Here is a 72,089-nt window from a genome sequence, read left to right as displayed (position 1 = left end):
GGTGTGGATAAAAGACAAAACAAAGGAGTATTGGGTTTTGGCAATAGCTTTTTCTCCAGAATGACTATTAAAAGCCATGTTACTGATAAGGAAAGAAAAGGATCATTCCTGACTTTCCCTCATTACCTCAGGTCAGTTTATTAGCCTTGCCATTGTCACCGGAGGCTCAAGCAGTGTAGGAGATGAGATGTGATTTCCACAGTTGAGGGATGGGGACCATGGCCACGTTCAGTCCTGGGCTGGTTGGACAGGGTCTCTCTCCTTCTCTGGCATCTGGATTTGCTTTCTTAAGGAAAAGAGAAAGAGTGTTATTTTAGCTAGTGGATGAGCAACTTTTGAGGACTTAGGTATTCATTTAACTTTCATTTGACAGATATTTATTGGGCAAATGTATATTATTATGTAGTAGGTGCAGTTATTGAGGTTGGGGATGCTGTAGGGAAAAAAACACAGCCCCAGCTGTCCTGGGACTTACGTTATGGGAGCTGTGAGCTAGTAAGTAAATACAGAAAGGAGTACGCTATACAAATGCCTGGGAGAAGAGGATCCAGGAAGGTGGGACAGCAAGTGCAAAGGCCCTGTGGCAGGAGCAAATCCAGGTTAGCTGAGCGAGTGAGTAATAAATTGCTCTTCTGGACCATCACCTCTCCCCCCGTTGAATTTCAGGAACGGGCTCTGAATTTCTTAGTTACTGAGTGAAACAAATTCTCCTTGAGAGGATAGACACCCTGTTACTTGGTGTGGCTCTAGGCCTGATTTGTAACATGAATGAGAGCCTTGGATAAGCTTTGGAGATTTTACTTCTTTGGAGCTCAAATACTCTGGGAAGCAACTGCCATCTAGTGGCAAAATGAGGAAACATGCCTGGTAGATTGGGAAGAGAGGAAGCTCAATCTTGGATCCCTGGCTATGAAATTACTCTGAAAATCTGCATATTTTCCACTCTCACAAAATCCACGTAAGTTGAACAATAAGCCCCAAAGTAACCTCTGTCACAATTGTCTTCTGACAGAAGGAGTCATTTTCTTTGACATCTACTTGGCATTTTAACGTTTCCATATTTAATCTTCACAGCAACTCTGCAAATTGGCCATTTTTATTATCCTCATTTTTAATAGGAAGATAAGTAAAGATTGAATCACTTTTTCAATGTATTAGATGTGTTAAATGACAGAGTTTGCATTTACCCTGGTTTGTGTGAGGACAAACTTGAGTTACATTGCCTACCTGTAGGCAGCTCTGAGCACTTAGTAAAGGAACTAGTTCTTAATTGGATGCCAACAAGTCCAATTAACTTACTATGAAACCAGGTCCACAATTCTCATTATGAAGGAAATGCTCAGAACTAGGATTGATAGGGAGAAATCACCACAGGTAAATGTCACTTCAGCATAAAGAACTTTCTAGTAATTAGACTTGTCTGCAGTGGAACAGGATGCCTTAGCAAGCAGACATGGATGGGGTCACTACTGGGCACTGGCAGGACATTGCTGTGTTTTTTTGGCCCAGGTTGAGTCTTATAAACATTTGCATTTGAGTGCTTTGTCTTGGAGTTCTTTCCAGTTTGTCACAGTCTCAGCCATTTCCTAAATACTACACATGGCCCAATTCACACATCTACCTTACCTGACGGGCCCACTAGGCATTTGGATTGTTGACCACTGAGTAAATTAGAGGTGTTTTAAGTGATGTCCTATCATATATTTGATGGGCTAAACAACGTTTTAAAACTAACTTAATTTTTTTCAGTAGAAGGGTTAATACAAATAACTTAGTCCTCTGTTACCATAAATATTTTCTTGTACAAAATAGATAAAAATATATGGAAGAAAAAAGAAAATAACAACTATTGACATGTGTTGAGTGCATACTATCAGTGACCATAAACTCTGATTTTCCCACTTTTGTCCTGTCAGTGCCTCTTGTCACTGTACAATTATTAATACAGCCCCTTTTCACTCTTCAAAGTGTCTCTTACCCCAATCTCTTTCCTGCCCAGGGGCAGCCTCTGCTATTATTTTCTTGACTCTCACTTAGGAAATTTCTATGACTATATAAGCATATATACATGCATATATGGCCCTTCCAAAAGAAAAAATAAATAGGAGCACACCGTTTTTTTTTTTTTTTTTTTTTTGGCTGTGTTGGGTCTTCGTTTCTGTGCGAGGGCTTTCTCTAGTTGCGGCAAGCTGGGGCCACTCTTCATCGCGGTGCGCGGGCCTCTCACCATCGCGGCCTCTCTTGTTGCGGAGCACAGGCTCCAGACGCGCAAGCTCAGTAATTGTGCCTCACGGGCCTAGTTGCTCCGCGGCATGTGAGATCTTCCCAGATGAGGGCTCGAACCTGTGTCCCCTGCATTGGCAGATAGATTCTCAACCACTGCGCCACCAGGGAAGCCCGAGCACACCGTTTTAATACTTCATTCTTAGTCTTGCTTTTTTCTCAAAGAAGTCTTAAAGACTTTTTTTGCAATACATAAATAAAATGTTAAGTGTTAAATTTAACATGAATATGTGTTTTTTAAACCTTTTATTTAAAAATAATTATAGATTCATAAAATAAATATAGACTATAGATTCACTCTGTACTATAGAGAGAAAGAGGACCACGAACGTTTCCCCCAGTTTCCCCCAGTGGTTACATCTTACACAATTATAGTACAGTATCAAAGCCAGGAAATTGACATTGGTGCAATGTTTGTATACTGTCCTACGTCATTTTATCACATGTGGAGACTCATGTAGCAACCACTGCCGTCAAGAAAGGGAACTGGTCCATCATCGCGAAGATCTCCCTTGTGCTACTCTCTTATAGTTATAGCTGCCCCCTTTGCCCAACCTCCCACCATCCCATAACCCTGGCAACCACTAATATGTTTTCCATCTCTATAATTTTGTCATTTGGACAATATTATGTACATCAAGGGTCCCCAACCCCCAGGCCGTGGACTGATACTGGTCTGCAGCCTGTTAGGAACTGGGCCACACAGCTGGAGGTGAGCGGCGGGCGAGTGAAGCTTCATGTGCCGCTCCCCATCGCTTCCCATCGCTCTAAACCATCCCACCACCCTCTCAACCCCTGGCTGTGGAAAAAATGTCTTCCATGAAACCGGTCCCTGGTGCCAAAAATGTCGGGGACTGCATCTTATAGTGTGTGACATGGAGATTCGCTTTTGTTTAGTTAGCATAATGTATTTTTGAGATCTATCCAAATTGTTGTGTATTACTAGTTCATTCCTTTTAATTGCTGAGTTAATTAATTCCTTTTAATTTCATAGTATGGGTGTACTACAGTTTGTTTAGCCATTCACCTATTGAGGAACATTTTGTTTGTTTCAGTTTCTGGCTATTACAAATAAAGCTGCTGTAGCACTCATATGTAGAATCTAAAACAAAACAAAACAAAACAAAAAAACTGAGCTCATAGATACAGAGAACAGATGGGTTGTTGCCAGAGGCAAGGGAGTGGGGAGTGGATGAAATGAGTGAAGGGAGTCAAAAGGTACTTTCAGTTATAAAATAAATCCTAGGGATGTAACATATAGCATGGTAACTATAGTTAATAAAACTATATTGTATATTTGAAAGTTGATAAGAGAGTAGATAATAAAAGTTATCATCACAAGAAAAAAAATGTAGCCATGTATGGTGACAGATGTTAACTAGATGTATTGTGGAGATCATTTTGCAACATATGCAAATATCAAACAATTATGTTGTACGTCTGAAACTAATATGATGTTATACGTCAATTATACTTCAATTTAAATTTTTTAAAAGCTGCTATAACAATCATTTACTGGTTTTGTGTGAACATAGGTTTTTGTTTCTTTGGTATAAATACCAAGGAGTGAAATGGTTGGGTTGTATAAATGTATGTTTCATTATTTAAAAGAATTGCCAAACTGATTTCCCAAGTGTACCATTTTATATTCTCACGAGCAATATATGAGAGATCAGTTTCTCCATTATGCCAGCATTTGTTATTGTCACTATTTTTCATTTTAGCTGTCCTAATAGATGTAGTGATATCTCATTATGGTCTTTTTTTTTTTTTTTAAAACTCTTTGTTGGAGTATAATTTTTTACAATGTTGTGTTAGTTTCTGATGTATAACAAAGTGAATCAGCTATATGTATACATATATCCCCATATCCTGTCCCACTTGCGTCTCCCTCCATCCCTCCCTATCGCACCCCTCTAAGTGGTCACAAAGCACTGAGCTGATCTCCCTGTGCTATGTGGCTGCTTCCCACTAACTATTATACATTTGGTAGTGTATATATGTCCATCCCACTCTCTCACTTCATCCTAGCTTACCCTTCCCCCTCCCTGTGTCCTCAAGTCCATTCTCTACTTCTGCTTCTTTATTCCTGTCCTGAACCTATGTTCATCAGAACCGTTTTTTTTTCTTTCTTAGATGCCATATATATGTGTTAGCATACAGTATTTGTTTTTCTCTTTCTGACTTACTTCACTCTGTATGACAGACTATAGGTCCATTCACCTCACTACAAATAACTCAGTTTCGATTCTTTTTCTGGCTGAGTAATATTCCATTGTATATATGTGCCACATCTTCTTTATCCATTCATCTGTTGATGGACACTTAGATTGTTTCCATGTCCTGGCTATTGTAAATAGTGTTGCAATGAATATTGTGGTACATGACTCTTTTTGAATTATGGTTTTCTCAGGGTATATGTCCAGTAGTGGGATTGTTGGGTCATATCGTAGTTCTATTTTTAGTTTCTTAAGGAACCTCCATACTGTTCTCCATACTGGCTGTATCAATTTACATTCCCACCAACAGTGCACGAGGGTTCCCTTTTCTCCACACCCTCTCCAGCATTTATTGTTTGTAGATTTTTTGATGATGGCCATTCTGACTGGTGTGAGGTAATACCCCATTGTAGTTTTGATTTGCATTTCTCTAATGATTAGTGATGTTGAGCATTCTTTCATGTGTTTGTTGGCAATCTGTATATGTTCTTTGGAGAAATGTCTATCTACTTAGGCCTTCAGCCCATTTTTGCATTGGGTTGTTTGTTTTTCTGATTTTGATTTTGGAGATTAATCCTTTGTCAGTTGCTACATTGGCAAATATTTTCTCCCATTCTGAGAGTTTTTTCATCATGTTTATGGTTTCCTTTGCTATGCAAAAGCTTTTAAGTTTCATTAGGTCCCATTTGTTTAGTTTTGTTTTTATTTCCATGTCTCTAGGAGGTGGGTTAAAAAGGAACTTGCTGGATTTATGTCATAGAGTATTCTGCCTATGTTTTCCTCTAAGAGTTTGATAGTGTCTGGCCTTACATTTAGGTCTTTAATCCATTTTGAGTTTATTTTTGTGTATGGTGTTAGGGAGTGTTCTAATTTCATTCTTTACATGTACCTGTCCAGTTTTCCCAGCACCACTTATTGAAGAGGCTGTCTTTTCTCCACTGTATATTCTTGCCTCCTTTATCAAAGATAAGGTGACCATAGGTGCGTGGGTTTATCTCTGGGCCTTCTATCCTGTTCCATTGATCTAAATTTCTGTTTTTGTGCCAGTACCATATTTTCTTGATTACTGTAGCTTTGTAGTATAGTCTGAAGTCTAGGAGCCTGATTCCTCCAGCTCTGTTTTTCATTCTCAAGACTGCTTTGGCTATTCAGGGTCTTTTGTGTTTCCATACAAATTGTGAAATTTTTTGTTCTAGTTCTGTGAAAAATGCCATTGGTAGTATGGTAAGGATTACATTGAATCTGTAGATTGCTTTGGGTAGTATGGTCATTTTCACAATGTTGATTCTTCCAATTCACGAACATGGTTTATCTCTCCATCTGTTTGTATCATCTTTAATTTCTTTCATCAGTGTCTTATAGTTTTCTGCATACAGGTCTTTTGTCTCCTTAGGTAGGTTTATTCTTAGGTATTTTAGTGTTTTTGTTGCAATGGTAAATGGGATTGTTCCCCTAAATTCTCTTTCTGATCTTCTGTTGTTAGTGTATAGGAATACAAGAGATTTCTGTGCATTAATTTTGTATCCTGCTACTTTACCAGATTCATTGATTAGCTCTAGTAGTGTTCTGGTAGCATCTTTAGGATTCTCAATGTATAGTATCATGTCATTTGCAAACACTGACTGTTTTACTTCTTCTTTTCTGATTTGTATTCTTTTTATTTCTTTTTCATCTCTGATTGCTGTGGCTAAAACTTCTAAAACTATGTTGAATAATAGTAGTGAGAGTGGGCAACCTTGTCATGTTCCTGATCTTAGTGGAAATGGTTTCAGTTTTTCACCATTGAGAATGATGTTGGCTGTGGGTTTGTCATATATGGCCTCTGTTATGTTGAGTTCCTTCTATGCCTACTTTCTGGAGGGTTTTCTCATAAATGGGTGTTGAATTTTATCAAAAGCTTTTTCTGCATCTATTGAGATGATCATATGGTTTTTCTCCTTCAGTTTGTTAATATTGTGTATCACATTGATTAATTTGGGTATATTGAAGAATCCTTGCATTCCTGGGATAAACCCCACTTGATTATGGTGTATGCTCCTTTTAATGTGCTGTTGGATTCTGTTTGCTAGTATTTTGTTGAGGATTTCTGCATCTATGTTCATCAGTGATATTGGCCTGTAGTTTTCTTTTTTTATGGCATCTTTGTCTGGTTTTGGTATCAGGGTGATGGTGGCCTTGTAGAATGAGTTTGGGAGTGTTCTTCCCTCTGCTATATTTTGGAAGAGTTTGAGAAGGATAGGTGTTAGCTCTTTTCTAAATGTTTGGTAGAATTTGCCTGTGAAGCCATCTGGTCCTGGGCTTTTGTTTGTTGGAAGATTTTTAATCACAGTTTCAGTTTCAATGCTTGTGATTGGTCTGTTTATATTTTCTATTTCTTCCTAGTTCAGTCTCAGAAGGTTGTGCTTTTCTAAGAATTTGTACATTTCTTCCAGGTTGTCCATTTTATGGCATATAGTTGCTTGTAGTAATCTCTCATGATCCTTTGTATTTCTGCAGTGTCAGTTGTTACTTCTCCTTTTTCATTTCTAATTCTATTGATTTGAGTCTTCTCCCTTTTTTTTCTTGATGAGTCTGGCTAATGGTTTATCAATTTTTTTTATCTTCTAAAAGAACCAGCTTTTAATTTTGTTGATCTTTGCTATCGTTTCCTTCATTTCTTTCTCAATTATTCCTGGTCTGATCTTTATGATTTCTTCTGCTAACTTTGGGGTTTTTTTGTTCTAGTTTCTCTAATTGCTTTAAGTGTAAGGTTAGGTTGTTTATTTGAAATGTTTCTTGTTTCTTAAGGTAGGATTGTCTTGCTATAAACTTCCCTCTTAGAACTGCTTTTGCTGCATCCCATAGGTTTTGGGTCATCGTGTTTTCATTGTCATTTGGTTCTAGATGTTTTTTGATTTCCTCTTTGATTTCTTCAGTGATCACTTCGTTATTAAGTAGTGTATTGTGTAGCCTCCATGTGTTTGTATTTTTGACAGATTTTTTTCCTGTAATGGATATCTAGTTTCATAGTGTTGTCGTCGGAAAAGACACCTGATGCGATTTCAATTTTCTTAAATTTACCAAGGCTTGGTTTGTGACCCAAGATATGATCTATCCTGGAGAATGTTCCATGAGCACTTGAGAAGAAAGTGTATACTGCTGTTTTTGGATGGAATGTCCTATAAATATCAATTAAGTCCATCTTGTTTAATGTGTCATTTCTTTTTTCACACACACACGCTGTATTTTATTTTTTCAAGAGATAAATAAACTGACACCAAACATTGTAAATGGATGAACACAACAAAAGCAACAGTGATTGCAATTACCAAACACGAAACACACTCATACTATGTCATAATATTGACATTCAGTCCAGTAATCCTCCACTGTAACAGCTCCTTTACTTTGCAGTGAAAATTGATTTGTATATTTTTTTGCCTCAGAGTCCTTGTGGGATTTTTTTTTATATTCAAACAGAAAGTCACAAAAATTATAATCATTCTTATCAGTTCACTCAGTCCCATGTAATTAATTTGTATTTTCATCTTGATCTTTTGTTAGCACTTATATGAATTCATCAGTTTTCCATTAGAGTTCTGAAAATGCTTATTCATTCAGTTCGGAAGTATAGTCAGTTACCAGAAGCCTGTACTTGTCAGCCTTTTCCATGAATTCCTTGAAGAGGAATGTGTCATTTAAAGCTTGTGTTTCCTTATTTATTTTCATTTTGGATGATGTGTTCATTGGTGAAAATGAGGTGTTAAAGTCCCCTACTACGATTTTGTTACTGGTGATTTCCCCTTTTGTGGCTGTTAGCATTTGCCTTATGTATTGTGGTGTTTCTGTACTGGATGCATAAATATTTACAATTGTTATATCTTCTTCTTGGATTGATCCCTTGATCATTATGTAGTGTCCTTCTTTGTCTCCTGTAATAGTCTTTGTTTTAAAGTCTATTTTGTCTGATATGAGAATTGTTACTCCAGCTTTCTTTTGATTTCCATTTGCATGGAATATCTTTTTCCATCCCTTCACTTTCAGTCTGTATGTGTCCCTAGGTCTGAAGTGGGTCTCTTGTAGACAGTACATGTACAGGTCTTGTTTTTTTATCCTTTCAGCCAGTCTATGTCTTTTGGTTGGAGCATTTAATCCATTTACATTTAAGGTAATTATCAATATGTATGTTCCTATTATCATTTTCTTAATTGTTTTGGGACTGTTATTGTAGGTCTTTTCCTTCTCTTGTGTTTCCTGCCTAGAGAAGTTCTTTTAGCATTTGTTGTAATGCTGGTTTGGTGGTGCTGAATTCTCTTAGCCTTTGCTTGTCTCTAAAGGTTTTAATTTCTCTGTCGAACCTGAATGAGATCCTTGCTGGGTAGAGTAGTCTTGGTTGTAGGTTTTTCCCTTTCATCACTCTAAATATGTCCTGACACTCCCTTCTCACTTGCAGAACTTCTGCTGAAACATAAGCTGTTAAACTTATGGGGATTCCCTTGTATGTTATTTGTTGTTTTTCCCTTGCTGCTTTTAATATTTTTTCTTAGTATTTAATTTTTGATAGTTTGATTAATATGTGTCTTGCCATGTTTCTCCTTGGATTTATCCTGTATGGCACTCTCTGCCCTTCCTGGACTTGATTAATCATTTCCTTTGCATAGTAGGGAAGTTTTCCACTATAATCTCTTCAAATATTTTCTCAGTCCCTTTCTTTTTCTCTTCTTCTTCTGGGATTTCTATAATTCGAATTTGGTGTGTTTAATGTTGTTCCAGAGGTCTCTGAATCTGTCCTCAATTCTTTTCATTCTTTTTTCTGTATTCTGCTCTGCAGTAGTTATTTCCACTATTTAATCTTCCAGGTCACTTATCCGTTCTTCTGCCTCAGTTATTCCGCTATTGATTCCTTCCAGAGAATTTTTAATGTCATTTATTGTGTTGTTTATCATTGTTTGTTTGCTCTTTAGTTCCTCTATGTCCTTGTTAAACGTTTCTTGTATTTTCTCCATTCTATTTCCAAGATTTTGGATCATCTTTACTATCATTACTCTGAATTCTTCTTCAGGTAGACTGCCTATTTCCTCTTCATTTGTTTTGTCTGGTGGGTTTTTACCTTGCTCCTTCATCTGCTCTGTGTTTTTCTGTCTTCTCATCTTGCTTAACTTACTGTGTTTGGGGTCTCCTTTTTGCAGGCTGCAGGTTCGTAGTTCCCGTTGTTCTTGGTGTCTGTCCCCAGTGGCTAAGATTGATTCAGTGGGTTGTGTAGGCTTCCTGGTGGAGTGGACTAGTGCCTGTGTTCTGATGGATGAGGCTGGATCTTGTCTTTCTGGAGGACAGGTCCATGTCCAGTGGTGTGTTTTGGGCTGCCTCTGACTTTATTATGATTTTAGGCAACCTTTCTGCTCGTGGGTGTGGCTGTGTTCCTGTCTTGCTCATTGTTTGGCATAGAGTGACCAGCACTGTAGTTTGCTGGTTGTTGAGTGGAGCTGGGTCTTGGCGTTGAGATGGAGATCTCTGGGAGATTTTCATCATTTGACATTAAATGGAGCTGGGAGGTCTCTACTGGACCAATGTACTGAATCTGGCTCTCTCACCTCAGAGGCACCGGCCTGACACCCGGCCGGAGCACCAAGACCGTGTCATCAGACGGCACAGAATAAAAGGGAAAAAAAAAAGAAAGAAAGAAAGGAAAGAATAAATAAATAAAGTAAAATAAAGATTAAAATAAAAAATAATTATTAAAAATAAAAAAAACAAAAAAGCAATAAAAAAAGAAAGAAAGAAATGAAAAAGAGATCAACCAAATGAAAAAACAAATCCACCAATAATAATAAGTGCTCAAAACTATACTAAAAAAAAACCCAAAAAAACAGACAGGCAGAACCCTAGGACAAATTGTAAAAGCAAAACCGTACAGACAAAATCACACAGAGAAGCATACACATACACACTTACAAAAAGAGAAAAAGGAAAAAAATATATATAGTTGCGCCAATGTCCACTGCCTCAATTTGGGGATCATTCGTTGTCTATTCAGGTATTCCACAGATGCAGGGTACATCAGGTTGATTGTGGAGATTTCGTCCGCTGCTCCTGAGGCTGGTGGGGGAGATTTCCCTTTCTCTTCTTTGTTCGCACAGCTCCTGGGGTTCAGCTGTGATTTGGCCCTGCCTTTGCATGTAGGTTGCCGGAGGGCACCTGTTCTTCGCTCAGACATGATGGGGTTAAAGTAGCAGCTGATTAGGGGGCTCTGGCTCACTGAGGCCGGGGGGACGGAGGAGTACAGAATGTGGGGCGAGCCTGCATTGGCAGAGGACGGCCTGACATTGCAACAGCCTGAGGCATGCTGTGTGTTCTCCCGGGGAAGTTGTCCCTGGATCACAGGACCCTGGCAGTGGCAGGCTGCACAGGCTCCTGGCTGGGGAGGCATGGATAGTTACCTGTGCTTACACACAGGCTTCTTGGTGGCTGCAGCACCAGCTTTAGCATCTCATGCCCGTCTCTGTGGTCCACGCTGATAGCCGCGGTTCACACCCCTCTCTGGAACTCATTTAGGCTGTGCTCCTAATCCCCTCTCCTTGCACACTGTGAAACAAAAAGGCAGGAAAAAGTGTCTTGCCTCTTCTGCAGTTCCAGACTTTTTCCCGGACTCCCTCCTGGCTAGCTGTGGCACACTAGCCCCCTCAGGCTGTGTTCACTCAGCCAACCCCAGTCCTCTCCCTGGTATCTGACCTCGAAAGCCAGAGCCTCAGCTCCCAGCCCCCACCTGCACCAGCGGGTGAGCAGAAAAGTCTCTCGGGCTGGTGAATGCTGGCAGGTAGTGATCCTCTGTGTGGGAATCTCTCCACTTTACCCTCTGCACTCCTGTTGCTGCACTCTCCTCTGTGGCTCTGAAGCTTCCCCCCAGCCACCCGCTGTCTCTGCCAGTAACGGGGCTTCCAAGTGTGTGGAAACTTTTCTTCCTTCACAGCTCCCTCCCACTGGTGCAGGTCCCGTCCCTATTCTTCTGTCTCTGTTTTTTTCTTTATTCTTTTGCCCTACCCAGGTACGTGGGGAGTTTCTTGTCTTTTGGGAAGTCTGAGGTCTTCTGCCAGCATTCAGTAGGTGTTCTGTAGGAGTTGCTCCACATGTAGATGTATTTCTGATGTATTTGTGGGGATGAAGTTGATCTCCACCTCTTACTCTTCCACCATCTTGAAGGTCTACTACTGTTTGTAGTTTTTTTGATAATGGCCATTCTGACCTGTGTGAGGTGATACCTCATTGTAGTTTTGATTTGCATTTCTCTAATGATTAGTGATGTTGAGCATCCTTTCATGTATTTGTTGGCAACTGTATATCTTCTTTGGAGAAATGTCTATTTAGGTCTTCTGTCCATTTTTGGATTGGGTTGTTTGGTTTTTTGATATTGATCGGCATGAAATTCTTGTATATTTTGGAGATTAATCCATTGTCAGTTGCTTCATTTGCAAATATTTTCTCCCATTCTGAGGGTTGTCTTTTTGTCTTGTTTATGGTTTCCTTTGCTGTGCAAAAGCTTTTAAGTTTCACTAGGTCACATTTGTTTAATTTTGATTTTATTTCCATTTCTCTAGGAGGTGGGTCAAACAGGATCTTGCTGTGATTTATGTGATAGAGTGTTCAGTCTATGTTTACCTCTAAGAGTTTTATACTGTCTGGCCTTACATTTAGGTATTTAATCCATTTTGAGTTTATTTTTGTTTATGGTGTTAGGGAGTGTTCTAATTTCATTCTTTTACATATAGCTGTCTAGTTTTCCTAGCACCAGTTATTGAAGAGGCTGTCTTTCTCCATTGTATATTCTTGCTCCTTTATCAAAGATAAGGTGACCATATGTGCGTGGGTTTATCTCTGGGCTTTCTATTCTGTTCCATTGATCTATATTTCTGTTTTTGTGCCAGTACCATACTGTCTTGACTACTGTAGCTTTGTAGTATATTCTGATGATAGGGAGCCTGTTTCCTCCAGCTTTGTCTTTCTTTCTCAAGATTGCTTTGGCTCCTCGGGGTCTTTTGTGTTTCCATACAAATTGTGAAAATTTTTGTTCTGCTTCTGTGAAAAACGCCATTGGTAGTTTGATAGGGATTGCATTGAATCTGTAGATTGCTTTGGGCAGTATAGTCATTTTCACAATGTTGATTCTTCCAATCCAAGAACATGGTATATCTCTCCATCTGTTTGTATCATCTTTAATTTCTTTCATCAGTGTCTTATAATTTTCTGCATACAGGTCTTTTGTCTCCTTAGGTAGGTTTATTCCTAGGTATTTTATCCTTTTTGTTGCAAGGTAAATGGGAGTGTTTCCTTCATTTCACTTTCAGATTTTTCATCCTTTGTGTATAGGAATGCAAGAGATTTCTGTGCATTAATTTTGTATACTTCTGCTCTGCCAAATTCATTGATTAGCTCTAGTAGTTTTCTGTTAGCATGTTAAGGATTCTTTATGCATTGTATCATGTCATCTGCAAACAGTGACAGTTTTACTTCTTCTTTTCTGATTTCAATTTCTTTTATTTCTTTTTCTTCTCTGACTGCTGTGGCTAAAACTTCCAAAACTATGGTAGATTATAGTGGTGAGAGTGGCAACCTTGTCTTGTTCCTTATCTTAGGGGAAATGATTTCTGTTTTTCACCTTTGAGAACGATGTTGGCTGTGGATTTGTCGTATATGACCTTTTTATGTTGAGGCAAGTTCCCTCTATGCCTACTTTCTGGAGAGCTTTTATCTTAAATGGGTGTTGAATTTTGTCAAAAGCTTTTTCTGCATCTGTTGAGATGATCATATGGTTTTTCTCCTTCAATTTGTTAATATGGTGTATCACATTGATTGATTTGCATTTATTGAAGAATCCATGCATTCCTGGGATAAACGCCACTTGATCCTGGTGTGTGGTCCTTTTAATATGCTATTGGTTTTGGTTTGCTACTATTTTGTTGAGAATTTCTGCATCTATGTTCATCAGTGATATTGGGCTGTAGTTTTCTTTTTTGGGGACTTCTTTGTCTGGTTTTGGTATCAGGGTGATGGTGGCCTCATAGAATGAGTTTGGGAGTGTTCCTCCCTCTGGTATATTTTAGAAGAGTTTGAGAAGGATAGGTGTTAGGCCTTCTCTAAATGTTTGATAGAATTCTCCTGTGTAGCCATCTGGTCCTGGGCTTTTGTTTGTCAGAAGATTTTTAGTGACAGTCTCAATTTCAGTGCTTGTGAGTGGCTTGTTTATATTTTCTATTTCTTCCCAGTTCAGTCTTGGAAGGTTATGCTTTTCTACAAATTGTCCATATTTTCCAGGTTGTCCATTTTATTGGCATGTAGTTCCTTGTAGTAATCTCTCATGATCCTTTGTACTTCTGCAGTGTCAGTTGGTACTTCTTCTTTTTCATTACTAATTCTATTGATTTGAGTCCTCTTCCTTTGTTTTCTTGATGAGTCTGGGTAGTGTATTATCAATTTTGTTTATCTTCTCAAAGAACCAGCTTTTAGTTTTATTGATCTTTGCTATCATTTCCTTCATTTATTTCTCATTTGTTTTGGATCTGGTCTTTATGATTTCTTTCCTTCTGCTAACTTTGGGGTTCTTTTGTTCTTCTTTCTCTAACTGCTTTAGGTTTAAGGTTAGGTTGTTTATTTGAGATGTTTCTTGTTTCTTGAGGTTGGATTGTATTGCTATAAACTTCCCTCTTAGAAAAGCTTTTTGCTGCATCCCTTAGCTTTTGGGTCGTCGTGTTTTCACTGTCATTTGTTTCTAGGCATTTTTTGATTTCCTCTTTGATTTCGCCAACGTTCTCTTGATTATTTGTTAGTGTATTGTTTAGCCTCCATGTGTTTGTACTTTTTACACATTTTTTCCCTGTAATTGATATCTAGACTCATAGCTTTGTGGTTGGAAGAGATACTTGATACAATTTCAATTTTGTTAAATTTACCAAGGCTTGATTTGTGATTCAAGATACGATCTATTCTGAGGAATGTTCCATGAGCACTTGAGAAGAAAATGTATTCTGTTGTTTTTGGATGGAATGTCCTATAAATATCAATTAAGTCCATCTTGTTTGATGTATCATTAAAGCTTGTGTTTACATATTTATTTTCACTTTGGATGGTCTGTCCATTGGTGTAAGTGAGGTGTTAAAGTCCCCTACTATGATTGAGTTACTGTCAATTGTCTCTTTTACGGCTGTTAGCCTTTGCCTTATGTATTGAGGTGCTCCTATGTTGGATGCATAAATATTTACAATTGTTTTATCTTCTTCTCAGATTGATCCCTTGATCATTATGTAGTGTCTGTCTTTCTCTCTTGTAATAGTCTTTATTTTAAAGTCTATTTTGCCTGATATGAGAATTGCTACTCCAGCTTTCCTTTCATTTCCATTTGCATGGAATATCTTTTTGCATCCCCTCACTTGCCGTCTGTATGTGTCCCTAGGTCTGAAGTGGGTCTCTTGTAGACAGAATATATACGGGTCTTGTTTTATTATACATTCAGCCAGTCTATGTCTTTTGGTTGGAGCAATTAATCCATTTACATTTAAGGTAATTGTCGATATGTATGTTCCTATTACCATTTTCTTAATTGTTTTGGGTTTGTTATTGTAGGTCTTTTCCTTCTCCTGTGTTTCCTGCCTAGGGAAGTTCCTTTAGCATTTGTTGTAAAACTCGTTTGGTGCTGCTGAATATTTTTAGCTTTTGCTTGTTTGTAGAGTTTTTAATTTCTCTGTCAAATCTGGATGAGATCCTTGCTGGGTAGAGTAATCTTGGTTGTAGCTTCTTCCTTTTCGTCACATTAAGTCTGTCATGCCACTCCCTTTTGGCTTGCAGAGCTTCTGCTGAAAGATCAGCTCTTAACCTTATGGGGATTCCCTTGTATGTTATTTGTTGCTTTTCTGTTGCTGCTTTTAAAATTTTTTGTTTGTATTTTATTTTTGATAGTTTGATTGATATATGTCTTGGCATGTTTCTCCCTGGATTTATCCTTTATGGGACTCTCTGCACTCCTGGACTTGATTGAGTATCTTCTGTCCCATAATAGGGAAGTTTTCAACTATAGTCTCTTCAAATATTTTCTCAGTCCCTTTCTTTTTCTCTTCTTCTGGGACCCATATAATTCAAACGTTGGTGCGTTCAATGTTGTCCCAGAAATCTTTGAGACTGTCATCAATTCTTTTCATTTTTTTTTTCTTTATTCTGCTCTGCGATAGTTATTTCCATTATTTTATCTTCCAGGTCACTTATCCATTCTTCTGCCTCAGTTATTATGGTATTGATTCCTTCCAGAGAATTTTTAATTTCAATTATTTTGTGGTTCATCATTGTTTGTTTGCTCTTTAGTTCTTGTATGTCCTTGTTAAAGGTTTTTTGTATTTTCTCCATTCTATTTCTAAGATTTTGGATCATATTTAGTATCACTACTCTGAATTCTTTTTCAGGTAGACTGCCTATTCCTCTTCATTTGTTTTGTCTGGTGGGTTTTTACCTTGCTCCTTCATCTGCTGTGTATTTCTCTGTTTTCTCATTTTGCTTAACTTACTGTGTTTGAGCTCTCTTTTTCACAGGCTGCAGGTTTGTAGTTCCCGCTGGTTTTGATGTCTGCCCCAGTGTGTAAGTTTTGTTCAGTGGGTTGCGTGGGCTTCCAGGTGGAGGGGACTGGTGCCTGTGTTCTGGTGGATGAGGCTGTGTCTTGTCTTTCTGGTGTACAGGACCACGTCCGGTGGTGTGTTTTGGGGTGTCTGTTAACTTTTTATGATTTTAGGTAGCCTCTGCTGATGTGTGCGGTTGTTTTCCTGTTTTGCTAGTTTTTTGGCATAGGATGACCAGCACTGTAGCTTGCTGGTCATTGAGTGGAGCTGGGTCTTAGCTTTGAGATGGAGATCTATGGGAGAGCTCCTTCAGTTTGATATTATGTGTGGCCAGGAGGTCTCTGGTGGTCCAATGTCCTGAACTCCGTTCTCCCACCTCGGATGCTCAGGCCTGACACCTGCCAGAACACCAAGACCCTGTCAGCCACATGGCTCAGAAGAAAATTTAGAAAAAGAAAGAAAGAAAGAATGATAAATAACATAAAATAAAGTTATTGAAATAAAAAATAAAATAATTATTAATATTAAAAAATATATAAAATAATAAAAAAAAGAAAGAAAGAATGAAGGGAGCAACCAAACCAAAAAGAAATCCACCAATGAAAACAGGGGCTAAAAGCTATACTAAAACAAACAAGCAAAAACCAAAAAAAAAAATAAATAAGTACACAGACAGAACCCTAGGACAAATGGTAAAAGCAAAGCTATACAGAAAAAATCGCACAAAGAAGCGCACACATACACACTCGCAAAAAGAGAAAAAGTAAAAAAAAAATATATATATATATATATATATATATATATATATACACATATATATAAAGGAAGAGAGCATCCAAATGCATAACCAAATCTACCAGTGAAAATAAGCTCTAAATAGTAAACTAAGATAAACATAAAAGCAGAAAGAAATTAGATGCAGAAAGCAAACCCCAAGTCTACAGTTGCTCCCAAAGTCCACCACCTCAATTTATGGATGATTTTTTGTCTATTCAGGTATTCCAGAGATACAGGGTACATCTAGTTGATTGTGGAGATTTAATCCACTGCTCCTGAGGCTGCTGGGAGAGGTTTCCCTTTCTCTTCTTTGTTCGCACAGCTCCTGGGCTTCAGCTTTGTATTTGGCCCCACCTCTGCATGCTCGCCTGAGGGTGCCTGTTCCCTGCCCAGACAGGACGGGGTTAAAGTAGCAGCTGCTTAGGGGGTTCTGGCTCACTGGTTCGGGAGAGGGAGGGTACGGAATGCGGGGCGAGCCTGTGGCGGCAGACGCCATTGTGACTCTGCAACAGCCTGAGGCGCCCCGTGTGTTCTCCTGGAGAAGTTGTCCCTGGATCATGGGACCCTGGCAGTGGTGGGCTGCACAGGCTCCTGGGGTGGGGTGTGGGTAGTGACCTGTGCTTGCACATAGGCTTCTTGGTGGTGGCGACAGCAGCGTTAGTGTTTCTAGTTCCCTGACCAGGGGTCGAATCCAGGCCCCCTGTATTGGGAGCATGGAGTCTTAACAACTGCATCACCAGGGAAGTCCCAATTTTTGCTATTTTAGTTACAGTGTGTCTTGGTGCTCCTCTTTGGGTTGATCCTCTTTGAGACTCTGTTCTTCCTGGACCTTGATATCTGTTTCCTTTTCCAGGTCAGGCAAGTTTTCAGCCATTATGTCTTAAAATATGTTTTATGCCCCTTTCTCACTCTTTCTCTTCTGGGACCCCTATAATGCAAATGTTAGTACACTCCTTGTTGAATCACAGGTCTTTTAAATTATCCTCATTTCTTTTTATCTTTTTTTTTTTCTGTTCAGCATCAGTGATTTCCACTATTCTGTCTTCCAGCTCACTAATTCACTCCTCTGTATAATTTAGTTTACTGTTCATTCTGTTAATGTAATTTTTATTTCAGTTATTGTATTTTGCATCTCTCTTTGGTTCTTCTTATAACTTCTCACTCTGTTCTGTACATCCACCCTTCTCCCAAGTTCTTTCATCATCTTTATGATCATTACCTTGAGCTCTTTATTGGGTAGATTGCTTATCTTCACTTCACTTAGTTCTTCTGGGGTTTTATCTTATTCCTTCATTTGGAACATGTTCCTCTGTCGCCTCATTTTGTCTAATTTGCTATTTTTATTTCTATGTCTTTGGTAGGTTGGTTACATTTCCTGACCTTGGAGAAGTGGTCTTTTGTATGAGACATCCTGTGTGTCCCAGCAGTGTATTACTCTCTGGTCACCAGAGCTATATGCTCTAGTGGTGCCCCCTATGAAAGCTGTGTGAGTCCTTCTGTAGTAGTGGGCTGACTACTATGGGAAGTCTGGCAGGCATGGCTGGCTGCTGGTCTGTGGAAGCTGCTGGCTGGTGGTGAGTGGGGTCAGGTCATGAGGCAGCTGGCTGTGGAACCCTGGGGTTTCCAGGGCTAGTGATGGCCCATTGGTGGGCAGGGCTGGGTCTCTGGCTTCAGGGCCCTGGGAATCCTGGAATTGATGTCACACCTGATGGTGGGTGGGGGCTGGTTCTTTTTATGGCTGGCTGTGCGGTCGGGGGCATCCTGAATGTGGCTTGTTTCTTTATCATCTTCATAGGGCATTTCATGGAGCAAAAGTTTTTAATTTTGTTGAAGTTCTTAGATTTTTTAATATAAATAATATATTTTTCTTTTAGTGGTTGCATTGTATTCAGTTGTAATGATATATAATAATTTATTTGATTGGTCCTTTATCTATGCATATATAGTTATTTCCAATAATTTACAATTAAAAACAGTGCTACAATGATTTTCTGGGGATACTCAACTTTGTGTAAGTGTGCAAATATATCCTTAGGATAAATTCCTGGATGTGGTATTGACTGGATCATAAGGTGTGTAAGTGTGTGTATTTTAATTTCCCATCAACTACAATGCAACAGTTTACATCTTTACTAGCAGGGTGTGAGAATGCTTTTTATCCTATACTCTCATTAACATTATATGTTTCACATTAAAAATCAGACAAATAACTTTGATGATCTGAGAGGTAAAAAAAAGTATATATATATATATATATATATATATATATATATATATATATATCCATGACTTTTTATCTTATTTCTTCAATTATGAGTGATATTGAGCATAGATTCATATGTAAGCCTTCCTTCTATTGGCCATGAACTGTTCCTGTCATTTGACAGTTTTTCTGTTGAGTTGGTAGTTATTTCTTAGTGAAGACCTTTCAACATTAAAAAAGGAAACAATCCCTTTCCATATGCAAATATATTTCCTGTTTTGCCCTGTTTATAGTATTTTTGCCATAGAGAAATTTAAAATCTTTTTGGTCAAATTCTTCAGTTTTTCTACTGTAATTTCTGGATTTGTAACTTATGTAGAAAGGAAAAAATGTTTTAAAACATATGATGTAATCTATAACACCAGTTTAGGTGGAATAAATCCTTTATAGTCCAAGTGTTTTTCGAAGAATCTCAGGCCCTACTTAAGGCCACCTTGCATCTGCACTTTACCAAGACCCCTTGATGGTTCATATGCACTTTAACATTAGAGAAGCACTGGTGTAGGTTGTATATGTTTGCATTTTTCCCTTTATTAAACAGTGGTCAGACCCTGCAGAATAGATGAAAGAGCACTTTTTCAGCTCAAAAAGTTTTCACTAGGTGGCGCATGGAGAATTTTAAATAATAGTTAAGATTCAAAGATTGTGTATTCAGCAAATTGTGAAAAGCAGACTTGACCTATTGGGACCACTCAGAGTGTTGAAAGAGGTTAAGACAGAGGTTAAGAGAGAGCTAATCCAGGTCTGTGCCTTGTTCTGTGATCTGGTTTTATTCTCTTCTGGTCATTGGTTTGAATGTTCTCTCACTGGCTGAACCTGATAGTTTCTTCCTAATAACTCTACAGAGGTTTGTGGAACCTGACTGGTTGCCATCAACTTCCAGAAATGGGGTTTTTGACTTTCCGTGATGGAATCACCCTTCTTAGTAATGGCCAATCCAAAACCCACCTAGCACTGGCGGTTGGCTCATGCTGCCTGGACTACCCTGGACTGTCACAAACACTACCGTTGTATTTACTTTGCCCCCTCCTTTTCTCACTCAGAGCCTAAGGGGCAAAAACAGGGGAAGTGATTAGTGGCAGCCCTCCTCCAGCAAGAAGAATAAATCAGGAATTATCTCCCAATCAGGCACTTCCCTTTCCCCTCATCAGCTAGTCACATATCACTATAGAGGGAAAATGCTGTCTTTGTCCTCAGACTATTTTTGTGAGCAAGTACCCTTTCAAAGTATGTATAATTGATTTAATGAGGGTCTTGATGAGTCAACAGATTCCTGAACCCTCAGGGTTCAGGATGCTGGTCTTTTTTGGGGACAGATATTTCACAACTGCCTTTAATCACTCACTGTAGTGTTCCAAACACTTAGGGCCAGCCAGGGGAGTTGCCTATTTTCTTTGGGAATTGAGTGGCTGCTTATCAGGAAGCCCAAGTGAACGTGAGGCTGGCTTCTGTTTAGTAAAAGTGTAGCACACAAATGGGGACTGTGGACAGAGGTGACTGCCAGCTTCCTTGATCCAAGTCCTGTAGTTGACTCTATAGAGACAGACCGAAGCACAGTCAAGGGATGTGGGCTCTCTACCTATCTTCCTTGGTTTTGCTTTCTCTGCTCTCAGGCCTTCACCATTGTAGCCACAATGCAGTTAGGAGGACAAAAAAGGCAGGAAGTGTGGTGGTGGGGGCAGTGCAGACTGTAGTGATTTTCAGAGTGTGGTCTCCAGACCAGCCATATCAAGATCACCGAATCCCAAAGTCTAAAGTGGGGCCCAACGATCTGTATTTTAACAAGCCCTCTAGGTAATTTTGATGCACACTAACATTTGAGAATCACTGTTTTAGAAAGTCCGTGCTACTCAAAGGAAGTCTATGGACCAGTGTCTTTGGGAGCTTCTTAGAAATGCAGACTCTCAGGCCCCACTCTCCTGAGATTCTAATATAATTGGACTGGGATAAAGGAGCCTAATTATCGGTAATTTTAAAAGCTCCTCAAGTGATTCTAATTGTGAATTGCTATGGATTGAATGTTTGTGTCCCCTCCAAATTCATATGTTGAAATCCTAATACCCAATGTGATGGTATTTGGAGGTGGGGCCTTTGGGAGGTAATCAGGGTTAGATTAAGTCATGAGGGTGGGAGCCTGATGATGAAATCAATGTCCTTATAAAAAGAAGAGTAGACAGGAGATCTCTCTCTCTCCTTGCATATACACACCAAGAACAGACCATGTGAGGACATAACCAGGAAGAGAGCCCTCACCAAGAACTCCACCGTGCTGGCACCCTGATCTTCCAGCCTCCAGAACTGTGAGAAATAAATGTTTGTTGTTTAGGCCACCCAATCTATGGTATTTTGTTACAGCAGCCAAACTGACTAAGGCATGCATCTAGGATTAAGAATTACTGCTCTAAGGAAGAAATTGTTAAATGCATTTTATGTTTTCTGGGAGAAAATGTGGCCCCTTCCACACAGATATTAAAGGATGTAAATGATTTTCCTTTGCAGATTTACTGGAGCTCAGTTAGAAGAGCTCAGTTATCACACCTTTATCCAAAGAGGGGTAGGTTTCAGAGTTTCAGCTGTAGAAGATGGCCCAGAGGATATAGGCCAGGTGTTATAAATGGCATAACATCAGTCAATGAACCTTTCAGGTTTCCACAAGGGAATGAAGCAAAGAACTAAGATCTAGCTACTACCAGTGAGGTGAAGGCCATGAAAAAACAAAATGAGGAATAAGAAAAAGAGGGCCTGGCAGCCTACATCCAACTCCAAGCCAGCCCAGGATCATCGGCCCAGAGGCTGCAACCAAGGAGAAAGGTGGGCAGGTCTCACCATGAGAAGTGATGGGAGTCCACCTGGATTCTGCCCGAGGCCTGGCCAAGGTTAGCTGGTAGAGATGCCCAGCTCGGGGAGAGGAGAAGGTAGTATTTGGGAATGCTCCTCTTCTTTGGATGATGCAAGGCAGTGAGTTGGATTTTAATATTCCTCAAACCACCACTGGGACCCCAGGCTTGTGTCTTATGGAATAAATGCAGGGAAAATGAAGAGCTAAACAAGATCATAAAAGTATGACTGCAAGATCATATCTTTCAATCCAGTACATATTCCTTGAGGCCTCCTAGGTATTAGACACTATAGTAAATATTAAGATTCCTAGGGCATGGTCCTTACATTTAGGAAGGGAGTCAGTTAAGACTAAAACAACATCAACAACAACAAAAAAAAGTTAGACAGGTGAAGAATGTTATACAAAAAAGTGCTGTAGTAAAAAGAACACAGAACCATTAGCCAGGGTAGCTGAATATGAATTCCATCTTTGTTAGCAGCTCACTGTGTATCTTAATTTTTTTCTGCATAAAATGGATTTATTACCACCAACATTTTCTTTCTTACCTCCCAGGGTCATCTTGAGAACCAAATAAGATCATGGATGTGAAAATAATTAGTGAAATACAAAATTTAATCATCATTATTGTCATACTTTGCTTATGCAGTTCTGTACAAATAACTTGCAAGCCAACATTTTTAGTTATTTTTGAATTACTGTAAAATAAGGGATTCCCTTGTCAAGAGACTGAAGAGTTGAGATGTTTGGGTTCCCCAGAGCCTCTTTGACAATCGCATTCAACACGAGTGTTTTCATGGAAGGATGCAGGCACCATCAGGTCCAGCATAGCCTGGGTTACTGTGTTTGGTCACTTGGTGTGTTGTAGCATTGCTTAACAGGGAAGGTACTGTGTTCTTTCCTTTTCCTTTACACACATTGTGAAAATAAACCACAGCAATCATGAAATCAGAACTTTGGTGAAACATATTGCAGAAGAACCAGGAAACATGTTGCAATGGAGTCTGCTGGGTGCTGCTGCTGTTTGTGAGGTGAACAGGAGAATCAGGTTCTTATAGGTAAATAGAAAATGTGTACAAGGGAGTAATGTTTTGTTTTGTTTTGAGTGGTGGTCAGTACAGGACATAAGAGTGTTAGAACATTCATATTCCATGAGAACATTGAAAATGTGACTATATGAGACAGGATCTGGATTCTGACATTTATCATGTGACCTTGGGCAAGAAAAATAATCTCTCTAAATCCCATTTCTTCATTTATAAAATGCAGCAATACCCACCCTTATAGGATTGTTATGAGGATAAAAGAGATACCATAAAGTAACTATCGTTACTGTGTTTAATAAATGGTCAATATCACTATGATTATTTAAAGAGTCCTTATAGAACTAGCTGCAGATAAACTATCTTTAACAGTGAAGACAAGAGCTTAAAAATGGACAACTCTTTTTCCGCTTGGAAAACTCTTTATCTGCTTCAAACAGGGTAGGTACTCCATTCTGATATCATGCTGTTCTTGCCACCAGGAGACAGGTCTGAGAGCAGGATGTTTTCCTAATTTGAATGCAATAACTGAGGTGGAAAATGATCAAGTGAGGTTGTTTTAGAAATGTTGCCTCTAATTTTAAATTCTTTCATTGATTCTTTTTGTTGTTTCTTAAAACAGGTTCCATTCTTATAGAAAAAGAAAAAATGTCAATGTTTATAATGCTTATTAAAATAAAGTCACAATAGCCCACAAGGCCAGAAACTCAGCTTGCAGACCATTTGGCAACAAGGTGAGGCAGAGTCCTCCTACAAACACAGACAGCAGGTCTCTCCTCAAGATGGCATGATGGAAGCTTTCTCATTTTGTAAATTTTTCCACATTGATAAAAATGTGTGAGATATCTATAAAATATACATATAAAACTATGACATACATTGTTGACGTGAACATGAATGCATACCCAACAGGAAGAACGTGCCCACATACATAAATAGAACTGCTGTGGGGATCAAAATGCACAACACAGTTTATCTTTAATCTGTCAGTGACTAGGGATCAGGTCTCAGTTTTTTCTTGTCTTTGTCTGGACCACTGCCTAAGTAACCTCATCTGATCCTGTGTCTACACAGTAACCCCCAGATGGATCCCACTATGCTCAGCCTTTCCTCCCAACTTCAGACCTGTGTATCCTACTGCTGACTGGACATCTTGATTTTCTCCTCAGAGTTGTTGCTTCCACAGACTTGGTCACCTCAGTGAATGGACACTCCATTCTTCCAGTTGTTCAGAAACAAAGTTGGGTTATACTTGACTCCTCTCTTCATATCACGCCACTCGTCCAATCAATTAGCAAGTTCTGTGGTTTCCACCCTCAATGTACATCCTCAGGCTTCTCACTGCTACCACCATCATCTGCTGTTGCAGATATACACCTCCTGTTTCTGCTCTTTTGCCCCTACAGTTTATCGTCCTCAGAGCAGCCAGTGATTCTTTTAAAATACAAATCGAATAATTATGTTGTTTCTCTTCTTAAATCTCTCTAGAATCTAAGGTCTTTATAAAGACCTGTATCACCCTACACTATCTGTGTCCCTACCATTTCTCCAATTTCATCTCCTCCCTCCAACCCTGCCTCAATTCTCCCTGGGTCACGGGTGCCTCTTCACAGTTCTGCAGCTAAGCCTCAGGGCCTTTGCCTCGAACTGTTCCTCCTGGGGTGCTGTGTTCCCCAGGTTGGTTTGCTTGCTCACTTACTTCAGATATAGGTCTCAGGTCTTCACCAAGAGCTCTGTGTAATTCTCCAAACACCTCATGTCTGCCACGCTCTCTATCCCCTTTCTCAAGGTATTAAGTCACGTGTCAACCGGGAAACAGAAATCACTCTGAGTGTTTAAAACAGGAGGAATTTAATGCAGGAAATTAGTTCTACGAGTGATGGCTGAGAAGCCAGAGGAGATAAAGAAACAATCCAGGAGTTAGAAACAGTAGGAAATCGCTAGTCCCCGTCCCCTCATGGAGGTGGGAGAAAGCCACCCATATCACCTGGCGGAGGCAGGCAACACAGTGGTTGTGGCAGAGCTGGAGCAATAGGGAGACAGCCACCACTACCGATGCTGGCTTCTCCCTTCTCCTGCCCTCTGGGCTCTCAGTACCTCTCATTGGATGAACTCACCGAGGCCTGTGCTGAGCCTGCAGGGGGCAGCACCCACCATCTTTTTCTGAGCAGAGGAACCAACTCCAAGACAAACAGGCCCAGCGCTGGCACAATCTGCTCTCTGCTTTTCCTCAGAGCATTTATCATCCTTGAAATATGTACACTTTTTTGTTTATTTGTAGTTTCTCTACTTTGACTGGAATATGGTGTCCATGAAGGCAGGGGCTTTGCTGTTTTGTTCACTGTTATACCCCCAGCTCCTAAAACAGTGCCTGGCACATAGTAGGCAGTCAATAAATATTTGATGAATGAGAGAATATGTCTCAACAGACAGTGCATCTGATTTATAGCAGGCATTAAACACATACTGAATAATTGAGACTGATTAACAATTATAATACCAAGGTAACTGTTATGTGAAAAATAACAAGGTGCCAAGCTAGATGAAATCCATCTCAACAGATTTTATAATGCAAGACTCCTGAGAAGATCACATTCATATGAAGAACCTTATAATTTATGAGGCATTTTCATATGTGGTTCCTTCGAATCCCTAGTATCATATTCCCTGAAGCTTTTAGACTCATTTGGCTTCCATTTCATCTTCATGAATTTGTCATTTGAAATACTTCCTATTTGATTCTTTTTGCTTCTAAGTTTTAAAAATAGTTCAGGAAACCTGAAATTCTAACTTCAGTGTATCAAAACAATAAAACAAACTTTGAAACTAAATGCTTCTGTTGTTACTGGTAAAATTGAGCACTGTAATTTATTTAAAAATGGACAAAAATCATTAATTTGTCAAATCTCAGGATTAAACCTAAAATTGGCCTTATTGTCAATTAAGCAATAAATACTGCATGAAACTATAAATAGTAGTCAGACAGAAACACTTCTCTGTTCTGGAAACTTATCACTGTAAAGAGCTCTTAAATTCATTGTTGACTGTCTTGTTTGTATTTTTGTGAGGTTCCTAGAGATCAAATTCTAAACCTAAGTGATTCAAAGTGGATTTTTATTTTCATGTGGAAATTTCAGATAGATAGTGGTATTGGGTGGTGAGTGAATAAAGACCCAAATTTTATGATATTATGACCAATTTAAGTATGTTGAAGATATTTCTTTTTTTTTAAAAAACATCTTTATTGGAGTATAATTGCTTTACGATGGTGTGTTAGTTTCTGCTTTATAACAAAGTGAATCAGTTATACATATACATATGGTCCCATATCTCTTCCCTCTTGCGTCTCCCTCCCTCCCACCCTCCCTATCCCACCCCTCTAGGTGGTCACAAAGCACCGAGCTGATCACCCTGTGCTATGCGGCTGCTTCCCACTAGCTATCTATTTTACATTTGGTAGTGTATATATGTCCATGCCACTCTCTCACCCTGTCACATCTTACCCTTCCACCTCCCCATATCCCCAAGTCCATTCTCTAGTAGGTCTGTGTCTTTATTCCCGTCTTGCCACTAGGTTCTTCATGACCTTTTTTTTTTTTCCTTAGATTCCATATATATGTGTTAGCATACGGTATTTGTTTTTCTCTTTCTGACTTACTTCACTCTGTATGACAGACTCTAACTCCATCCACCTCACTACAAATACCTCCATTTCGTTTCTTTTTATGGCTGAGTAATATTCCATTGTATATATGTGCCACATCTTCTTTATCCATTCATCTGATGATGGACACTTAGGTTGCTTCCATGTCCTGGCTATTGTAAATAGAGCTGCAATGAACATTGTGGTACATGACTCTTTTTGAATTATGGTTTTCTCAGGGTATATGCCCAGTAGTGGGATTGCTGGGTCATATGGTAGTTCTATTTGTAGTTTTTTAAGGAACCTCCATACTGTTCTCCATAGTGGCTGTATCAATTTACATTCCCACCAACAGTGCAAGAGGGTTCCCTTTCCTCCACACCCTCTCCAGCATTTATTGTTTCTAGATTTTTTGATGATGGCCATTCTGACCGGTGTGAGATGATATCTCATTGTAGTTTTGATTTGCATTTCTCTAATGATTAATGATGTTGAGCATTCTTTCATGTGTCTGTTGGCAATCTGTATATCTTCTTTGGAGAAATGTCTATTTAAGTCTTCTGCCCATTTTTGGATTGGGTTGTTTGTTTTTTTGTTATTGAGCTGCATGAGCTGCTTGTAAATCTTGGAGATTAATCCTTTGTCAGTTGCTTCATTTGCAAATATTTTCTCCCATTCTGAGGGTTGTCTTTTGGTCTTGTTTATGGTTTCCTTTGCTGTGCAAAAGCTTTTAAGGTTCATTAGGTCCCATTTGTTTATTTGTGTTTTTATTTCCATTTCTCTAGGAGGTGGGTCAAAAAGGATCTTGCTGTGATTTATGTCATAGAGTGTTCTGCCTATGTTTTCCTCTAAGAGTTTGATAGTGTCTGGCCTTACACTTAGGCCTTTAATCCATTTTGAGTTTATTTTTGTGTATGGTGTCACGAAGTGTTCTAATTTCATACTTTTACATGTACCTGTCCAGTTTTCCCAGTACCACTTATTGAAGAGGCTGTCTTTTCTCCACTGTATATGCTTGCCTCCTTTATCAAAGATAAGGTGACCATATGTGTGTGGGTTTATCTCTGGGCTTTCTATCCTGTTCCATTGATCTATGTTTCTGTTTTTGTGCCAGTACCAAACTGTCTTGATTACTGTAGCTTTGTAATATAGTCTGAAGTCAGGGAGCCTGATTCCTCCAGCTCCATTTTTCGTTCTCAAGATTGCTTTGGCTATTCGGGGTCTTTTGTGTTTCCATACAAATTGTGAAATTTTTTGTTCTAGTTCTGTGAAAAATGCCAGTGGTAGTTTGATAGGGATTGCATTGAATCTGTAGATTGCTTTGGGTAGTAGAGTCATTTTCACAATGTTGATTCTTCCAATCCAAGAACATGGTATATCTCTCCATCTATTTGTATCATCTTTGATTTCTTTCATCAGTGTCTTATAATTTTCTGCATATAGGTCTTTTGTCTCCTTAGGTAGGTTTATTCCTAGATATTTTATTCTTTTTGTTGCAATGGTAAACGGGAATGTTTTCTTAATTTCACTTTCAGATTTTTCATCATTAGTGTATAGGAATGCAAGGGTTTTCTGTGCATTAATTTTGTATCGTGATACTTTACCAAATTCATTGATTAGCTCTAGTAGTTTTCTGGTAGCATCTTTAGGATTCTCTATGTATAGTATCATGTCATCTGCAAACAGTGACAGCTTTACTTCTTCTTTTCTGATTTGGATTCCTTTTATTTCTTTTTCTTCTCTGATTGCTGTGGCTAACAGTTCCAAAATTATGTTGAATAAGAGTGGTGAGAGTGGGCAACCTTGTCTTGTTCCTGATCTTAGTGAAAATGGTTTCAGTTTTTCACCATTGAGGACAATGTTGGCTGTGGGTTTGTCACATATAGCCTTTATTATGTTGAGGAAAGTTCCCTCTATGCCTACTTTCTGCAGGGCTTTTATCATAAATGAGTGTTGAATTTTGTCAAAAGCTTTCTCTGCTTCTATTGAGATGATCATATGGTTTTTCTCCTTCAATTTGTTAATATGATGTATCTCATTGATTGATTTGCGTATATTGAAGAATCCTTGCATTCCTGGGCTAAACCCCACTTGATCATGGTGTATGCTCCTTTTAATGTGCTGTTGGATTCTGTTTGCTAGTATTTTGTTGATGATTTTTGCATCTATGTTCATCAGTGATATTGGCCTGTAGTTTTCTTTCCTTGTGACATCTTTGTCTAGTTTTGGTATCAGGGTGATGGTGGCCTCATAGAATGAGTTTGGGAGTGTTGCTCCCTCTGCTACATTTTAGAAGAGTTTGAGAAGGATAGGTGTTAGCTCTTCTCTAAATGTTTGATAGAATTCGCCTGTGAAGCCATCTGGTCCTGGGATTTTGTTTGTTGGAAGGTTTTTAATCACAGTCTCAATTTCAGTGTTTGTGATTTGTCTGTTTATATTTTCTATTTCTTCCTGGTTCAGTCTCAGAAGGTTGTGCTTTTCTAAGAATTTGTCCATTTCTTCCAGATTGTCCATTTTATTGGCATAGAGTTACTTGTAGTAATCTCTCATGATCCTTTGTATTTCTGCAGTGTCAGTTGTTACTTCTCCTTTCACATTTTAATTCTGTTGATCTGAGTCTTCTCCCTTTTTTTCTTGATGAGTCTGGCTAATGGTTTATCAATTTTGTTTATTCTCTCAAAGAACCAACTTTTAATTTTATTGATCTTTGCTATCATTTCCTTCATTTCTTTTTCATTTATTTCTGATCTGATCTTTATGATTTCTTTCCTTCTGCTAACTTTGGGGTATTTTTGTTCTTCTTTCTCTAATTGCTTTAGTTGTCAGGTTAGGTTGTTTATTTGAGGTATTTCTTGTATCTTAAGGTAGGATTGTATTGCTATAAACTTCCCTCTTAGAACTGATTTTGCTGCATCCCATAGGTTTTAGGTTGTCGTGTTTTCATTGTCATTTGTTTCTAGGTATTTTTTGATTTCATCTTTGATTTCTTCAGTGATCTCTTGGTTATTAAGTAGTGTGTTGTTTAGCCTCCATGTGTCTGTATTTTTTACAGATCTTTTCCTGTAATTGATATCTAGTCTCATAGCATTGTGGTCGGAAAGATACTTGATACGATTTCAATTTTCTTTAATTTACCAAGGCTTGATTTGTGACCCAAGATATGATCTATCCTGGAGAATGTTCCATGAACATTTGAGAAGAAAGTGTATTCTGCTGTTTTTGGATGGAATGTCCTATAATTATCAATTAAATCCATCTTGTTTAATGTATCATTTAAAGCTTGTGTTTCCTTATTTATTTTCATTTTGGATGATGTGTTCATTGTTGAAAATGGGGTGTTGAAGTCCCCTACTATGATTGTGTTACTGTCAATTTCCCCTTTGAAGGCTGTTAGCATTGGCCTTATGTATTGGGATGCTCCTATACTGGATGCATAAATATTTACAATTGTTATATCTTCTGCTTGGATTGATCCCTTGATCATTATGTAGTGTTCTTCTTTTTCTCTTGTAATAGACTTTGTTTTAAAGTCTATATTGTCTGATATGAGAATTGCTGCTCCAGCTTTCTTTTGATTTCCATTTGCATGGAATATCTTTTTTCCATCCCCTCACTTTCAGTCTGTATGTGTCCCTGGGTCTGAAGTGTGTCTTTTGTAGATAGCATATATACAGGTCTTGTTTTGTGTCCATTCAGCCAGTCTATGTCTTTTGGTTGGAGCAATTAATCCATTTACATTTAAGGTAATTGTCGATATGTATGTTCCTATTACCATTTTCTTTATTGTTTTGGGTTTGTTATTGTAGGTCTTTTCCTTCTCTTGTGTTTCCTGCCTAGGGAGGTTCCTTTAGCATTTGTTGTAAAACTCGTTTGGTGGTGCTGAATTCTCTCAGCTTTTGCTTGTCTGTAAAGGTTTTAATTTCTCCATCAAATCTGAATGAGATCCTTGCTGGGTAGCGTAATCTTGGTTGTAGGTTTTTCCCTTTCATCACTTTAAATATGTCCTGCCAGTCCCTTCTGGCTTGCAGAGTTTCTGCTGAAAGATCAGCTGTTAACCTTATGGGGATTCCCTTGTATGTTATTTTCTGTTTTTCCCTTGCTGCTTTTAATATTTTTTCTTTGTATTTTATTTCTGATAGTTTGATTAATATGTGTTCTGGCGTGTTTCTCCTTGGATTTACCCTATATGGGACTCTCTGCACTTTTTGGACTTGATTGACGATTTCCTTTCCCATATTAGGGAAGTTTTTAACTATAATCCCTTAAAATAGTTTCTCAGTCTCTTTCTTTTTCTCTTCTTCTTCTGGGACCCCTATAATTCGAATGTTGGTGCGTTTAGTGTTGTCCCAGAGGTCTCTGAGACTGTCCTCAATTCTTTTCATTCTTTTTCTTTGTTCTGCCCTGCAGTAGTTATTTCCACTATTTTATCTTCCAGGTCACTTATCCATTCTTCTGTCTCAGTTATTCTGCTACTGATTCCTTCTAGAGAATTTTTAATCTCATTTATTGTGTTGTTCATCATTTTTTGTTTGCTCTTTAGCTCTCCTAGTTCCTTGTTAAATGTTTCTTGTATTTTCTCCATTCTATTTCCAAGATTTTTTATAATCTTTACCATTATTACTCTGAATTCTTTTCCAGGTAGACAGCCTATTTCCTGTTCATTCGTTTGGTCTGGTGGGTTTTTACCTTGCTCCTTCATCTGCTGTGTGTTTCTCTGCGTTCTCATTTTGCTTAACTTACTGTGTTTGGGGTCTCCTTTTTGTAGGCTGCAGGTTCGTAGTTCCTGCTGTTTTTGGTGTCTGTCCCCGGTGACTAAGGTTGTTTCAGTGTGTTGTGTAGGCTTCCTGGTGGAGGGGAATAGTGCCTGTGTTCTGGTGGTTGAGGCTGGATCCTGTCTTTCTGGTGGGCAAGTCTGCATCTGGTGGTGTGTTTTGGGGTGTCTGTTACCTTATTTTAGGCAGCCTTTCTGCTAGTGGATGGGGTTGTGTTCCTCTCTTGCTAGTTGTTTGGCATAGGGTGTCCAGCACTGCAGCTTGCTGGTCGTTGAGTGGAGCTGGGTGTTAATGTTGAGATGGAGATCTCTGGGAGATTTTTGACATTTGATATTACGTGGAGCTGGGAGGTCTCTTGTGGAGCAATGTCCTGAACTTGGCTCTCCCACCTCAGAGGCACAGGCCTGACACCTGGCTGGAGCACCACCATCCTGTCTTCCACATGGCTCAGAATAAAAGGGAGAAAGAAAGAAAAAGAAAGAAAGAAAGAATAAAATAAAGTTATTAAAATAAAAAAATAAAATATAATTGTTAAAAATAAAAAAAAATTTAAAAATAATTAAAAAAAGAAAGAAAGAGAGAAGGAAGGAAGAGAGCAACCAAAACAAAAAACAAATCCACCAATGATAACAAGTGCTAAAAACTATACTAAAACAAACGAGTAAACAAACAAAAACAACAACAATAACAAAAACCAATACAAAACAAAAAAACGGACAGACAGAACCCTAGGACAAATGGTAAAAGTTAAGCTATACAGACAAAATCACACACAGGAGCATACACATACACACTCAGTGATAGAGAAAAAGGAAAACATATATATATATCGTTGCTCCCAAAGTCCACTGCCTCAATTTGGGATGATTCATTGTCTATTCAGGTATTCCACAGATGCAGGTACATCAAGTTGTTTGTGGAGATTTAATCCACTGCTCCTGAGGCTACTGGGAGAAATTTCCCTTTCCCTTCTTTGTTCGCACAGCTCCTGGTGTTCAGCTTTGGATTTGGCCTCGCCTCTGCATGTAGGTCGCCTGAGGGCATCTGTTCCTGCTCAGACCGGATGGGGTTAAAGGAGCAGCTGATTCGGGGGCTCTGGCTCACTCAGGCTCAGGGGGAAGGAGGGGTACAGAATGCGGGGTGAGCCTGTGGCAGCAGAGGCGGGTGTGAAGTTGCAACAGCCTGAGGTGTGCTGTGTGTTCTTCCGGGGAAGTTGTACCTGGATTATGGGACCCTGGCCATGGTGGGCAGCCTAGGCTCCCAGGAGGGGACGTGTGGATAGTGACCTGTACTTGCACACATGCTTCTTGGTGGTGCAGCAGCAGCCTTAGCGTCTCATGCCCATCTCTGGGGTCTGCGCTGATAGCCGCGGCTCGCGCCCGTCTCTGGAGCTCGTTTAGGCAGCACTCTTAATCCCCTCTCCTCAAGCACCATGAAACAAAGAGGCAAGAAAAAGTCTCTTGCCTCTCAGGCAGTTCCAGACTTTTTCCCGGACTCCCTCCTGGCTAGCTGTGGCGCACTAGCCCCTTTCAAGCTGTGTTTACGCAGCCAACCCCAGTCCTCTCCCTGGGATCTGACCTCCAAAGCTGGAGCCTCAGCTTCCAGCCCCCACCTGCCATGGCGGGTGAGCAGAGAAGCCTCTCGGGCTGGTGAGTGCCGGTCGGCACCGATCCTCTGTGTGGGAATCTCTCTGCTTTGCCCTCCACACCCCTGTTGCTGTGCTCTCCTCTGTGGCTCTGAAGCTTCCCCACCACCACCCCCGCCTCCACCCGCGAAAGGGCTTCCTAGTGTGTGGAAACCTTTCCTCCTTCACAGCTCCCTCCTACTGGTGCCGGTCCCATCCCTATTCTTTTGTCCCTGTTTTTCCTTTTTTCTTTTGCCCTACCCAGGTACGTGGGAAGTTTCTTGCCTTTTAGGAGGTCTGAGTTCTTCTGCCAGCATTCAGTAGGTGTTCTGTAGGAGTTGTTCCACATGTAGATGTATTTCTGATGTATTTGTGGGGAGGAAGGTGATGTCCACTTCTTACTCTTCCTCCATCTTGAAGCTCCTCCTATATCCCTTTCTTTTAGGAATCTGGTAATACTTAACCCAAGGAAAAAAATGTGTGATTTGGAGGACTAGCTATAGGAATTCCTGAGATATTCTGTGCTTATTTTCTATCAGTTGACACCTACTCAATCCATCACCTAATCAGAATCAAGTTCAACTGACAACCTCCCATCTTTTGGGTCAGAAAATTTATGTAGAGCTTTGCTAAGCATTTAGCTTTGAGGGTGTAAAGGTAAAACTTAACCAACAGATACATATTTGGGTTTCTAAACATACAACAGATACATATAAAGAGGACAGGAAATTTCTACCAATAGGTTTAAGCCCAGGTGACCCATATACACAGGAAACACAGAAATCTCTACATTTCTTGTATATGAGATCAGTGTGCACACAACTTGCTTTTAAACTTTCTAAGGAATGGTTCAATGTATTGGTCTATGCTTGGGGTGGGGTTGGGAGGGTTGGAAGGAACACTACTTTCCTACTCCTGCTAGTTTCTTAATTGTTGGGGGATCATCTTTAGTATAACACTTCCTGCATCTCTCTAGGCTCTTACTCCTCTCTTTGGGAGGTATAATAACTTATTTGAATGCTGAATTAGGGAGCAGAAACTAGGTACATGTAGCTCCATCTTTGTTTCTTTCTCTTTGGGCTCCACGTAGTCTGTAGGCAGCTCACTTTTTCTTGGGGAGGCATAGTGCTTTCCAGTTCTTCCCATGACTTGTAAGTATGGCTCACTCTAGAATTTGATATTAGGAAGCTTGCTTGTCCACAGATACATTCTCCAATATAAACTTTTCAGTAATAAAGGTGGTATTTTACTCTCCCAACTGTATGTTATTTCTCAGTGGGTTCAGAACATGGGTAGGGATGAGGGATGCAGTTTATCAAGCTTCTCCAACTCCGAAGGTCCAGACAAAATAGAATGCTAAAGATTGGTTTAATAAATGTCTTCAGTATTTTGTTATTATACGACACGGCTTACTTCTTCAAGTCTACAAAGCATAAAATATGTTTAAAGTCCAGTGAGAGTTTTGTTTATACATAACTTCCTGTAAAAAGAATCAGGAAGCTCAATAAGCTGTTTGACTCTTAACTAGATAGATATTTAGAACTAGGACTGGCAACTTGACGTTAAAGAATAGTTCTATTCTCCTTTGAAGCAGAGTTCAGATTAAAAGACCCCTTGAGGTTTATTTTAGGTCTATGAATTTATTGATAACTGTAGTTTTTCAGCACATGAACAATACTGAAAATAAGCAAGTTTAAATTTTTATGATAAAACATCTCCACTCCCTCTGAATGTACTTCTTCCTCGCTGATAGTAAAATCAGATGATGAATTTAATGGTTCTCTACATTGAAACCAAGTATTGGTTTTCATTATTCGGGTAACGTTCTTTGCCTTAGGGTCATATTCAAATTGCTTTGATGTTTGGAAGAAATAGAAGAATCCTAGAGAGAGAGAATCATGATTAGTTATCTTGCACCACTATACAATGATTCCACACTTTTTAATTTTATGAATATAGAATAAAATAACTGAACATTATATGGAAAGAAAAGAAATGTGTAACTATATAGATATTTTACTCTGCTCAGTCACATGAGAAATATTATTTTTATTTCCCTGACAAAAAAGCCAAGGCATGAAACATGAGTTTCAAGGGCTTACTACCTTTCTAGTCAGACTGTGGTTTATGCCAGAGGTTCTCAAACTAGGTTTCAAAAAAATGTCTCAGCGAGGGGGAGAAAGAGGCACCTGTGAGTATGGCCTTGGTCCCTACATCTTCATTTTCTGGTTAATCTGTTTTAGTTTTTGAGGTTCCGTGTTAGATTTCACTAGAATAACAGATGGTGTTACTCAAAAACATGTTTAGACTCCTGCTTACTGCATGGTCTAGTTTGTTGTCTTTGAAGATATAGTAGCTGAACTGATGCATTAAATTGCTTGAGGTTCTTTTAAAACTATAGATTCCTGGATCTTACCACAATCCTACTGCCTCAGAAACTCTAAGGAACTTGTAGTTTCATAACCCTAAGCTGTGTATATTAAACTATGTACATTAAGATTGAGAATCACTGTTCACTTCACGTGCTTAGTCATTTTTCACACTTAAATCTCTTCGGGGGTATCTTTATCAGGTATCTTGGATCAGTGATAGTTAATTTTGGTACTTTTTGCAGTTTTGAAATAGTATGACAGAGAATATAATTCAGAACTTACTATTCAGTATTTGATAAGGCTCTCAGATTAAAGTTTATTATTATTTACATGTACTCTAGAGTAATAAAATGACGTTAAAATTGAAACATTTAAGTTTTCATGCTGTCTTATTTCACAGTCAGCAAAGTTTTCCAAGTATCCTTATAGTCAGGCACTGATGCTTACCTTTATGTTGGAAAGCAGCATCCACTTGGAGACCAATTCCTGGAAAGTATTTTACCACCCTGTGTGGATACCCTTTGTCCATGGTTTGGGTAACTTCGTCATACCTGGAGACATGGATTTGAAAGGTTTTCAGGGGATCTTTGTTTTGGAGGGGGAGGGCTTAATTTTTTACTGCCTCCTTGGAGTCAAGCAAGGATGTAGAAATAAAAAGTAGTCCTACTGGAAGAAAACAAGTTGGATCAATAATACAATAAAAATGGCAAAGATTATGTTTGGTTAAATCACTTATAATGTCTTGAAAGCAAGGAATTATGAGGGGGAAAAGCCACATAATTTGCCAGATTGATGCTATTCTGTGGAACTGTTAAATCAAAATAAGAGATCATCCTGGAGTTTCAAAGATTCTGACTGGATATGTGTGTCATTGGCGGTTTGGTTGGCATCACCAGCTTTATGATTTTATCTTTATTTTTTTAACTTGGAGAAAGATCTTTGAACTGATTGAAACATTCTTTTGTTTGGCGAATGCCATCCATCTGAGATTGCCTTCAAGATAACACTTTAGGAAGACTGTAGGTTAGTTTTATTTTTTCCCATGTTAAAGTGAAGTTATCTGGATATTTTTCTCCAGAGTAAAACAAAGGGTCAATTGTCTGTAGACTTGTCTCCAGCACCAAATACCCACAAAGAAGTAGGTTTTTCTTGTGTTTCGATCACAGACAGCTGCATCAATTTTCTTCACATGTCTTGGAAAGCCAAGTATATGGATGGATTTGGGATAATCTGGCAAGACAGCATATCCTCTGATCATCCAGAAGTTTTCATCTAGGAAGAGAGAAAGTGATTATCTTCTGATTTATTTCCTAAAGGGAGAAATAGCTGTCTTAAGAAGTTTGAAAATAATTAGATGCTTAGTTCCTTTCAGGTTCAATGCTTAGAGATTTAGTAATCTTATGTCTCCATTTATTCTTACCGGTTTCTTTAGCTGCTTATATCATTAACATTACACAAATAATATATACCTATAGTTAGTAGTGTGCATACCCATGTCAATTGAATTCATTGTATTAATTCTTTCCAACTCTGATAAAATAGTCAAGTATATTTGGACATGTTCTCCTAAATTTCAGCACCCTAGTGTTCTCAAAGGCAAGTAATCTGGTGAAACCCATATAAAAAGTAGTGTTGCTAATTCGAATATTAGATACCAATTGAATCTGAATTTCAAATAAACAATGACTAACTTTTGGTATAAGTATATCCAAAATATTGCAAAGGACATACTTATACTAAAAAATTATTTTGTTGTTTGTCCGAAATTCAAAGCATCTTGTATTTTTATTTGCCATATCTAGCAACCCTAGTAAAAAGGGAACATAGAAAAGAGATGGGTTACCTTTATTTGGCAGAAAAAAAGACTTTTTAGTTTTTGTTATACAGTTTTCTTTTCTCCTGTGCTGTTGGGATGGTGTTTATCTTCACAACCACCGAGAATCCTTGGATAGTTATTCTTTATGATAGGAACCTAAGGTCAGGGCAGAAGCCCTGTCTATTTGGCTCATGCATGAAGATTATATTCCTTGCACTAAAATACCCACTGAGCAGTTCAGGCATCCAGAGGGAGAAGAGGAATAATGATGGGCAAAATTACCTTTAAAAACCAGAATCTTGTCTTTGGGGTTCTCATATGCAGCTTGAATATCAGCTGGCAGAGATGGCCAGAATGAAGAGATTAATTCAAATTCAACATCAGTGATATCATAGTACATCCTCCATAGATGCCTGTGTTAGACAGAAAACCATACGTTATACACAGTGTATATATATCTATTTCAATGAAAACGCTGCAAACTGACACTTGTCCCTTATCTAATTGGTTGATATTTTCCTCAAACAATTTATAGCATTAATACAAATTTCCTCAGCAAATTTAGGTGGTTATGAGTTCAGTTCTACCTTTTGGACTACCAAGGTCAGGACATGACTTTGTGCCCACTCTTTTGGGAACTTAGAGTAGCAAAATACCCATGGAAATCTCATAAATAGTTCTCAGTGTGCTCAATCACCTCATTTTTGCCAAAGCAGCAATTCCCAGCATTCTAAGCCAATACCAAGCAATCTAAGAAGAATTTTTTGGTGCTGATATTTGCTAGAATAAAGAAATGTTATTATTGGCATGGCTAAATATTTCCTCAGATTTCCCGTCTGGCTGTAAAGTTCTGAGCCTATAAGGAGGGCTTGAAAAGTCCTTATAGTCCATTTTCCTTTCCATGCTGGCTACCCATCCGTGACAAGTGGTCTCTCAGCCTTGGCTATTAAGAGCATGGTAGTGACAGCATGTCATTACAGTGCTACATAGTTGGGGGTGGCAGGAGTCTGATTTCAGATATTCTTTCCTTTTGCCCCTATATCCTTGTCAGATGGTGTATGTCTTGATACTTTGTTCTGAAAATATGGTCATGGTATACATAACTGACACACCATGTTGCAAGTTAAGTGCAGTAAATTATACATAGTGAGAGAAGAGATTTCCTACCACAGCTAACACTTTGTTGATTCAGCTTCAAGGAATGGTCTGTCGATGTGTATTTAACAATTGGCTCTCCAGGTAGGAAAAAAACCTAATTTTTATCATTTGATGATTTCCAGTGTGTAAATACTCCAACCATGGCCAGTTTCAAGCTACCAAAGTGATATGAACTAGTTTACAAAATTCTTGAAAATTTAACAATTGGATCCTCAAATGGTATAAGCCACCTGCAACACACCATCAGGAGTGGTGTATTATTTTAGCTAAGAAGTCACTGAAAGTAGACTCTGTTTCAATGGCAATTTAAAAATTTGCTTAAAAACATTTAAAAATTAATTTATCAAACAAGTAAGAGATATGTGCACAGAATAAAACAATCAAAAAGTATGGGCAATTATAAAACGAAAAGTAAAGGCACACATTCTCACTACCCTCACAGCTCTCTTATCCCCAAATCTCTTAAAAAGAAAAATCTTCATAGGAAGTTGAGGTGTTTAAGGGAATGGTTTTACCTGCCTTTAAAGAACATTACTTCTCTGCGGAAAGTGGTGATAGCATCAAAAGTCAAATCGGGGTCACAGGCATGGGGTACAGTGGGTCTCTTTGGCTTAGCAGGTGTCTTAGGTGGACTTCCTTTGATGAGAAAAGAAATACCTTAGTGAATTAAGAAGGCATGTGGAAATACCTACAGAAGGATCTTACCCAAGAGAATATTTTCTTCATGATAATATTTCAAGAAGTGATTTTCTCAACTTCCTTCCTGGAAGTCTTTCAATTCAGTTCACATATATTCAGATTTGTTGCTCACCATAGATAGATTGTATTCCATTGATATCGTCCTGAGAAAGTGGGTATTTGCTAGGATCCAGGGAGACATAATTTGGGAACATCAAAGCTGTTTGATCATTGGTGTGAGAGAGCCCCAGTGAATGACCAAATTCATGAGCAGCCACGAGAAATAAGTTGAATCCTTAACAAAAACAGGGAAAACATGAGTACATTAGTCATTCAGAAGGAGAATGATTGCATCTGAGATTAGGAAGTAACTGAGGGGAATGAAGAAAAAGCTTGCCAAACAGCAGATAATTCTTATAACATATTCACCATCATTTATCTGGGAAATATTTCAAGACTGATAATTGGTATTAGTCACATCATGGAGAAATATAACCCAGAGTTAACAGATGGCAGGAAACAGGTGTCTCAGAAATGGATAGTATTAAAAAAAAAAAAAAAAAAAGAGAGAGAGAGAGAGAGAAGCCGCCAGTCTTTGGTTGTTTTTAAGCTGCTGAATGTGATCATGTTTCTCCTACCTATATTATTCAGAGGTTCTCCATTGGCTGTAGGATCAAGTCCAAATACCTAAACATGACCTTCCATGAACTAGTCCCTGCTTTTTTTCCCAGCCTCATATTTTATTTTCACATTCCGTGAGCTAGCCATATTGAATCATTTGCATTTCTCATCTATGCCATGTTCTTTCTAATCTCTTTGTCTCCATATCTCCATCCATTCTGCCCAGCGTATTACTTTCTCACCCCCCTTTCTCCCCGCTATCCTATGTATTCCTCAGGAATCCCCCTAGAGCCATCTCCCCCATGAGGCTTCTCTTATCCCCCAGCTCCTATCCAGGCTGACTTAATTGCACCTCTCTCGGCTTCTGTAGCCTCAGTGCTTAGTTCTGTCTTTGCAGATAAGTACTGCATTGTCTATTTCTTTCACCAAGCTGTGTACCCTTTCAGTACAGGGAACATGTCTTAATCATCTTTTATTCCTGGTGACTGAGAAACTGCTTAGTGATGGTTGCTGGATATCCAGGCTTTTATGTGGATGATAGAATGGTTAGCTGTGCCTCCTATACAAGACCATAGTACTCTGTACTTTACCACACCAGAAGTCGTACCATGTATGGTTGGAGTTGTCTTTTTATTTCTCTGTCTCTCCCACAGTCTGTAAGTTTCTAAGTATATAAAAGACTGTCTTTGGACTTGCAACTAAGCCTATGGACACTAAGGAAAAGGCTGAGCCTTTTGTGATGGAGCTTTGTCCAGTGATGTTTGCACAAAACAAACATGTAATGGCAAAAAATTATTTCATGGACTTTCATGCTTTTCTGCTCTGGCTTTTGCTGCTGCCCCTTGTCTGGCTGGCAATATCATTGCATATGATGTTGGACAGGGATGGGACAAGTGACTCTTTAAAAAAATAATTCAAACTCAGATCATCTAAATGAAGTCCAAACATTTATCGTGGCTTTCAAGACCTTCTATATAGGATTCTAATCTGAATCGTATTCACCATTTTAGCCTTCTGTTCCACCACAATTCTAATACTTGGGTTGATTGGGTTATTCTGTCTAGAGCTGTTTACTCCACTTTGCCTTCAGAGTTCCTGCAGAGCCTTCAGGTCTCAGATTTGGCATCACTTCCTCCCTGACCTCTGTATATGGGCTGGAGTTTATCTTATGTGCTCCTATTACATTTCCATAATTACCTTTATCCCACTGTTGATCATACTAATTTTAATTGCCATTTGATAAGAGTGTGTCCTCTAGACTGTAAACCCCTGGAGGGCAGGGTCTGTGTCTTGTACACTATTGTATATTCCATTTCTATCACAGAGCATGGGTCAGAGTAGATGTTGAGTAAAGGATTGTTGCGTGACTTCATTTATCAAATATTTGTAGAGTATCTCTCATGTGCTGACAATATTATAGGCTGTATGATACTGTAGAAAAAAAAGACAACATTGCTGCCTTCTTGGAGATGTGACTAAATAGATAAATTGGTACATAATACATCAGTACCTTTGTGAATATTTTTTCCTTCTCCTAGAAATCACTCTATCTAATCATCATCATTATCATTAATACTAATAATCACCAACATAATCAGCAGTGTCAAACACTTTCCGAATGTTTGCTAAAGGCAGGTGCTTTGCAAGGTGTTTTCACCTTTATTACAGATAACATGTGTCATCTTCCTGCAAGTAAGGTCTGCCAAGCCACAGACCACTGCTCTTCTCCATCCCAACACTGCATCTGTAGCGGGCTCTGAGGTCTGTTTCAGTTGTTTAGTGCACATGTGTGCGTAGAACATTTACATTCACATACAGGCTTGACACTGACCTCACTTTGGGAGATTCTCAGGAAAGCCCCTCTATGTGCTCAAATTCCTCTGACATCACCACGCAGTGACTGTCCTCCCCTCAGGAAACAGTGGGATTAGCAGATGATGGTTGTCTATTGCTTTTAAGGAAGTTATACTAAGACTTTTGTGCCCTTTCCATAGAGACAGCTTACATATACGTAAAGAAGGTAATCATATATTATATATTATTGTCAAATTTTCTATTTAAAAAATCTGATTGGAGGTCACGTATGCTTGAGATTTTACGTTTTTATTAGAGAACAGGAAGGCATTTTCCCTTCTACGTCAGTGAGGTAAGAGTTATATGATTGGGCATCCCCCAGGGCCAAAAATTTCACAGCTGAGGGAATGTAGTAAAGTAGTTAGAAGATAACCCATTTTAGTATTGTTGCCTGGCTATCCACCCAGAACTTGGTGGAGGGCTATATTTATCCTCTGCTTTGCTCAAGCAAGTTTTGCCAACTTGGGGCCCAGATCACTTTGGACTTTTTCATAATCGACCCCACACATCCCCTTTGGCAAGGGGCCTGTTGCAGTATGCTTAATAGTAATTTTACTACTAAGTATTGGAATTAATAGGGATGAAATGACAGTGAAACTTTCATATCTGCCTCTAGATATGAAAGTAAAGCCTGGCTGACAAAGTGGAGTCATTCTGACTTTGGTGAGCACTAACATATTTCCTATAACTGCCTGATTGGACATATCCACACTGCCTTTAGGCCAAATCCAGCGAAATATTGGGACATGTCTCAGCAGGAGATACAGACGTGGTCCATTCAACTACTCTGTTGTTTGGGTCATGGTGTCACCCTACCTCTTTCATTTTCTTGTCTTTGATGTAACTCACGTGGCAGTGGCAGCAACCAATCCCAGACTTCCTCTGGTGCCTGAAGTTCAGCCAGCACTGAGTTCTTTACCCTCTTTGTTTCCTAGCTCTTGGAAGAACAATTACATCACATGATCAGACTTAGCAAGGAGTGGCCACGCATCATTTTGAGTCACTGGCTTTCAGTTTTGCAGAAACTGTAAAACTGACCCACAGACTGTCTGGAGTTACGTGGTCAGGACTGAATTGTGGCCTTGCGTACCATCTACCAGAGACACACAGCCTCCACTTTCCTGGGACCTGGGAAACCAGATGCCAGACCCAAGATGACTATAGTCAATGATAGAAAAAAAAGAGTGGGAGAACCCTAGAGTCTACTCAACCTGCTCCTTCATTTGAGGCACATATTTTTACTGTAGTAAATTTTGTTTTTTGTTTGAAAAGTAATAAAATATCTCTTATTTTAGTGCCAGGGAGGCCCATTAGGAGAAATAAAATCAACGCACTTAGTCTGAAGAAATAAGTCAAATATAAAGACCAGGGTCTAATACCTTGGCAGACAGGCAAGAGTTAGAAGAGGTTCATGCATATAAACAGACTTCCTATGGGTCATGAACCCACACAGCATCCTTCAATCACCAACTCAGAATCACCACCTCCCCAGGGTCTTCTTTCAATCCTCAAGCCAGAGATGACTTCTGCCATGGGTATAACAGGCAGCACAGGCTGCCTTGTATGGTGGTGAGTGGGTCTAGGCCTTATACATCACACAAGATCATGAACCTCTGAAGAGCTGGAACTTTTCTAGTACAACTTTGCGGTCTGTACAACACCTTGCACAGTTCCAGGCACATAGTGGCCCTTCAGGCATTGTGGGTATATGAATGAACATCTGAGTAAGGGAAGAATGTTCTGATCATAACAGGATTAACAACTTTATGAAGATGTTGTGTGGATAAAGCTCTAAACTGGACAAGCACAATTGTTTGAATAGACATTGGACACTTTCATCAATGTCATCTGGAATACGAAAAATCATAGGGAAATTGGGAAGTAAAAAGCAACTAGTTGCAAAGCTATTCCTTTAAGGAATTTGTATGAATAACAAAATTTTGTTCATAAAGAAAATCGGGCTCACCTGCTCCATCCTTGGTCCAGTTTTCATCCTCATCAAAGTGAGTGTCTCCACCCAAACCCAGACCAGGAGGAAAGGCATGGCCAAGGACTCCCAAGGGGCCATCAAAATAACGAGGACACCAACCATGGACTGAGATACAATTCATGGGGGGAAAAAAGATCAGCCTCTTCAAAGCTCCTGGGATGAAAATAGCCGTATTGTTTTCTCTGCTGAAAACCTTACCTCGGGTCCTAAAGGCAATCATGATGTCTGCAATCCCTTTGGAAATCTTGGTGAATATTAGTGGAGTAACTTTGCTCCACACTTCTAAACCTTGGATAGCCTCATCCACATCAGCTCGTGCCATATCTGGAGTGTAGTTTACGATTCTTAGAAATTAACAAAAATATATCAATCGGTGGTTATACATTCATGTAAACTCATACTATGGAAAGAAAATAATTTCTGTGTCATCAATTATATGCGGCAGTAACTTTTGGTATGGTGCTATTGCTACATTTGTACACTACTTTATTATTTAAATAAGGTACTTTTATGTACGCTATATAATTCAGTCTTTCATTTGTCCTATTCATCAGGTAATATTATCACACTTTAACAAATGAGGCTCAAAGAGGTTAAATGAATTCCCTAAGATCACACCTTAAGTGGGAGATCATTAATCTCATGTATGTGTTTGCTATGTATATGACTGTATTATAAATATCTTCTAAAAAGAACTGAGATTTATTTTTTCAAACGGCTTGTAGAAATCAGTCTTATGCATGTGTCATATATTAAGAGTCTCACTTGAGAGCCACAAAGAGTTTGTTACTCAGGAAAAGATCTTCCTTTTGTATATATTCCCTATCTTGATGAACCTATTTTTATCTCAATCCCTAAGGCTCAGCAAGATGAAGGAAGAACTATCAGAAAGACTCTTTAGGGGCCAGCCAGGAAGGATCTAGAGCAGTGGTCAAAGTCACTGACTCTATCTCAGGTCACAAGTGCACTTCATCTTCTTTCTGCCAATAAGCCAGCTCCCTTTCCTTGAGATGTCTGGGGTCGACCTTAGATTTGACAATCTGACTCACACACATCTCTGACATGAACTGGCTGTGCTCCAGGGTCTTCCCATTTTCCCTTGAGCACACTTCATTTGTACCTTTAAGCATCTGCAATCAGAAGGCAGTGATCCTGGTCCTGAGCTTTTATAGAGGTGGCAGAGGCTAGAGATTAGAGCATATCTGCCAGAGCCAGTCTGCTGAGAAGAGCTGTGTAAAACGGCCTATGGTAAATAAGCTTTTGTTTCTCTGTGTTTAAGGTGGTAATAGCAGTGATGCCTATGTCACAAATTTCTTGGGAGGACAGAATAAATAAAATCTATCAAGTGCCGTGCACACAGGAAGTGCTCGGTAAAATAAACTATTATTATTTTTGTTCCTTGGAGATTATTTTCATGTTCCTTTAGATTAGGGGCAGAAGCATTACCTGTATGTGAGATTGTATTTCTTCCACCCAGGGAGAGTGTAGCCATACTGACCCACATCAGGCACCCCACACCTGGGTGTCTTCATGATCTCAAGAGTGTTTGAGTCCAGTTTTCCAGTCACTGTCAATCCGAAAAATGCTTGCATTTCACGAATTTTGCTGTCTATGAGACTTCTGTTCTTGCTTTGAACAAGATGACTCCCTTCTATTTCAAGAGAGTAGAACTAGTTGAGATATGCCTGACCAAAAAGACAAAAAAAGGCACAGACTACAGGAGAGCAGATCTCCATCTCAGGAGGAAACAAAAGTTTCTGAAATCCTTTTTGGCAGTAGGAGGCGAAAAAGGAAATAAGTAACAAGGGAAAGGAAGGAGTGAGAGAAGAAAGAAGAGAGGAAGAAAACAAAGAGGAAAGCAAAAAGTCACCCTGTGTTTTCAGTTTTCAAGAACTCATTGAGCTATGTGTGACCAGAACTGGCTAAACCCATACAGGCCATGAGACTCCAAACTTCCACAGAAGAGAAGCAAGCTTCTTCTGTGTGTTAAATTATCTTGTGTCTTACATATTTTTGCTGTTACTTTCATTCTGGTGTTTCCTTGAAACGAATTCTAGAGGAGATGTGATTATCCATTTTGCAAATGTAAATAATTTCACCAAATATGGCAAACTGGACTGATTTTTAGAGGGAATCTCCAAAACAATGTGTTTTTCATACATATAGGGATAAGTGACTCCAAAATGTAGTTGGGTTCTCCTGGTTGGTCTTCAAATGCTTTTATGGAGACCTCCATTCTTGCAGGGCTGACCCTTTCTACTCTCACTATCTCTTCACTTGTAACTATTGCTTAAAGTTGTAGCAAATCCTGCCTGTCCTCCACCCCACCCCCACTCTCCACCCCTCAAATTTCCTTGATGTCCTTAGAGCCAAGGAAAGGAAAAGCAGCTCCTCACAAGAAAGTTCAGGACTCTTTGGTAGGAACTAGCTGTCTTTTTAAGTCCCAATACAATCAAGAAAGTAAAATTTTTATTGATAGTCATTAATAACATTTATTGAGACAGTACCTGAGTCAGTTGCATATTTTCTTCATTTTCCATCTTTCGGTCTGTGGGAAACGCAGAAGAAAATGTTACAAAGACCAAAAATAGAAGAAGGCTCTTCATTCCTCTCTCTCTGCAGTTGAAGCCTCGTCCTGTTTGCATAGAATTTAGAAAATAATAGTGAGACGTGGCATGAATTGGCTTGTATCATCCTTTGATTAAAAACAGAAAAGAACATTTGCCATGGGGTGTGTCATGATATGCTTTTTTTTTTTCTTAGGTTGACTTGATTTTGCAATCATGATCTACAATTGTTTGGTAAACACAGTTATTGTTCATTATTGAATTCAAAATAATATAAAAGCCTCCAAGTTACTTTTGTCCTTGCAAAGTTGAAGATTTTCCTATCCATAAATTCTTGAGAGTTTATGAAATAATTTTCCTTTGAATGAAAGCCCAAAATATTTGTATAAAAAGATAATATTCTTAGTAAAAAATTTTTATCTTTTTTGAAATCACCTGTTATGTTTGCAAAATTGTAATTTTTTGCTTCTTCTGAGGAATACAATTTCACCTGTTGTCTTGCTCTTGATACAGATCCTTTCTGCCTTCTAATAAACAAGCCATGTCTGTTTCTCAAAAAAAAAAAAAAAAAGTATGGTGTCATGAAAAGACAATTGATTCAGGAATCAGATTATCCTAATTAACTGGGTAAACATCAGATGTTTACCAAGCACTTTCTATTTGCCTGTCACACTAAGATACTGTTCCAATCTTGTTGGTGAATTCAGACATATACAGAGACTAATGCCAGATAAAATGAGAAAAGTAGCAAAATGCATATGAAAATTCTTGAGACTGAGAAGGGTGAAAAGATAGAGAGATCACTGCAGATGTGTGTGGCCTAAAGGCTTCAAGGAAGTGGAGCTTGCACTGGCTCTTGAAGAACGTGTAGGAGATTTGGTTTTCACAGCAGAAAGGAGAAGGCATATGAGTGGAGGGAGGCCACAGGAGACAGGTACCATGGCGGAAATGAGCTGTAGGAAATCTGTCCTGACTGGAGCAAATATATGTGTCGACAGCCATGGGAAATGGGGATGGAGGGTCTAAGAAAGTGTGCAAGGAAAATGCATGTTTCTAATCTTTTCGTATCTAGAATGCCGTTTATTCCATCCTCACACTTGACTGAGAGTGTTTCTGGTTATGGAATATCAGGCTGAAATAAATCTCCCTTAGAATTTTGAAGTTACTGTTCCATTGTTTTCTAGAATCTAGTATTGTTGTTGAAAAGACTTTTATTCTGATTCCTGATATTTTTCTTTTCTCTTCTGAAAAATTTTGAAAATCTCTTTAACAAGATATTCTGAAGTTTTATAATGATGTCTCTTAATGTGAGTCTTTTTGCATTAACATTGCTTGGCAGTAAGAGAGCTCTTTCATTATGAAAACTTCAATTCAAGGAAGCTTTCCTCTATTATTTCTTTGATAATTTCTTTCCACCCAGTTTCCTCTTTCTCTTTCTGGAATACATATCTACTGGAACTCTTGGATTAAATCTCTGTGTTTTCAATATATCCTTTACTATTTTCCATCAACTTTATTTCCAGCTCACCTACTGAATTTCTTATTTCAGTTATATTTTTAATTTCCAAGAGCTCTTTCTAGTTATCTGAGTATCCTTTTATTTTTTACTTTTTTGTATTTCTTTAATGTTTTTTGGATGTAAAATATGTCTTATTTTTAAAGAATGTTAAGTATTTTTTTTGTTTGTTCATTTTGACATTCTCTTTTGCTCCCAGGACTGTCTCTATTTCTTCAAAGTTTCTTTTTTTGGTGTCTGTTTTTGACATTAGAAACTTTTAAAAAAAATGTTTGGATATGTTGTACTCTGCAATCTGTTTAAGATCGAGACAGGAAAGCTGACTGGAAACTATGTGTGCACTGGCAGGGCTTGCCAGTTAATGACCGTTACTGCAGGGAGGTGGGGCGGGTTCCAGACACTTCATGTGATGTATTAGCTGGAATGAGATTTGGTCAAAATGTAATAGAAAAACCCCAAATAATAGATGATTAATAAACTGATTTCTTCCTCACGTAAGAGAAGGCCAGATGTGGCAGTCCATGGCTTGTACGACAACACCACATCATCAGGGATGTAGGCAGCAGACGCCTTGCTACACCACCTTCTCAGTGCCAGTGCCTTATGGTCCAGGTGGCTTCTGCAATTGTATCTGCATTACAGGCAGCAGGAAGGAGGAACGTAGAGAAAGTAAGTACCCAGTCTCTTTCCATAAGCCCATAGAGTATTCTGCTTACGCTTTTTGGCAAGAAATTAAACACATGGCCACACCTAGCTGTAAGCAAGGCTACAAAATGTAGTCTCTTAGCTGGATGCATTGCTACCTCAAATGAAATTGGAGTCTTACTGCAACAAAGGAAGGGGGGAATCGTGTTAACATATAGGTAACTAGCAGTCTCTGTCCCATTGAGATTTCTATAGTGTTGGTATCTGTAAATCTTTTTTCTTGGGTGAGTAAGTTTCTCCAAAGATGCCATCTCCAATTTCCCATCATTTTAATCTCCCAACAACAAAGTTATAGGAGGTGCCTCTGGTGCCCCATGTCACAATCCCCTCAGTACACCTCTGATTTTAGTTGTATGGTGGTGGACAGGCTTGTGTAACTCACCTTACTCTGACAAAGTCCAACCTTAACCACAGACTTGGTGTCTTTCTGCTTTCTAGCCAGGGCATTGAGCTGCCATGGAGCCTACAGGTCAATTCCTTAGAGCTACCCAGTGGGGGAGGGAATTGAAGGAGGGAATTGGAGGTTGGATCGGATCCAGCCTCCGATCCACTGGAGATTTGAACAATTGAAAGGTGTTCTGTAAGCTTCTCAGGAGGTCCTGACGGAATTGAGCCCCAGCTGCCCATAGTAGAAACCTCAATAACACATACTTGTATTGACTTTCCCTCTTTCTGTTTCACTCTGCTTGCTACCTCACTCTTGCTTCCTGGGACCATGTCCCGAATAAAGTAACTGCACCAAAGTCTTGTCTTAGTCTTTGCTTTTTAGGAAACTCAACCTAAGATAAAAGTAATATCATTCTTAAAGTTTTAAGCTTGGATTCTTAAATCTCTTGTCCTCACATAAAACTTCAATGTAACATCAAAAAAATACCACATGTTGTCAAGAAGAAAACCAAAAAAAGGGCTAATTTAAAAAATTCTTTACTATACTTTGTATTGCTGTTCACTTCCTATGACTGTGAAATATGGTTAAAGAAATAACATAAACTCAGTTCTTATCTTGAAAATGTACGGATGAGGCTTGGGCCAAGAATCTGTCATAACTAACTGGTGCAACTAGCAGGTGTTCTGAGATGAATCTCCCATCTTTGTGCTTCTAAAAACTGATTTCATAAGAAGTTTTAGAAAATGCCATAGTCTGGAATTGACTCAATGAAATATCCAGTTCTTACAGGTCCTTTTGCCCTTTGACATTGATACAATGAATTGCTTATACACCTCTTTCACTTTCCCTAGCACAACACCTGGAACAGGTAGGTGATTAATTGTTGAATAAATGAAATTATAGTATATACTAGTTTCTATTTTCTTATCTTGTAAAATAAGTTGAGAATAACGTATTGACATACTTGAGGGAATCTTTGAGGACATAGAATATTGATAAAATATTTCATAAACCTGTGAAGTAATATCTAAAAGTTTAATATCAATGTTGTAATATTTTTGATAAAGTAAAATGGCTGAAAATATATTGAAATTTCCTTTTTATACTTTAGATGAACTATGTGGTAGTATCTTAAGAAATGATAGTAGATCACAAGTCGGTCATTTAAAATATTTATTTTGAAATCATTTAATACATAAATTTTGAACCAGAAAAAAGTATCAAAGTATACTAAATTAATCATCTGTGGGGTTTACAAACTTTAACAGAAAAAGAAAAAAGGATGTGCTAGTGATAAATATATTTTACAATTCACATATTTTATTGTATAATAAGCTACACTACATTACATTCTAACAACTGCAGATATGACATTATAATGATTTTAATGTCTAGACTAGTCATTATGATACCACAAATCTTAAAGTTCTTAACAGAAAAGAGCCATTAGCAAATTTATGCATCTAAGCTCAGTTTAATTCAATTAAATGAGATTTATTGAATTTTGTGCCCAACACTATTCTGTTTGTGCGGCAAGCCCTGGTTATCTGTAGAGGGTGTTCTCCTGAGGATCCCAGGGAAAAACAGAAATAAGGAACAACAGATTGAACTGGCCCATTTTCTTGAACTCTAGAAGCCAGGAGGCGGGAGAGGAAGTGGTACCCCTCCTTTTTGCTGCTCCGCTGGGAAGATGCCAGTAATCTTTACTGGGGTTGCAAGTCTGTATTTCTGTACTGATTCATTTCCATAAGTTCGGTGTACTGTATCAGCTTCCTAGAGCTGCTTTAACAAAGTATCACAAACTTCATAGCTTAAAACAACAGAAATTTTTAAAATCACAATTTGGAAGTTACAAATTCAAAATCAAGGTGTCAAGAGGGCCATGTTCTTCTCTCTGAAGGCTCCAGGGAGGATCCTTCCTTGCCTCTTCCAGCTTCTGGTGGTTGCCGGCAATCCTTGGCATGTAGATGCGTCATTCCAATCCTGTCTCTATCTTTACATGGCCTTCTTCACTGTGTGTCTATGTCTCTCCTCTTATAAGAACATCAGTTTTTAGGCCTACTCTGATCCAGTATAGCCTCATGTTAACTAATTACATCCTCAAAGATGCTAGTTCCAAATTAGGTACATCTGTAGGTACCTGGGGTCAGGGCTTCAACATACCTTTTTTGGGGGACACAATTCAATCCACAACAAGTATCAACAACATTTCTTTCCAAGAGTGGAAACTAGCACCACATTTTTGGCAAAAGACAATGTGTACTATTTATGTTGTTCATAATCCTTACTTATAACCAAAATCCAGTGCTAAATTACATGTAGCAGTTACACTTAAGACATATTTAAAAGACAAGAATAAATGGGCATTTTAGAAGTCAAATAAGCAAGTGAGGAAATAATGAATATTGAGGTGGCAAAGATGGCTTAATTTCCTTCTCATTGTGATGGATTCACTAAACTGAGGTGGAATATAAGACAAAATCAGTCTCTGCAAACAGTGGAATACTCCAAACGTATTTTCAGTGAGGATCTGTCCAATGAATACAGTCAGAGCAAACAATATTATGTATTGTTGAGAAAAGTATAAATAGGACACAATGTAATAGATATGCAGATTAGAGCTCCCTTCCATATTCAGAAAATGGACACAAACGCACTTGATTTTGCTTCGGCTTTATCTACAGTTAAGCCATCTATTGCTTCTTTCAACTCTAGTAATCCTATGAGTACTAAGATCAAATGCATAATATCTTGGTCCACTGAAGAAAAAGACGAAGGCTATAAGAAGAAAAAAAAAAGATATAATGTATTGAATTAGCTTGTAGCAGATCTTAGATGTTTTCAATTAAAAAGACCCCACTCCAGTCCTAATATAACTTTGCAATGCAAATGAGCTACTTAAAAATTTTTTTAATTTATTAAGTTTTTTTTTTTTTTTTCTACTTACAATTCTTCTGGAAAACTGCATCAACTCTACTTTCTATTCCTTGAAAGCTACTTGCTATGCTTTTGGGATAACCTGGTTCCATGGATTGACTTTGGTCATCATATCTGATGAGAAAAAAAAATTGTCCCACATTTTAAGACCAATACAGTGTACAGTGATTAATAGTTTTCTTTAAATTGTATGTAATTTACATAATGCCTTCACACATATTTTCTCATTTGTTCTTCACAATGTCCTATTTACTGGGAAACTAACAGTGGTTAACTTCTCTACCTAAGGGTACATACATATTTATAAAATATATGGGTATCACTAATATGAAAACAGGCTTCTGATTGTTGGGGCAGTGTTATTTTCAAAAAGGAGAACTTATATGTTCTAAGGCTTTTACTTAATTGGTTCATAGTCTCTCTCTATCTGAATAAATATAAATAATAATTTCAAGTTGGGAATCAAGTTCCGTATAACATTTGCTTGAGTGTAGTAGAATTTAACTCTTAGAATTTAATGAATAAATGAGAATTAGCCTAACTCTTTCTTTGCATCCCATTTTAGTGCTTTATTAAAGTTTGCTCTGTTTCAGGATATAGAATCCTCAATATCATTGTGCAGGCATCTTAACTTTATAAAATTTTCAAAAGCCATAGCGACATCAATCATCTTGTGAAAAAGAATGCTTATCAGAGACCACCTAGATATTTTAAACCTTCAGATGCCTGATCATTGATGGTTTGTAGAGAGGGTAAAGAAACATAGATTTCAATCTCTAATGGACAAAATAGTTTATCTTACCTCCAGAATTGGTTGTTTACAAAGAAGTATGTCTTTCCCCTGTAGGAAACAGCTGCATCTATTGCTTGGACACTGCATGGGAAGCCATAGTTTACTATATTCTTGGGATAACCTTGCTGAATATCATAGCCTCTTACAGCCCAGTATTGATTGCCTGCCAATGATTCAGGTTATATGTTAGATAAAGTTTTACCATTCCTATAAAATGTATACCAATTCTTAATCTTTGCATAAATTCATCATAGAAATGAAAATGGAAAAAATAGTCTTGAAAAGATAGAGGTGGTAAAGTCAAGACCATTGGGCTATGATAACTCTAGGATTTCCTAGCACCTCTAAAACATTTCCAACTTCTTAGCCTGACACTCAGGGCCCCACACTTGAACATCTTATCTCATGTGACTTCTATACAGAGATTAAACTAGAGCCTTGGGGAATCTTAGAAAATTATATCTGGGATGAGGGTGGAGGAAGGCTAAAGGTGGTCTAATCAAGTGTTCTCATTTTGTAGGTGAGAAAACTGATGCTTGAAGACGGTACAACATACTCAATTTCATACAGCATTTAGTGGTGGAGTTGCGACCCAACCCAGGTCTCGTGACAAAAGCCCAGCCAGCCTAACATTCTCCTTGACTCATCTCCTTGAACCTGGAAGGGACCACAAAGAAGTCCTGCCCTTCCCTTCAGGAGGAACTAAAATAAGATGAAAACCTTAGGCAGTTACCTTTGAATACGAAAATTAGGTCCCTGTCAAAATCCTCATAAGCAGCCTGTATACCATTTGGCAGGGATGGCCACAAGAGAGAAATGAAATTGAGTTCAACTCTTCGTAGGTGAGGATGCTTTCTCCAGAAGTACCTATGGAACACAAGGGAGAAAACCACACACAATAGTCTAAGCAGGCAGCTTCTGTGAGTCTTGGGCTGGTATTGATCCTATAAGATTGCTGGGAGGATATAACATACAATGAAGGCAATGCTTCCAGCACAGTGACCAGCATATGGCCCGTGCTTTATGGTGATACTGTCCATCTGGTGAGTACTTTACAGTTTTCAGAGGAGCTGATAGGAGTGACCTTATTTGATTACATTTTACATTGCCCCCCTCCTCACACATTGACAAGTTTTATTTTGTTAGTCTCTTTCATTATTGTTGCTACAATGTGATGAGAATATTTAGAATATTCTAGCAAAAGCAATACAAGTACACTCAGCCTGTGAGTACACAATCACAGAATAGCCAATGGAAAATTGAAAAATTCAGTCAGATGATTTTCCCTGCAGCTTATTAGGTGACAGTTTCCATTCACTTGAATGAATTGGGTGGAATTGAATGCTATTTTGGTGTTGGGTAAACCCAGCTATAGAGTTCCCAACAGCTAGAGTCCATGTCTGTTTACATCATCACAAACGTCTAAATGCTTACAAATGTTTTAGCTTTTTTTTTTTCTTTTCCTGGACGTTTTGATTTACCCAGAAAGCACTATCAATTCCAACGAGATTCATATGCATAGAATTCAAAGGAAAAGCTGAGTAATGTGTAATATGTGACTTAATTAGAATCCAGTTTTAAGTTATGCCAGTGAAAGAAGTCAAAGGAAGGAATAGTTCATTCTTATACTTGTCTTTAAAGAAAAGTATTTCTCCGCGGAGTGTAGTGATAGCATCAAATGTCAGTCTGGGGTCACAGGCTGTGGGTGTGGTTGGTCCAGTAGGTTGGACAGGGTTGCTCGAAGGTCCTGAAAGTAAAAAGGCTTTTTATAAGCATGAGTCCAGGGTGAATTTTGGTGTATTTCAGTTACTTCTCAGGTTGGTGAAGGGTTTCATATGAAAAGAAATGCTAGCTGACTATCCTATAAGGCGTTAAAGTAATCACACATCAGGCCCTCTTAAAAGTTTTATTTTTTTAAATTAAAAAATAAAAGAGGGGGGTAAGATGAATTGGGAGATTGGGATTGACATATATACACTAATATGTATAAAATAGATAACTCATAAGAACCTGAGGTATAGCACAGGGAACTCCATTTCACTGTACAGTAGAAACTAACACAACATTGCAAAACAACTATTCCCCAATTAAAATAAAAATTAAAACAAAAATAAAAGAGTAATGGTGGCTTTAGGGACAGTTCCAAGCTAAGTTGTGAAATAAAGAAATCTGAATTCTTCCCCCTCCCCTATGCCAGTTTAAAATTAGAATCCCATGCTTCTTTCCTTTCTTGTCTCCTCTTTCTGCATTTTTAGTCACTCAGTATCTACTTTCTCCTTTCTCACTAAAATCCACCTTCTGGAAAGAGGTCCCCACAACATAAATCTAAGTCAAAATTTAGCAAAATATTTTTCTATAAGTATTTAAATTTTAATGTATTTTCCCATTGTAGAATGAAAGGCTGCTAACAGTTCAAATATGGGCGAGTGAGGAAGGGAGGTGTTTTCAGGGGAAAAGGAATTGGGGAGTAGAGGCAGTTAGACTAGGTCTCATCGTTCCTGAAAATTCTACTGTCATGAATAAAATTCATAGTTGTGGGACCCTGGCATGCTTGGTTTTGTACTGCTGTCCCACCAGAGAGGGAGAATGTTTTACACAATTCGACTCCACGACACTCCCTTCCAATCAACACTTAAAACATTTTTTTTTTAATTTTTAGAGAGCTGCAAACCTCTTCTCTGGTTTCTTGTTCTTACAGTCACTAGGGGGCAGGAGGGCCAGAGGAAGGAGAGATGCAATGGTCTTATCAGACAATACTTAGACAGAGGCAAAGGCCACTATATCCCTCCCTGAAAAGTATCAGTCCTGTCTTTAAAAAATGTTTCTTTCTCTCCATACTCCATCCCCACTCCCCTCTTTCCCCCACAGACAACAATCTGGATATGTTCTATCTATCTATCTATCTATCTATCTATCTATCTATCTATCTATCTATCTATCTATGTATCTATGTTTGTTAGCATGTTTCTTGAAAATACCTTGTTTTGTCTATGTACATATTTAATTTGTATAGATTCATGTATTGTGTAATTTATACACTGAGTAATATGTATCATTCTATTTCTTTTCCAGGAAGCACAATGTTTCAAAGACTCATCTATGTACATCTGATTCAGTGCTTCTCAGTGCTGTACATTACTCTATGGCAGGCATCCACCACATTTTACCCATGTATTCTCCTCCTGATGGACTCCCAGGTGCCCTCTAACTTCGATGACCATAGCCAAGACTGCAATGAACATCCTTGACATGGCCAGGTCTCACCAGGTACTGCTGCTCTTCAGATGACCTTACCATAGATGGCCTGAATGCCACTGATGTCATCTTGAGGGAGCGAGTAGGTGCTGGGCTCACTGAAAGCGTAGTTGGGATACATCAAGGCACCAGGGTCAGAGGAATGAGCCAGCCCCAAGGAATGGCCAAATTCATGGGCAGCAACAAGAAACAAGTTGTAATCTGAAATGCAAGCATGTGTGGTGAATGGCTCCAAGTAGATTGAAGGGTGGTGGAAATAGGATCTCAAGGAATGCAGCTTCTGAGCCAAAACTGCCTGGAGAAACAGCCTTTCCCATGCCTGCCTTTTTCCTTTTCTCTTCAGGCACACGAAGAAACGGAGATTAGAAGGAATCAAGGTAGGGGTTATAGGTTAAGATTAGGTGAGTATGAGCTCCTCACCAAATCTTAGAACCAAGAAAGACTGCTGCCTTTATTCCAATTCCCATATTTCATGGGCCTGAGGCTCAGGGAAATGATGGCAGGGTCATCACAGGTCTCATGACTCTCAGAAGCCCTCTCCTCCCATGCACCCACACCTACCCCTCTCCAGTCTCCCAGGCCCAGAGCCCCATGAGGAGAGTCTCAGTCTGCCAGGCAGCAAGAGTGGCCTCAGATGCAGAGCTGACTCACTTTGGCTCCCTGACCACTCAGCACCAGCTCTTCCTTGATTCTGAGCTCTCCAGGAAGCTTCAGGAATTTTCCACCAGAAAGAGACAAACGCTGCTTCTTATTGCTTCCTACTCTTATCTTTTAACTTCCATGTGCATAGTGCCTTTCTTTACTGGGAGCTTAAAAACTTTCAAGGCTTGCACTTCCTGTCAAATAAAGCCCGAGCTCCTTTGCCAAGTCCAAGACTACTCCATTTGGCTCCAGCAGACATTTGAAGACTAGATTTCTGATGTGAATCCTTCACTCCAGCTAGTCTATGTGCCATTTCACAAACACACTGTGCATTTTCTTACATGTCTACTTAAAAAACAATCATAGTTGTACAGCACTTTCTTTTATGCTAGGAATTGTAATAATATTTAATCTTAACAACATTTTTATGAAGAATTGTTAGATTACTTTTACGATAAAGGAACTGAAGCCCAGAGATTTTTGAATACCTTGTTATATTGGCCTTGCAACTAATAAATGGTAGAGCTGGGGTTGAACCCAGGTATGATGGCAAGACCTGTGTTCTTACCACCATGTTCAACTTCCTGATGATAATTAGCCTTGTAATATTCTACCCATGCGCCAAGACTTTCTTTCTTGATCATCACATCCTTCCATTTTGCATTTGTAAATGCTTTAAAAAACATCTTTGAGTGTCTGGAGTACTGGGCAAGGGGCTCTGGGAGATTTGTCATGGTGCATAGACTAAAAGGGGAGATGTGTGCAAACAAATAGAATGAACAGAATAAAGAGGAGGGCAGTTAGAGAAGAAAAAATCAAGGCTGTTTTTATTCTGAGAGGAAGGCTTCATTTCCAGCTGAAAGACAGGATGGGTGTGGCATTTGACGTAGCATGGAAAGAGTGATTTTGAAAGGTGGGGCTTAGGGTGTGGGGAAAGGCGTTTCAGGAAGAGGAAGCAATGTGAGCAAATGTAGGGCAGTTGGAAAGCACATGTTGTGATCTAGGAACAGTGAATGTGCCATGTGGCTGCTGTGTGTGAAATACGAAGACAAGCCATGAAAGATGAGTTTGGAAGATCTCGAAGAGCTTTCAGTGTCAAGTGAGGGTATGTGGACATATTTGGCCTAGAAAATGTAAACCCTGGGCTTTCCAAATATAAAGATGGGCTTTCCAAGGACAAAACTTCTTACAGTGCTGGGGAAAATTAGAGGGAGCCGAGATCGGAGGTGAACAGTCCAGGTGGGAATCTGGACCAGTTCATTCCAGTAAGAGGTAATGACCATCTGAACTAGTGGGGAGGGCAATAAGAATGCAAAGTCGTGGGGAGTGTTTATTATCTTTGGGTACTCAGAGCTCCTAGCACAGGGACTTAGGTAGAATAAACACTCAGAACATTTATGTTGAGAAAATGGTGGGAGGAACAGGTCCCAAGCAATGGTAAAAGGCTCCTTTCTTATTATTTTCTAAAAAGTGTTCTGTGGCCTCTTGTTACCCTGTAGCCTTGTAAAGTACCAAATGGTCTGAATATACCTCTCCTTATTCTCAGTTCTTCCCTTCAGGTCGTCTTCTTCTTACTCTGAGTCTTCTCCTGAAAGGGGTAGTTTGCTATATGGAAACATATCATTGAAAAAGAGCTCCACGAAGATGAAATCACTAGATGAACGAGAATAACTAGATGGTTGCTCCTTCCTAAATAGGTCAGTTTTCTAAATAAACCAGTTATTTCTGAATTTCCAAAAATAGGAATCTTTTTCAAACATCATTAAATTTCACAATATTAAAATATATACCCTAAAGCAGTGGTAAGCAAACTTTTTCTATAAGAGTCCAGATAGCAAATATTTTAGATTTTTATGAGCCGTATGGTCTCTGTGTCAACCACTCAGCTTTGTTATTGTGGTATGAAAGCGGCCATAGATGATACATAAACAAAAGAGTATGTGGCCCTGTTCCAATAAAACTTTATTTATACAAATAGGACCAGGAAGGACTTAGCCATGATCTGTTGTTTTCTGATTCCTGCCTTAGGAAACAAGGTCAGAATTTAGCTTCAGGATTTTTTCTAAACCTAAATTAACTTAGTATCTTGAGGTAGCAAGAATTTTAAACGATCAGTTTGTGTGAGTGTGAAATGTTACAATAACTTGGCTGTGTGTGTGTGTGTGTGTGTGTGTGTGTGTGTGTGTAGGAGGGCAAATTCTAATGTGGAAAAGTTCATTTAGAAGCTGCATGTGGACATAACCTTGGTTAACTTACTTCTGGAGGTATTGGTCCATGTTTCTTCTGCATCAAAATGAACATCTCCTCCAATACCTGGGCCTGGCTGAAAGGCATGAGCAAGGATTCCATTGGGTCCATCAAATGGAGAATTGTCCCCATGATCTGAAATAAAACGATTTGTATTAGGTATTTGCCAAGTCTCAGTTTAGCCAGGGAAAGCAAAATCAAGCATGACTGCTTGGAGCCTACCTCCTTGGAGAAAGGCAATCTTGATATCTGCTTCTTCCTGTGAGGTCTTGGTGAAGTTCAGGGGTGAAGCGAGACTCCAGAGTTTAAAGGCTTTCTCAAGAACTGTTTCCACTTCAGCCTCTGACAAGTCTGGGGTATAGTTAATAATCCTTCAAAATGAGAAGGTGTGTGAAGGGTTCATTATTGTTTAGAACAGCAGTCCATCAGTAGATTGAACTGCTCTAGTTTGGTGTTTGTGCATATGTGATATGCTACCACTGAAGAGGGTGCAAGGAGGGGGTGCAGGACTTAGGGTTGAAGACAGACGTAGGTTCTGGACCAGTTACTACATGTCTTTAAACTCAGTTTCCTTATTCATAAAATGAGGATAATAGAATAGTACCCCTCGCATAAGGTTGTTGTGAGATTAAATGTATGTAAAGCATTTAGTTCACTACTTGGCAAATAGTAGTATTCAACAAACATTGGGTATCATTATTATTGTTATTATCATCAAGATGCATGAATGGTGGGGCTAGATTCTCTCCAGCAATGATTAAGCCTTTTTTGGGTCCTAAAGTGAATTCTTAGAGAGACAGCCTAACATTGCTATAGTCCTCTTTAGATTGATCGAGAAAGAAGACAAAAATGGCAGGCTTTGGATTGAAAAGAACCCATGGGATCTTTACCCTTTCATCCTCATACTCATTCACTAGAATCTAAACTCTATAAGAGCAGGGATATTTATTCATTTGTTTCTCTCTAGTGTATTCCAAATCCTAGAACAGTGCCTGACACGTCATAAGAGTTCAGTGAACATGGGTTGAATGAGTGAATTCTGAAACTCTAGATATATTACCTGTAGGTCAGGTCAGTTTGTTTCCACTTGGGGTTTCCTGGGGTTATCATAAAATTGCCAGTATCCGGCACTCCACAGCGAGGCTTTCCCATCATCTCCAAGGTTTCCTCATTTGGCTTCCCTGTTATGTTCAACCCAAAGAATCGCTGCATTTCTTTAAGCTTCTCAACAATCACACTAGTGCTGTTCTTCCTTTCAGACTGATATTTGTACCTTGGTAATTGGTAGAACTTTTCTAGGTAATTCTGGAAAAAGCCAAACATATAAGAGATTTGCTGTGAAATTTCCTTCTGTTCTCTGTGCATTTTGCATTCCTTTTTAAGTTATTGCAGAGGTCAAACCAAAACGAATAGCCTGATAGTCACAAAGATAAAAGCACAAATTTTCTGGTCAACTTGGAGAGAACATTGCCTACTGGAAAGAACAGTCCATCCATTCAGTGCTACAGTTAATATTTATGCATAAAAACAGGTATTTCATAAGGGGTGAGTTCCACATCCTCAAGCAAAATGCTAGTACACAGTCAGGAGACTGCCTTCTTATTTTTATTAAAAAAACAAAAAAAACAAAACAGCATCAGCATTTATTGACTCCTTGAAGTATTAGTTGCAGCAATGCAGATTCTCTTTTTTAATCCTCTTTTCACTACTGTAGAGAAGGTTTAATCATGCACATTAAGACATGAAGATGCAGAGAAATAAGGAACTTGCGAAGAAGATAATCAGGTCCCAATTCACCAGGTTGCTTCTCAGATGAGAATTAACAGGTTCACAAGAAGAATTCCAAGCATGTTTTGGGACAACAGCAGCATCACTGTCATTAGCATTTTATCCACCACAGTAACTCTTTGGAAGGAGCCAAAACTCATTAAGAAGTTTCTGAGGGGTGTTAACGAGCCAATTATGAAACTTATTTCTCTCACCTTAAGCATCCTTAAGTGGCACTTTGCAAGTGACACAGGACAGAGCAATTTTGTGCTCACACAGGCTTTGAGATCAGATAGATTTGGGTTCAAATCTTAGCTCTGCCACAGATTAATTTTGTGTCCTTGGACACATCACTTAGATGACTTCAGATTCATATTTGTTTCTAAAGTGGAAATAATAATCCGCCCTCATAGGATTGTTGTAGGATGAAATGAGACAATGTTTGTGAAATGCTGAGCAGGGCGCTTTGTACAGAGTAAGTACTTAATCACTTCTATTAGCTCAGGGGTTACTGTTATCATTGTAAGAAATATATTTTTTTAAGTGAAAGAAAAAAATCAACAAGAAGGAATGCTTTTCTAAAACTGTCATGCTAAGAAAATTGTGCACGACAAACTTCTGACAGCATTCCCTTGTGTTTCTTTACAAATTTGGCCTGACTTTCATACTGTGAAACAATGGAAAAAAGCTATCAGTTTTGCTTTTACAGTGCTTTCAAGAGTTTATAAACAGCCCCATAACCTGGTTTTAGGAAATATGATTACGCTATGAACTGATTTCTAGTTCCTTATAGTTTCCCATCCTCGTGCTCTATGTACACCTGAGATTTTTGGCTGCAAAGAGAAGTCCATATAGAAAGCAACAGTCATGTAGTAACTGTGTTACAGATACACTAGAAGGGAAAATCTTAGGTAAGTGAGAAAGAAAATCATTTTATAATTAAAACCATTCCTTCTAAAAGTTTTCCCCAGCTGCAGCAGCTCAGCAGCAGTATTTTCTGAGGGTTTGAAGAGCCCAGCTTGTTTGCGTGCCCGGCTTTCAGAGGGCCCAGCCTGGAACTCTCCAAATCATTGAAACCAGACGTTTAACCTCAAACAAATCATTCACATAATCCTTTCAGGCTGCTTTAACTAAAAAGAGAAGAGAACCCAAACAATTTCCTCATCATCAGCAAATCAACCGCCCACCTAATTGATAGTTGAGTTACCTGAACAATTTTTGTAGTTTTCTCTTGTAGGGATTCAGAATGTACTAGAAAGGCCTTGGAAAGCTGCACGTGGAGTAACAACAGAAGTGGAAGCATCTTCAGACTGAACATGGCCTTGTCTTCAAAAACTGCCTCTCCTGGCCTTCCTTCTGCCCCTTCTTCTGATGGGTACCCTGAAGTTCAGAGCATCACATGTCACTCACTGCTTTCATTTGGTCCCTTATAAAGCCCTGTCTTAAAACAATTGCCACATCAGGAATGTGAAGCAACACGGGTTAATTACACTCTTGACAGTTTTGCAATGTTATAATGTGATCTAGTACCCCCAAATAGGGGAGTCTTTTAATGGAACAAAAGTACAATTTGCTACTCTGTTTTGGGGGTTTTTAGATATTTACTTTTGCAAAATTGTCTGGTCAAGGGAAAGGAATAGGAGACTAATTCTGAAGTTAATGAACAACAGTTACATTTTCTGGGCATGTCAGATGCTGAGGCTGTATTAATTTATGCAGTAGAATATTGTTTGATTAGTGGTAGGTATCTTGGGACTAAGGAGCCTAACTAGAGAATCTCTGCACTTACCCACCCTTGTTGTAGGTGAGGAACACGTGTGCTTGTGTGTGTTGTGACAAAGCTGGATGTATATGGGGGTCCTACAGCAGTTTCTGGAGGTTGTGGTTTTGGTGTCAATGTGTTTTCTGCAAGCTGGATTTTCCATGTGAAAGACAAAGAAAGCAATACTGATGGTAATGATAATAATGATCATTTGCTAAATATTTATTATGTCCCAGACTTACATGCTGTATGTATGTGACCTCAGTCCATCCTCACAAGACCTTGGGAGGTAGATGCTATTATTATCTGCATTTTGCAGATAAAAAGCAAATCCAGATAAGTGAGCTGGCTTATATAAATCACATGCTAACCTTGGGGAGGAGCCAGGATTCAATAGGAGGGGGTATGTTTAGAGGCTGAGCTGGCAGCTGCTACATCAGACCCTGTTTTCTAGTCTTCCACTCCAGCACCCGGCTGGCCCACGATGGAGCAGTAGCTCCAGGGCTGTAACAACTGGGAGGCCTTGGCTTGTGTTCATGGAGAAGACAGGGAGAGGGAGCATGAGATGCCTTGTACACTCCCAAGGGAAAAGACCCTGAGAGGACTTTCAGGCAATGCGGCTACGTAGCGGCTGTATTGATCAGAGGCCCTTGGGCCTGCTTTCAAATCACGTCACCTGGTCCCACTTATTCTGACTCTATGTGCATGTAGATTGCTACCATACACAGTCTTTGTATATATTCATTTACATATATTTATATATACAGTTGATCCTTAACAAGGGGGAGGGTTAGGGGTGCTGACCCTCTGTGCAATCGAAAATTTGCATGTAGTTTATAGTCAGCCCTGTGTATACTCAGTTCCTCTGTATCCACGATTCCACATCGGCAGATTCAACAATGCTGATCATGTAGTACTGTAGTATTTACTATTGAAAAAAATCCAGGTATAAGTAGACCCATGCAGTTCAAACCTATGTTGTTCAAGGGCCAACTGTATTCTGTAAGGGCAGGTATTCCTGTGCATAAATGTATATGTCAACATGTATGATGTATAACATGTGTTAATATATTATTTGAGATGCTATGGTAGGTGGTTCAGTTCCCTCCTGAAGTCTCCTAGGAGCTTTTTAAACAATCCAAAGAAATATGTCTTGGGTTAGAACCTATCTGGATAGCAGATGAATGTTTATCATATAGATTCTTACATTCACTCAAGAAACATTTCCTGACACCTGTTGTATGCCAAGTGCTGTGATGGGTACTAGATTATTGAAGATAAGTTAATAGTGGTTCAGATGAAATACTGTGGGAGTCTGGAGGAAAGTGCAATGATTGGGTTAGGTAGAATCAGGGAAGGCTTCATGAGGGATGTAGCATCTGAACTTGTCCTCAAAGGAAAAGTAGAATGTGGATGTGCAGAGATTTGGGGATCTATTCCTTGTCCTCACGTGCTAGTTTTTTCCAAGTGGTTCAAGCAGTTCCAAGGTCATGATCATTTTAACCCTCCCTGGGTACACAACTTAGTCATGATGTGGTTTCCTCTGCATTAGATCTTTAGTGAAAAAACCTTTTCTTCCTAAATGAGAATGCCTTAATATGGGTCTACCCTATGTTGAGTTATTTTGATTCACTGCCTTGTTTATAAAGTTTATAAATGTACTTTCTCCTGAACATAATGGGAAGCAATTTAGACAAGAATCCCAAACTTTGGTAAACTCAGTTCTCTAGTGTTTGTGTAAATGTTGTGTTACAAACCAGAATTCCTGGATTTGGATCCCCGATGACAGGTCCAGCTCCAGTACAGTGATGGAGAAAGCCACACCTGTTTTCAGGGCCTCCGCCTTCTGCTTTCTGAATTCTTTCTCTACACCTGACCTCCCCTCCCCTCCACAGTGTCTGCACCTCCCTTCTTCTGGTGCCTGGAACCCAGAGTTCTCTCAGGCTCTCTCTCCTCTGAAAACCTGCTTCTGGGAAAAGACCAGCTATTAGTCATTTTCACTTTAGTGTGCACTTAGGGGCCATTTGCCTTTTAAGCCAATTTCTTACTAGAAAAAAAAAAAAAAAAGACAAACGAGCTAACATTTTTTTTTAATGAAGTCTTTGTTCCCCATAATATGAATTTCAGAGCAAGTAAAAAAGACGGTGGAAATTTAGTTTTGGACAGAGACAATGAATGACAATGGAGGACCATTCTGTCTCCATAATGCCACCCCCTGTAGAGAGCAACCTTGTCTGATCATCCAATGTGCTGTTCCACAGCAGAGGTAGCAACTTGTAATTTTACAGCTTAGTTTTGCTTCTTCAGCCCAACAAGAAGGAATTGATTGCATATAGTTTGTTTTCTCTTTAGTTTAAAAAAAAGAAAAAAGGAGAAGAATGTGTCTAGCTAGCTGGGATGGGCATAGGCAGCAGGGAAAGCTACCTGGAGGTGCTCCTGTGTGCCTGAATCTTGAAAGCTGAGTGGGAGTTTGCCAATGGGGAATGTGAACGGTAGAGGAAACAGCACACGCTAAGTACAGAAGTTTACCCAGTGACGCAGGTGGAACTTTGATTCATTCACAGGCAAAATGTCTTCTTCATCAAGCAGTTTTGAACTGTGATGATCAGGATGGACGTCTCTACCCCCTGATCAAATGAACAGATAATTGTTGGGGTCAGTTGTGGTGAAGGTAAAGAGCATCAGATGTGAAATTATACTAACTGGGTTCGAATTGTAGTTCTGCCACTTCCTACTTATGTAACTTTTAGCAAATCATCTAAGTTCTTCTGAGCCTCAACTTCCACATCTATAAAACTGGGACATTTAACATCTCCCTCGTATGGCCTCAGGAGGATTGGATGAGACAGTGTATGTGGGAGCTCCGTGTAAACCCTCCTTTGCCCTCTTCCCTGTATTGTGAGTGTGATGAAGTTATGGCCATGATCATTCTTATGTCCATTCTATAAGTGGAGTTAGCAATGTTGAAAAGCTCCTCTTTTCCAGAAAGAGAAGTGCTTCAAGGTTAAGCCACTGAGTGATGAAGTAACTTCCATACAGCTTCCTTCAGCATCCAGAGCTCAGGGCAGCCAGGGAACATATGTGTGTAAGTTACACACCCTTCACACAGAGTATAAATGGTTAAGTTAAAAATCACACAAGCCATCATGTACTAAACACTGCACTAAGCTGGCAGTCTTTCCTGTCAAGTGAGGGAATGTGTGTAGTGTCTTTCCTCTTAGGACTCAGCCTTAGATGTTGTCTATATATTATCTCCCTTAAGGTTCATAATAATGCAATGAAGAAGGGGTTATTATCTCCATTTTAAGGATAAGGAAACTGAGGTCCAGAGATCTGATTCCAACATACCTTTCCATTTATCTTTCCCGGTAATCTCCCCTTTGTTCTCTCAGTGAGGAAAAATTCAAAATAAGGCAATGGTTCTGTCTTGGCTCTACATCAGAGTCTGTATTAAAAATACAGATAAGTGTGGGACTTCCCTGGTGGTCCAGTGGCTAAGACTCCGAGCTCCCAATGCAGGGAGCCTTGGTTCAATCCCTGGTTTGGGAACTTGATCCCACATGCATGCTTGCAACTAAATATCCCGCATGCGGCAAGGAAGAACCCGTGTGCCGCAACTAACACTGGGCTCAGCCAAATAAATAAATAAGTATTAAAAAAAACACAACAGATAAGTGGGCTCCACTCCAGCCCCTGAGTCTGAATCTCTGGGGTGGGGCACAGGCATACATAATTTTAGGGAGCATCCCAAGTGATTCTGAGAATGAGTTAAGAACCCCGTTGTAAGAGAGTATAGAGAACATACGCAAGAACGTGAACATCCACACCTTAAGGGTTCAAGAGAAGGCACAATCACACTCATTGAAGAGATCAGCAGAGACTTCATGGAGGGAGTGGCCTTGAGATAAATTTCAAACAATGGACTGAATTTTGGCATTGATATTGAGGTAATGAGGGTGGAATTAGAAGAAACAAAGAGCCAAGGCAGAGACATGAGAGACTTAGTATTCTGAGACGCAATTTCAATGTGTGTGTATGTGTGTTCGGAGTGGGGGTGGGGGTCGCCACAAATCCGACAAGCTATTCTTGGACACCAGCAGGGTTTCTGAGAATTCAACTCAGTCCTGTCACTACCTGGAGAGAATATCTGATTCCACAGGTTATGGGTTCAGTTCTACAAGACTCTCCCCCACCCCACCACTTCAGACGCCAGTCAGAAGCCCAAGTTATCACCTGTACTTCTGACCAACTGGCGATAAATCAGGCATTCCCACGGCCTTCTCCTTGGGTTAGATTAATTTTCTAGAACAGCTCACTGAACTCAGAAAAACATTTTAGTTAGTAAACCACTCATTTATTATAAAAGGATGTAACTCACAATTAGCCCAAAGGAAGAGATGCATAGGGCAAGGTATGTGGGGAGGGGCACTCACTTCCACATGGCCACCAACCTGGAAGCTCTCCAAACTCTGTCCTTTTGGGTTTTTATGGAGGCTTCATTGCATAGGCACGATTGATTAAATCATTGGCCATTGGCAACTGACTCAACCTCCAACCCTCCTCCCCCGCCCCTCTCCCCAGAAGTCAGTGGGTCATGCTGAGAGTTCCAACATTTAATCACATGGTTGTATCTTTTAGTGACCAGCCTCCATTCTTAGGTGTTTTCCAAAAGTCACCTAATTAACAAAAGACACCTTTATCACTCTCAACACTTAGGAAATCCCATGGGTTCTGTGAGCTGTGACTCAGAAATTGTGGCTCTGAATGACCAAGTATATATTTCTTATAAATCACAATATCAAATAAACCTTGGTTTATATGTGGAGACTAACAAGGTACTGGGGTTGTAAGGATAGAATTCATAAAGAGAAGCAGGTTGGAAAGGTAGGCTGGAACCAGATGTTGGAAGGGCAGGGACTGAACATCAAAAAGGTCAATAAAAAGCAGTCATTGTTGGTTTCTGGGCCTAGTGATGATCTGAACTGAGTTAATAAAGCTAACCTGGTCGCAGTGCCTAGGACAGACTAGGGTGGGGAGGAGAACAATTAAAGGGTGGGATAAAAGTTTTAGTGAAAGGACCTGGCCCTGGTAGTGGCCACAGGTCTTCCTACAAGAAGAGGAGAGACATCTCTCTTTGTTCAAGGATGGGTGGTGAAGAAATGAGGTTGAAGAAGACAGGCGGGAACCTGGGTCACCACACCCCTCATCTCTGGGGCAACCACTCACATCACAGACATGCACTGGGGAATCTGCCCTGGATAATATCTATTGTCTGGATAATATAAGAGCTGTTGTCTTGAGGATGGCAGGTGGGAGCCAGGTCAGGGCTTGAGCCTGAAGGAATTGGACATGACTTACAAAAGCTGTGGTAGTACATTCAACTGGCAGGTGAGGCCAGTAAAGCCTGGCTGAGCAGCAGTGATGGCCCAGGCCTGTGAGAGGGTGGCTACAATTGGCAACAAGGATCCAATCCCTACCTTGTTTATTAGCTTCAAACATTTCCATTTACCTCTCCCCTCCTTTTCAACTCCCCTCCCAATTGGAGGGTGTTGAGGATAAGACAAAAAGGAGAAAAAAAGTGACCCAGCGATAGTCAATAACTGTACACATACCCGTTTGATAGAGACCCATGAGAACAGACCACGACATGATAGGCATTTCCATTCCAAGCTGCTCTGTTTCTGGTGGGAGGAAACTGCTGACTGAATTTGCCCAAATTCTCTTCCCTCCTCAAGCAGTCCTGCTCTGTGGCTGAGATGTCTCATTTTTCGTTTCTCTTGAGGTGTGTGTTTCCTGAATCTTCTCCACTCTCGGTTATTTAGCCTCATGCCTGCCTTGCTATACCAAGAGATACTACCTCCTACCATAGGCAAATTACCTCAGTTTCTCTCACAAAAATCTGATTTCCCTCATCCCAGACTCCTGATAACTGCCCTTCCTTGTGTCCATGGATCTCTCTTTGTATTTCTACACCAGAGCCTGTTCTCTTTAAACCTTCTCCCCACTCTTTTTCTTTTCCCTCATTGACGCCTTCCCCTCTGTAAATGCCGTCAGGGCAAAACAAAACAAAACACAACAGTGGCCTTCTCATCACCACCGTCCTCACACTCTTCCCTTCACACTCAGATTCTTGGAGGCCTCATCCAGTGCTTCCTCACATGGCACCCCTGCTCCTTGTCCCCTCCTGGCCCAGCCTCCCCCCCTGCCTGGCACCACTGGAGTGGAGAACTCATCTGAATAAACTCTGTCTCACATCTTTAGGGACTCCACTTGATACTGTTCTCCCTTGTCTTATCAATGGTTCTCAACTTTTTAAACCTAGAATATCAAAAAGACACCACATAGGCCTTTTGGTGACTGGCTATCTACATACTGCTGTGTATTAGTTTCCTATGGGTGTTGTAACAAATTACAATAAGTTTAGTGGCTTAAAACAAGGCAAATGTATTCTCTTACAGTTGTATAGTCTGAAGTCTGATATGGGTCTCACTGGGCTAAGATCTAGGTGTCAGCACGGCTTTGTTTTCTTCTGGAGGCTCCAGAGGAGAACTGGATTCCTTGCTGCTTTCAGCCCCTAAAAGCTGCCTGGGTGCCTCAGCTGTGGCCTCCTTCCTCCGTCTTCAAAGCCAGAATGAGTGCTTCTCTTTAACCCTTCTTCTGTCATCACGTCTTTCCCTGACCACAGCTGGGAAAGGTTCTCTGGTAATTAGATTGGGCCCACATGGGTACTCTCCCCAGTTCAAGGTCTTTAACCTTAGTCACCCGTGTAAAGTCTCATTTGCCATGTAAATTAGCATATTCACAGATGTCCAGGGATTTGAGTGTGGACATCTTTGAGGCTGTCACTGTGCCTACCACAGGCAATAATTTTCAATGGGAAGAGATGGGGGTGGCCAGTAAATGTGTGGAGTGACTGCACAGAGAAGGGCACCTGAGAATCTGTGGGTCTGCATGTGGTTCGAAAATCCTTTAGGAGATCATGCCCTATAATCCCAGAATGACCTACACCACCCTGGTCCCCATTTTGACTTTCAATGTGAATACTTACTAAACACCCATTATAAATCAGGGGCTGTAGTAAGTGCATTTGCAAGATCACTTTAATGTAAATCTCTTAAGTATGGGTTTTTAAAGCAATACAAAAATCGAGGATCAGAGAGGTTAAGTGAATTACCCAAGGTCACGTGGCTAGCAGGTGTGCAATGTAAGTGGATTTGGGAATTCAGTTTTTGTTTCATAATTTCGACTCCAAACTCTTTCCATTAAAGCTCAACAAAGTGAGACCCCGGAGGTCACCTTTTACCTTAGTAGCTTCTTTAGTTCAAATGTTACACTAAGGTCCCCATAGGAATATTCCGACCCTTCCTTCCTCCAAATTCTGCAAGTGTGGTTGCCTAGCACATGAGGACAGAACTTCAGAGGAGCCTGAACTGAAGTCCCAGGGCCCTCACAGGCAGCTAGTTTATCTTTTGTATGTGGAGTGGAAGTCTGGACACCTGGGTTTGACCACTGTCTGCCACTACTTGACCTTGGACAAGTTCCTTTATCTCTGTGCCTCAATTTCACATCTCTGATTGGCCACTTACAGCTGTGGAACCTTGAACAACTCAACTTCACATCAGTAAGCCTCAGTTTCCTCCTGTAAAATGGTGGCAATAGCACCTACACAGTATGAATGTTGTGACGATTAAATATAGATTTGCATGGAAAGTGTCTGCACATAGTGCAAAATAATAGATAAGAGTTCTCTGACAACTGAATAGGAAAGTATCTCACAGGACAGCCATGGGTTCTAAGGAGGTAATAGATGAAAAGCAGACTATAAACCACAAAGGGCTATTCAAAAGATTTATTTTATTTTAAAAGTATTCTAGTAATACAGGAATATGCTGTTAAAAAAAAAGAAAACAATTTCCAACACGCAGAAGTATGAAAAGTAAATGTGAAGTTCCCCAAACCCCCCACCTGACTCCACTCCCCTCCTCTGGAGGTGACCACTGTTAAAGTTTTGATATCTACATCCAGACATTTTTCTATGCCTTAATGCTAAAGATTAAAGATTGTTATTAGATATAGAAGAATTTTCCAGGACTACAGTGTGTCCTGAGTGTAAAATGTCAGATTCTCCAAGGCTAGGCTGGTGTAGAGTAGTAAACAAGGCCTAAATCAAGTCATGGAAGAGACCTGTCACCCTTAGCCAAGCTAGTGGTGGTCATGCCCATGTAAAACCACTAGAGGGAGCCCAGAGTCCATCTGTGCAGTGAGTTGTTTGATCAGGTCAGTAGTCTGAAACAGAAACGTGAACACAGATGGCCGTTATCTCATTTAGCGAGGGTTTGAACGAGGCAGGTTAGTTGGAGAACTGAGCATTGGAGACTCAGCCAAGGCTCATTAAAATGCATAGTTGGCTGTAGGTGAGAATACAGAAAGAGAAACTCCACAGAGTGGCCACACACTCCCTAAGCACACAATTTTGTACTCCATTAACAGAAGAACATCTTAATGTTATGTTGTGGGTAGCAGTTTTAGAAGGTCACTGATAGAGCCATCTATGGTCACACAGTGGCTGTCATACATGTCACAATTTGCTTTGGGCAATTTGCACAATTTGCTGGTAGAAGAAAATATTTTAAGTCTGTCAAATAACGGTTGAAGATTTGATGACTACCTACCATCAACAGGAATGAGGTACAGAAGAACCTGCAAGAAAATTGATATCCGTGCAGAGAAGAGAAGGAAGTATGGAAATGATTTCTTTCATGTTTCTGTTCCACTGCTACCTTGGTCTGAACCACCATCATTTCTTGCCAGGACAATAGGCCTTCTTGTTTCTATTCTGGCTACTCTACAATGTATGCTCAACACAGCAGTGAGCATACATTGCTTTGCTCAAAATGCTGCAAGAGGTCCCAATTTTGATTTTACCCAGAGTGAAAATGAAAGTCCTTCAATGGATTACAAGGACCTTTCTGATCTGGCCCATCTCTTACCTCAATTCCTACTCTTGGCTTCCCTTGCTCTGCCGGAGCCTCATCAGCTATTTGCTTTTCCTTGATTCCATCATGCATGTTCTATCTTAGGGCCCTTGCCTTGACTGTTCCCTCTACTTGAACACTCTTCCTCAGGTTTTCACATGGCTAGGTCCTGCTCTTCTTTAAGTCTTCTCTTAAAGGACAACTTGCCAATAAATCCTAACCTGACTATTCTAATTAATCAGTGACTCAGTTGACTCCCCCTCCCCAGCACTCTTCATTCTCCTCTTCCTGTGAACTTTTTCTTATTCCCCCATGACATGTGTCATCTTCCTATATACTTTAAAAAATTATATTGACTGCTTAGTATCTGTTTTCCTTGAACCCCACGAAAACAGCTCTCATTGTTTTGTTTACTGAGGTATCCAAAATGCCTAAAACAGAGCATCTACATAGTAGGTGATGAGTAAGTACTTTTTCAGTTAATACATACATAGGGACTACTTAATATCATGATATTTACTATGTGAAGAATTCAGGCTATAAAAAAGTAGGCACAAGATATTTTCATATTTACAAAGAAAAACATAAGCATTAAAAATACCAGAAGTTAATAGCCCAAAATATTAACAGTGCTTATCATTGGGTGGTAAGATTACAGATGATTTGTGTTCTATTTTTGGAAAGTTAGTATTTTTCAAGTTTTCTTTCCTTTTCCTTTCTCCCGTTTCCTTTCCTTCCCTTTCTTTCTCTTCCCTTCTCCTCCCTTTTCCATTTCCCTTCTTTTTTCTTTCTTTTTTTTTAACTCAAATTTTGTTACACATAGCCCTCAGTTCATGACACATTATCCTCATTAGTCTATATAGACTCCTTTTATTATTTTTCTCACCGTTCCTCCCTTTACCATCCACAGATCAAATACCCTCCACTGCCTCAAAGTATTTAATATATTTCCTTCTAGTTTTCCTTCCAAATGTTCATTTAACTCTGCATATATTGTTGAAAAATATATACTG

General features: G+C 39.3%; 2 protein-coding genes across 2 annotated transcripts; both read right to left on the bottom strand.

The window, feature by feature from the left end:
- Positions 1-32,864: 32,864 nt before the first annotated feature.
- Positions 32,865-46,167, bottom strand: MMP27 (matrix metallopeptidase 27; the record flags this gene model as incomplete). Its single annotated transcript, XM_082410096.1, is given in 10 exon segments — positions 32,865-34,915; positions 35,853-35,956; positions 36,518-36,677; positions 37,504-37,634; positions 38,895-39,015; positions 39,191-39,352; positions 43,499-43,866; positions 44,969-45,192; positions 45,196-45,207; positions 46,030-46,167. Coding segments are annotated over 10 exon segments (1,662 nt in total). The 3' UTR covers positions 32,865-34,673.
- Positions 46,168-51,372: 5,205 nt separating this feature from the next.
- MMP8 (matrix metallopeptidase 8) lies at positions 51,373-61,716 on the bottom strand (the record flags this gene model as incomplete). The annotated part of the gene is made up of 10 exons (XM_082410097.1): positions 61,547-61,716; positions 59,633-59,877; positions 58,795-58,943; positions 58,582-58,707; positions 55,723-55,884; positions 54,058-54,175; positions 53,162-53,295; positions 52,438-52,591; positions 51,646-51,749; positions 51,373-51,476 (listed from the first exon to the last, which is right to left on the bottom strand). The coding sequence occupies exons 1-10, from the start codon at positions 61,655-61,657 to the stop codon at positions 51,373-51,375; spliced, it is 1,407 nt and encodes a 468-aa protein (XP_082266223.1). The 5' UTR covers positions 61,658-61,716.
- Positions 61,717-72,089: the final 10,373 nt, after the last annotated feature.

This window comes from Balaenoptera physalus (genome assembly GCF_965194825.1).
Source record: "Balaenoptera physalus genome assembly, chromosome: 10".
NCBI lineage: Eukaryota > Metazoa > Chordata > Mammalia > Artiodactyla > Balaenopteridae > Balaenoptera > Balaenoptera physalus.
The sequence above is the reverse complement of the archived record's forward strand: the minus strand, read 5'-3'. Positions and strand labels throughout refer to the sequence as shown.